A 72089-nucleotide genomic window follows, 5' to 3' on the forward strand; every position below is an offset into this window, starting at 1 on the left:
AGCATTTCTTCATGTGTTTTTTGGCTGCATAAATGTCTTCTTTTGAGAAGTGTCTGTTCATGTCCTCTGCCCACTTTTTGATGGGGTTGTTTGTTTTTTTCTTGTAAATTTGTTTGAGTTCATTGTAGATTCTGGATATTAGCCCTTTGTCAGATGAGTAGGTTGCAAAAATTTTCTCCCATTCTGTAGGTTGCCTGTTCACTCTGATGATAGTTTCTTTTGCTGTGCAGAAGCTCTTTAGTTTAATGAGATCCCATTTGTCGATTTTGGCTTTTGTTGCCATTGCTTTTGGTGTTTTAGACATGAAGTCCTTGCCCACGCCTATGTCCTGAATGGTATTGCCTAGGTTTTCTTGTAGGATTTTAATGGTTTTAGGTCTAACATATAAGTCTTTAATCCATCTTGAATTAATTTTTGTATAAGGTGTAAGGAAGGGATCCAGTTGCAGCTTTCTACATATGGCTAGCCAGTTTTCCCAGCACCATTTATTAAATAGGGAATCCTTTCCCCATTTCTTGTTTTTGTCAGGTTTGTCAAAGATCAGATAGTTGTAGCTATGCGGCATCATTTCTGAGGGCTCTGTTCTGTTCCATTGATCTATGTCTCTGTTGTGGTACCAGTACCATGCTGTTTTGGTTACTGTAGCCTTGTAGTATAGTTTAAAGTCAGGTAGCGTGATGCCTCCAGCTTTGTTCTTTTGGCTTAGGATTGACTTGGCGATGCGGGCTCTTTTTTGGTTCCATATGAACTTGAAAGTAGTTTTTTCCAATTCTGTGAAGAAAGTCATTGGTAGCTTGATGGGGATGGCATTGAATCTATAAATTACCTTGGGCAGTATGGCCATTTTCACGATATTGATTCTTCCAACCCATGAGCATGGAATGTTCTTCCATTTGTTTGTATCCTCTTTTATTTCATTGAGCAGTGGTTTGTAGTTCTCCTTGAAGAGGTCCTTCACATCCCTTGTAAGTTGGATTCCTAGGTATTTTATTCTCTTTGAAGCAATTGTGAGTGGGAGTTCACTCATGATTTGGCTCTCTGTTTGTCTGTTGTTGGTGTACAAGAATGCTTGTGATTTTTGTACATTAATTTTGTATCCTGAGACTTTGCTGAAGTTGCTAATCAGCTTAAGGAGATTTTGGGCTGAGACAATGGGGTTTTCTAGATATACAATCATGTCATCTGCAAACAGGGACAATTTGACTTCCTCTTTTCCTAATTGAATACCCTTTATTTCCTTCTCCTGCCTGATTGCTCTGGCCAGAACTTCCAGCACTATGTTGAAAAGGAGCGGTGAGAGAGGGCATCCCTGTCTTGTGCCAGTTTTCAGAGGGAATGCTTCCAGTTTTTGCCCATTCAGTATGATATTGGCTGTGGGTTTGTCATAGATAGCTCTTATTATTTTGAGATACGTCCCATCAATACCTAATTTATTGAGAGTTTTTAGCATGAAGGGTTGTTGAATTTTGTCAAAGGCCTTTTCTGCATCTATTGAGATAATCATGTGGTTTTTGTCTTTGGTTCTGTTTATATGCTGGATTACATTTATTGATTTGCGTATGTTGAACCAGCCTTGCATCCCAGGGATGAAGCCCACTTGATCATGGTGGATAAGCTTTTTGATGTGCTGCTGGATTCGGTTTGCCAGTATTTTATTGAGGATTTTTGCATCAATGTTCATCAAGGATATTGGTCTGAAATTCTCTTTTTTGGTTATGTCTCTGCCAGGTTTTGGTATCAGGATGATGCTGGCTTCATAAAATGTGTTAGGGAGGATTCCCTCTTTTTCTATTAATTGGAATAGTTTCAGAAGGAATGGTACCAGTTCCTCCTTGTACCTCTGGTAGAATTCGGCTGTGAATCCATCAGGTCCTGGACTCTTTTTGGTTGGTAAGCTATTGATTATTGCCACAATTTCAGAACCTGTTATTGGTCTATTCAGAGATTCAACTTCTTCCTGGTTTAGTCTTGGGAGGGTGTATTTGTCGAGGAATTTATCCATTTCTTCTAGATTTTCTAGCTTATTTGCATAGAGGTGTTTGTAGTATTCTCTGATGGTAGATTGTATTTCTGTGGGATCGGTGGTGATATCCCCTTTTTCGTTTTTTATTGCATCTATTTGATTCTTCTCTCTTTTCTTCTTTATTAGTCTTGCTAGCAGTCTATCAATTTTGTTGATCTTTTCAAAAAACCAGCTCCTGGATTCATTAATTTTTTGAAGGGTTTTTTGTGTCTCTATTTCCTTCAGTTCTGCTCTGATTTTAGTTATTTCTAGCCTTCTGCTAGCTTTTGAATGTGTTTGCTCTTGCTTTTCTAGTTCTTTTAATTGTGATGTTAGGGTGTCAATTTTGGATCTTTCCTGCTTTCTCTTGTGGGCATTTAGTGCTATAAATTTCCCTCTACACACTGCTTTTAATGTGTCCCAGAGATTCTGGTATGTTGTGTCTTTGTTCTCGTTGGTTTCAAAGAACATCTTTATTTCTGCCTTCATTTCATTATGTACCCAATAGTCATTCAGGAGCAGGTTGTTCAGTTTCCATGTAGTTGAGAGGTTTTGAGTGAGTTTCTTAATCCCGAGTTCTAGTTTGATTGCACTGTGGTCTGAGAGACAGTTTGTTATAATTTCTGTTCTTTTACATTTGCTGAGGAGAGCTTTACTTCCAACTATGTGGTCAATTTTGGAATAGGTGTGGTGTGGTGCTGAAAAAAATGTATATTCTGTTGACTTGGGGTGGAGAGTTCTGTAGATGTCTATTAGGTCCACTTTATGTAGAGCTGAGTTCAGTTCCTGGATATCCTTGTTAACTTTCTGTCTCGTTGATCTGTCTAATGCTGACAGTGGGGTGTTAAAATCTCCCATTATTATTGTGTGGGAGTTTAAGTCCCTTTGTAGGTCACTGAGGACTTGCTTTATGAATCTGGGTGCTCCTGTGTTGGGTGCATATATATTTAGGATAGTTAGCTCTTCTTGTTGAATTGATCCCTTTACCATTATGTAATGGCCTTCTTTGTCTTTTTTGATCTTTGTTGGTTTAAAGTCTATTTTATCAGAGACTAGGATTGCAACCCCTGCCTTTTTTTGTTTTCCAGTTGCTTGATAGATCTTCCTCCATCCCTTTATTTTGAGTCTATGTGTGTCTCTGCACGTGAGATGGGTTTCCTGAATACAGCACACTGATGGGTCCTGACTCCTTATCCAGTTTGCCAGTCTGTGTCTTTTGATTGGAGCATTTAGCCCATTTACATTTAACGTTAATATTGTTATGTGTGAATCTGATCCTGTCATTATGATGTTAGTTGGTTATTTTGCTCGTTAGTTGCTATAGTTTCTTCCTAGCCTCGATGGTCTTTACAATTTGGCATGTTTTTGCAGTGGCTGGAACCGGTTGTTCCTTTCCATGTTTAGTGCTTCCTTCAGGAGCTCTTTTAGGGCAGGCCTGGTGGTGACAAAATCACTCAGCGTTTGCTTGTCTGTAAAGTATTTTATTTCTCCTTCACTTATGAAGCTTAGTTTGGCGGGATAGGAAATTCTGGGTTGAAAATTCTTTTCTTTAAGAATGTTGAATATCGGCCCCCACTCTCTTCTGGCTTGTAGAGTTTCTGCTGAGAGATCAGCTGTTAGTCTGATGGGCTTCCCTTTGTGGGTAACCCGGCCTTTCTCTCTGGCTGCCCTTAACATTTTTTCCTTCATTTCAACTTTGGTGAATCTGACAATTATGTGTCTTGGAGTTGCCCTTCTTGAGGAGTATCTTTGTGGCGTTCTCTGTATTTCCTGAATCTGAATGCTGGCCTGCCTTGCTAGATTGGGGAAGTTCTCCTAGATAATATCTTGCAGAGTGTTTTCCAACTTGGTTCCATTCTCCCCATCATTTTCAGGTACACCAATCAGACGTAGGTTTGGTCTTTTCACATAGTCCCAAATTTCTTGGAGGCTTTGTTCATTTCTTTTTATTCTTTTTTCTCTAAACTTCCCTTCTCTCTTCATTTCATTCATTTCATCTTCCAACAGCGATACCCTTTCTTCCAGTTGATCACATCTGCTACTGAGGCTTCTGCAATCTTCGCGTAGTTCTCGAAACTTGGCTTTCAGCTCCATCAGCTCCTTTAAGCCCTTCTCTCCATTGGTTATTCTAGTTATCCATCCTTCTAATTTTTTTTCAAAGTTTTTAACTTCTTTGCTATTGTTTTGAATTTCCTCTCGTAGCTCAGAGTAGTTTGATCGTCTGAAGCCTTCTTCTCTCAACTCATCAAAGTCATCCTCCATCCAGCTTTGTTCCGTTGCTGGTGAGGAACTGCGTTCCTTTGGAGGAGGAGAGGTGCTCTGTTTTTTAGAGTTTCCAGTTTTTCTGCTCTGTTTTTTCCCCATCTTTGTGGTTTTATCTACTTTTTGTCTTTGATGATGGTGATGTACAGATGGGTTTTTGGTGTTGATGTCCTTTCTGTTTGTTAGTTTTCCTTCTACCAGACAGGACCCTCAGCTGCAGGTCTGTTGGAGTTTACTAGAGGTCCACTCCAGACCCTGTTTGGCTGGGTGTCAGCAGCGGTGGCTGCAGAACAGCGGATTTTCGTGAGACCACAAATTCAGCTGTCTGATAGTTCCTCTGAAAGTTTTGTCTCAGAGGAGTACTCGGTTGAATGAGGTGTCAGTCTGACCCTACTGGGGGGGTGCCTCCCAGTTAGGCTGCTCAGGGGTGAGGGACCCACTTTAGGAGGCAGTCTGTCCGTTCTCAGGTCTCCAGCTGTGTGCTGGGAGAACCACTACTCTCTTCAAAGCTGTCAGTCAGACAGGGACATTTAAGTCTGTGGAGGTTCTTGCTGAGTTTTTGTTTGTCTGTGCCCTGCCCCCAGAGGTGGAGCCTACAGAGGCAGGCAGGCCTCCTTGAGCTGTGGTGGGCTCCACCCAGTTCGAGCTTCCTGGCTGCTTTGTTTACCTAAGCAAGCCTGGGCAATGGCGGGCGCCCCTCCCCCAGCCTCGCTGCCGCCTTGCAGCTTGATCTCAGACTGCTGTGCTAGCAATCAGCGAGACTCCGTGGGCATAGGACCCTCCCAGCCAGGTGCGGGACACAATCTCCTAGTGTGCCGTTTTCCAGGCCCATTGGAAAAGCGCAGTATTAGGATGGGACTGACCGGATATTCCAGGTGCCGTCTGTTTCCCCTTTCTTTGACTAGGAAAGGGAACTCCCTGACTCCTTGCGCTTCCCGAGTGAGGCAATGCCTCGCCCTGCTTTGGCTCGCGCACAGTGCGCTTCACCGACTGTCCTGCACCCGCTGTTAGGCACTCCCTAGTGAGATGAAACCAGTACCTCAAGCAGAAATGCAGAAATCACCCGTCTTCTGTGTCGCTGGGGCTGGGAGCTGGAGACTGGAGCTGTTCCTATTCGGCCATCTTGGCTCCCCATATTAGTTTATTTTCACTCTGCTGTAAAGAAATACTGGAGACTGGATAATTTATAAAGGAAGAAGTTTAATTGACTAGCAGTTCTGCATGGCTGGGGAGGCCTCAGGAAACTTAACAATCATGATGGAAGGGGAAGCAGGCACGTCTTACATGGTAGCAGGAGAGAGAGGAGAAAGCAAAGCAGGAGAGCCCCTTATAAAGCCATCAGATCTCGTGAGAACTCACTCACTATCAGGAGAACAGCATGGGGAAAACCGCCCCCGTAATCCATCACCTCCCACCCTCAACACATGGGAATTACAGGTCCCTTCCTCCACAAGTGAGGATTACAATTCAAGAAGAGATTTGGGTGGGGACCCGGAGCCAAACCATATCGCCTATTGAAAAACTGCTTTTAATCAGTTCCCCCTCTTCATCCTCTTTCTTCCTTTCCCCAATTCACTGAGAATAATCTGTTTTTCTCTAATGTTCTTCCTCCTGCTTTTCTACCGCCCCCTGCTTTCTATCATCCCCTCATATTTCCTCTTCTAGCACTAGTCATTCTTACTTACACAGAGCTTATGATGTGCCAAACGCTGTTCTAGACACTTTACATGTGTTATGTAATTTAATTCTTGCAACAACATTACAAGATGTGTATTTTTATTACTCATTATAGAGGTGAGGGAATTAAGGCATACAGACATTAAGTAACTTGTCTAAATGCACACAACTAGTTAGTGTGTGGCTGGGATTCAAACCCAAGCCATCTGGCTCCAGAGTCTCCACCTTCACCACCAGCATGTGGGCCACAATTATTCTTCTGTCACTAAAGTGACTTGCTACACCTTCCTTTTTGGGGGGTGACCACATGTCCAGGTTTGCCAAGGACAGCCGAAGTCTACTGTTCACAGTCTTTTTTTTTTTTTTTTTTTTTTTTTTTGATATGAAGTCTTGCTCTGAAGCCCAGGCTGGAGTGCAGTGGTGTGATCTTGGCTCACTGGAGCCTCCATTTCCCAGGTTCAGGCAATTCTCCTGCCTCAGCCTCCCGAGTAGCTGGGACTACAGGCATGCACCACCATGTCTGGCTAATTTTTGTATTTTTAGTAGAGATGGGATTTTGCCATGGTGGCCAGGCTGGTCTCAAACTCCTGACCTCAGGTGATCTGCCCGCTTTGACCTCCCAAAGTGCTGGGATTACAGGCTTGAGCCACCGCACCCAGCCTACAGTCAATTTCGACATCACCTTTTTCACCCTCAGAATTGTTCCTGTTTAGATAATAAAGTACCTACTTTTCAAACTACCTACTTTTTATATCTACCATTTGTTAAATGTCTGCTACATACCAAAAAATCTGTACTTATTGTTTTATTTAACCTCATAGGAATTCCATGGTGCAGTGATTATTGTTCCCATTTTATAGCTGAGGAAATTGAGGCTCAGAGAATTAGGACGCCTCCCAAAACTGCATAACAGTAATTACTGGTCCAGGATTAAAATTCAGGTCTATCTGATGCAAAAGCTCATGGTCTTAACCACCACCCTCATATTTACCACTTACGAAAGGCAAGAAGCCATGAAAAATCATCTGAAATGTCACTAGCCAGGTAAAGAAAGGTCTACCATTACTGCCTGCATAGAGTTCAACTAGGGCAGTTATTCTGAAAGGGTGGTTCACAGACCCTGCAACCTCTGAGATCCTTCCATGGGTCATTGAGATTCAAAATATTTTCCTATTACTACTAAGATGTTATTGGCCTCTTTCACTGTGTTTACATTTGAACTCCTAGTGCAAAAGTAATGGTGAGCCCATGGCAAGATACCACTTCACACCCACTAGGATGGTTACAACTTTTAAAAATAGAAAATAATATTGGGAAGAATATGGTGAATTTGATGGTGTGAATGTAAAATGGTTCGGCTGCTATGGAAAATAATTTGATGGTTCTTCAAAAAGTTAACATAAAATTACCATATGGCCCAGCAATTCCACTCCTAGATATATACCCAAAATACTACAAACAACAATACACACATAACTTCAAGCTTTGAAGAAGTTGATCAAATTTTTTGAAAAACAGCCACCGTAACCTTCATGAAATATGAAATAGATAATTTGACTAGCCCTGTAACTATTAAAAAAAGTTGAATTCATAATTCTAAAACTCCCCCAAAAGAAATTCCAGGCCCAAATGGTTTTACTGAAAATTCTACTAAACATTTAAAGAATTAACACCAATTCTACACAATCTCTTCCCTCTCCCCCAACAAAACAGAAGAGGAGCCAACATTTTCCAGTTCATTTTAAGAAGCTAGTAGTATCCAGATATCAAAACCAGATAAAGACAGTACTGAAAAAGAAAACCTGACCGGGTGCTGTGGCTCACACCTGTAATCCCAGCACTATGGGAGACAGAGACAAGTGGATCCCTTGAGGCCAGGAGTGCGAGACCAGGCTGGCCAATATGGTGAAACCCTGTCTCTACTAAAAATACAAAAATTAGCTGGGTGTGATGGTGGGTGCCTGTTATCCCAGCTACTTGGGAGGCTGAGGCACAAGAATTGCTTAAACCTGGGAGGCAGAGGTTGCAGTGAGCCAAGATCATGCCACTGCACTCCAGCCTGGGTGAGAAGAGGGAGACTCGTTCTCAAAAAGAAAAACAAAAAAGAAAACCCAACAGACCAATATCCCTTATGAATTTACAGACAAAAATCTTTAAAAAAAATAAGCAAATACAATTCAGCAATACATAAAAAGAATCATACACCATGACCAAGTGTGGCTTGTTCCAAGGAGTAAGATTGGTTCAATATTCAGAATCAATCAATGTAATCCACAGTATTAATCAGTTAAAGAATAAAAATCTCATGATTATATAGATTGGTACAGAGAAAGCATTTAAAACAATTCTACACTCATTTATGATAAAAACTTCCAGAAAAATAGAAATAGAGAAAAACTTCCTCAAGTTGAAAAAGAGACTCTATACAAATCCTACAGAAAACATTATACCTAATAATGAAAGACTGAATGCTTTTCCAAGACTGAAAACTAGGCAAGAATGTCCACTTTCATCACTCTATTCAGTGTAGTTCTGGAAGTTCTAGTCAGTGCAACAGGCAAGAAAGGAAATAAAAGGCATACAGATTAGAAAAAATAAAATAAAACCGTCCCTATTTGTGAATGGCATGATCGTCTAAGTAAAAAAAAATCTCAAAGAATCTACAAAAAAAAAAAGAAACCTCTCCTAGAATTAAGTGAGCTCAGGACACAAGTTCAATATATAAAAATCAATTACATTACTGTATACTAGCAATAAACACATGGGCACCAAAATTTAAAATATGATAGCATTTATAATAATAGTTTCCTTGCTGGGCGTGGTGGCTTACACCTGTAATCCCAGCACTTTGGAAGGCAGAAGCGGTGGATCACCTGAGGTCAGAAGTTTGAGATCAGCCTGGCCAACATAGTGAAACCCCCGTCTCTACAAAAATACAAAAATATTAGCCAGGTGTGGCGGCAGGCGCCTGTAATCCTAGCTACTCGGGAGGCTGAGGCCAGTCCTAGCTACCTGGGAGGCAGAGGTTGCAGTGAGCCAAGATCGCACCATTGCACTCCAGCCTGGGTGACAGAGCGAGACTCCATCTCTAAATAAATTAATTAATTAAAATAGTTTATCCTAAAATGAGATACACACAGATGTAAATCTAACAGAGCATGCACGGGACTTGTATGCTGAAACCTAGACAATGCTGAAGAAAGAAATCAAAAACGAACATAAGAAAGGGAGAGAGAAACTATGCTCATGGATTGGAAGACTCAACTTAGTAAAAAGGTGTCAATTCTCCCAAAATTGATATTCAGATTTAATTCAATTCTTGTCAAAATCTCAGCAAGAGCTTTTTTCAGATACAGACAAGATTATTCTAAATTTATGTAGAAAGGCAAAGAAACTAGTATAACTAAAACAATTCTGAAGAAAAAATAATAAAGTGGGAGGAATCAGTCTACCCAATTTTAAAACTTACAACACAGCTATAGTTTATGTGTAGTAATCAAGACTGCATGGCATTGGCAGAGAAAGACTATATAATCAAGACTATATAGTAATCAAAAGGCTATGGTATTGGTAGAAGAGTAGATACATAGATTAATGAAATAGAATAGAGAATCTAGAAATAGACCCACACAAATATGTTAAACAAAAATGCAAAAACAAACCAATAGAGGAAAGATAGCTTTTCAACAAATAGTGCTGTAGCAATTGGATATCCATAAGCATCCCCCCCAAAAAAATGGGTCTTAACCTAAACCTCACACCTTATACAAAAATTAACTCAAACTATATTACTGACTTAAATGTAAAACATAAAATTAGAAAACTTTTTTTAAGATATAGGAGAAAACCCTCAGGATGTAGGGCTAGGCAGAGGGTTCTTAGGCTTTACACCAAAAGTTCAATCCATTAAAAGGAAAAATTGATCAATTGGATTTCATCAAAATTTAAAACTTTTGCCCTGCTAAACACCTTGTTAAGAGAATAAAAACACAAGCTACAGAGTGGGAAAATGTATTTCTAAATGACATATCTGACAAAGGAATAGTATATAGAATATGTAAAGAACTCTCAAAATACAACAATGTAAGAACAAAAAAGCTTGGGGCCAGGAGTGGTGGCTCACACCTGTAATCCCAGCTACACAAGAGGCTGAGGCTGAGAATCACTTGAACCTGGGAGGCGGAAGTTGCAGTGAGCCAAGATTGCACCACTGCACTCTCACCTGGGCAACAGAGTGAGACTGTCTAAAAAAAAAAGAAAGAAGAAAAAAATCTGATTAGATGATTAGAGCATGAGCAAAAGACATGAAGAGATGTTTCACTCAAGAGAATATGCAGATGGGAAATAAACACATGAAAATAGGTTCAATATTATTAGCTATTAGGAACTGCAAATGAAAACCACGCAATATCACCACATATTTATCAGAATGGCTAAAATAAAAAAATACTGACGATAAGTGAAAAAGGTGCATCTAAAAAGGCTACATACCATATCATCCCAACTCTATGATATTTTAGAAAAGGCAAAACTATGATGACAGTAAGACTTAGTGGTTGCCAGCGGTTGGTGGGGAGGAAGGATGAATGGGCAGAGTATAGAGGACTTTTAGGGAAGTGAAACTATTTTGTATGATACTACCATGGTGGATACACGTTATTATACACTTGTAGAACCTATAGATTGTACAACTCCAAGAATGAGCCTAATGTAAATGATGGACTTTCAGTGATACTGATGTGTCAATGAAGGTTCATCAATTGTAACAAATGTACCACTCGGGTGCAGGATGTTGATAGTGGGGGAGGTTGTGTATCTGTGGGAACAGAGATATATGTACTTTTGTTCAGTTTCATTGTGAATCTAAAACTGCTCTAAAAAATAAACTGTGTTTTAAAAAAATCATGACAACACCAAGAACTGGAGAAAATGCAGAGAAACTGGATCATGCATCTATTGCTGGTGGGAAGGCAAAATGGTATAGTGCTCTGCAAATCATTTTGGTAGTTTCTTTAAAAACTAAACATGCAATATCCCAGAGAAATGAAGACTCAAAAGCTTGTACACAAACATTTATAACAGCTTTATTTGTAATAGTCAAAAAACTGGTAACAACCCAGATGTCCTTCAACAATGAATTATTCAACAAACTTTAGTCCATCCATATCATGGACAACACCAATAAAAAGAAACAGACTTCTGATGGGCATGATAACCTGGATGAATCTGCAAAGAATTAAGTTGAGAGGGCAGGGGGAAGCAAATCCCAAAATGTGCCACACTGAATGGTTCTATTAATAGAACGTTTTAAAAATAACAAAATGATATAGAGAACATATTAATGGTTGCCAGAGAATAAACAAGAGGTGGGAGAAAAGGGAAATGGATGTGGCTCTATAAAGGCAACTTTAGGGATTCCTGTGGTGATGGAAATGTTCTGTGTCCTGACTGTATCAATGTCAATATCCTGATTATGCTATTGTAGTATATATAGTTCTGCAAGATGTTACCATTAAGGAAAACTGAGTGAAGGGTAGATGGATCTCTCTGAATTATTTCATATTACTATATGTGGCTACAATTATCTCAAAATAAAATTTGAATTTAAAAAATTGAGTAAAGTGAGCCTGATGCTACAAGAAAGATGGGATTTGTTGCCAACGATAAAATTTAATCTTTCAAACAAAAGTTAAAATTTTGGAAAATTTCTTTCTGCCACCATGAGCATAACAATTTCCCAAGACTTAAAGACTTTAAAAATATATATATTTTTTTTTAATTTGGGGGGTTTTAGTCATTTATTTACTTATTTATTTCGACACAGAGTCTTGCTCGGTCCCCCAGGCTGGAGTGCAGTGGTACAATCACAGCTCACTGCAGCCTTGACCTCCTGGGCCCAAGCAATCCTCATACCTCAGCCTCCGAAGTAGCTGGGACCACAAGCATGTGCCAACGTACCCAGATAATTTTTTTTATATGTGGAGACAGAGTCTCCCTATGTTGTCCAGGCTGGTCTCGAACTCCTGGACTAAAGTAATCCACCTGCCTCGGCCTCCCAAAATGCTGGGGTTATAGGCATGAAAGACTTTAAAATGAGATCAGTAGTGCAATTAACTAATGTTGTTTTCATACTGTATAATGAAATGTGTCAAATGTTGTAAAAGCTGCATAACTCAGTGAACCCATATTTTCTAAATGATCAATGCACAGTATTGCAATATCAGACATAACTGAAAGACTCAAAATACAAGATAGACTAATGGATTTTACAGGACTGAATACAAAAGTTCATTGATATGGTTTCGGATTTTGATTGCAACTAACCTGTAAGAAGTTACCATTGTCAACTTTTAACAAAATTATTTCAAAAGAATATTCATATTTACCTGAGAAAGCTATTCAAATATGCCTCCTTTTTCCAAGTACATATTTGTGTGAGGTTAGATTTTCTTCACATCCTTCAAACAAATTAATATATCACAACAGAACAAATGCAGAAGCATCTGTGAAAACTCAGCTGTCTTCTATTGAGCTAGGCATTAGAGATTTTCCCAAAAAATGTAAACCAATGCCCCTTTCTTTGCTAAATATTCTCCTGTTTTGAAAAATATAGCTACTTTTCATATTTATGTTAGCATATAAGGGGCTTATTTTTTGTGATTAATAAGTACATACTTTAAGTTTTTCCTGGTTTGAATTTCTAATAAACACTTATTTAAATCAATGAACTGCTCGTAAGCAAAATAGATCCTCAGTAATCTATTTGAGATCCTCAGTAACATATTTGAGATCCTCAGTAATTTTTAAAGTGTAAAGACTCCTGAGACCCAAAACTTTGAGACTTGCCACTCAAAGAGTGAAAGGTTTTCTTGCTGATTATAGTCATATGCTCCAACAAATTCTAAACCAAAGGGATTATATAAGAAAACAAGAGAATAGCCAGTTTTGGAGAAGAATGTATATTGACAGAGAGTGGGGAGCTGTCCCATTACCCTTCCCAATGCTGGGAAAGGATGGCACTGAAACTGCTGTGATTCCGCCTGGATGATCATTCCCATTGGGTGTTTCCAGCAGGTTTCTAAGGAATCAGTTGTGAGGACACCACACTTGGCCCCCATATGGAAGGATCAGTAATTTGAAAAGCTATCTCTAACTGTTGCTCTCCCTTTTTTCTAGACAATATTATACTTCCAGAAGAGCCTGAATTGCTTTTCTCTCATTTAAAAGAAGGAAACACAAACAGCATTTCACCAATTTGACTTTGACCAAAATAGTGATTTATAGTATTTCCAGCTATTTACAGAAAAAGATCCATTTTTAGAAGAATGAGGTGGCTGTAATATCACTTAGGCGAAATCCATGATGAAGAATCCTTTTTAATTTCAATTGCTGGCCATATTGTCGAGTTAATCTTCAAAAAGCATGCTGCTAAAAAGGAAAAGAACAATTGATGATTTAATTTCTAAATTTAAAAACTGCTATTTAAATGAATCACAATAAAACGATCTAGTCTTTAAATGAAGTCCCCATCAGCAGTCTCCTGGCCTCCCTCCTAGCTGGCAATGGCTCCTGCCCCTGGTCTCCATTTAGAGCCCTGGCTTTTCAGGCCCACATTATTCAGATGCTAAAACATTAGGGTGAGCACATACATTCGCCTCAGAAAAAAAGGTCATTCTGATTTAAGATCTAAACGACATCTGGGAGATCTGTTACCAGTGAATTAACTGTAGAAATGCCTAGCCTAAGATAATGTAAGTCAACTGCCTTGTCCTTAGGAATGTGTTTAAATGACCCAGAAACAAAACAGCTCTGTTGTAATATTATGGAGTGTGTGCGTGTGTGTGTGTGTGTGCATGTGTGTTTCCACTTACTATCCTTACCATGTCCCCAGTACTCTCATGGTTTCCCCGCTTTATTGACTTAGCTTCCTAGCTTCCTTCTTTCTCTTCTCTTTGGTTTGGTCATGTTTCTTTAACTCCTTCCAGGTTTTACTTGCTAAGTTAGAGCCCTTATAACAGCTGTTACACTTCCCATTGTCAGGGAAATATCCTGGCAGTCCCATCCACCCAGTTAACTTGTCCCCTCCTGCCCTGCCACTCTTCCACCTTCCATGCACCAACTCCTGGCTCATCCCAATGGCCCAAGAGACCGAACTTGGAGGCACAGCTGCCATCAGGTTGACCTACCAGGCCAAGTATTCGCTGATCTTTCCCTTTTATTTGGAGTCATAAAATAAGCTGAAAGTTGTCTTAAAACAAAACAACCTGTTTATATTTTAAATACTTTTCTAATAATTTTGTGAGGTAATTGATCTATTGCCTTATTATTAGCATTAAACACCTTCCTGATGTTGAGGAAATAGGACAACAGCCTACGATAATACAATGATTTGCTTTCAGTTCATTATCATTGTCCATGTTTTGACTGACTTGGCCAAAAAATAATAATATCTTGATACCAGGCTGTCCCCTTTAAAAACTCACAGCTTTAAATATAGTATGTCTTGAATAATCGTTTTTCTTAAGAAAATGTACTCTTGCTTTAGCCAATTGCAGTATTTTTATTTTTGGAGATATTCTAATTGGGCATTTTTTCTGACTGGCTTCAGTAGCAATTTTCAGAGACTCCAATTGGAATGAAATAGAAATGGAAGAATTTTAGGGCTTCACTTTTAAGTAATGTTTAGATTTTATGCCACTTTCTCTGTGCTTCTTTGCAAGGAAGAATATGAATCTGCATGTAAAACTCTGTACTCTACTGCTGGAGTATGTAGTGGACGCTAGGGAACTGCTGCTTGGTCCTGCCCTTTGAATGAAGGCTGTTATGCAAGAAATGCCCTCCCCCAAAGGCCGTTGTCTTGCCCAATTTTATGCCCCCTCTTTGAGGGCAGCCCCATTCCAGTGATGGGAGTACAAAAGCCTGGCCACCTCCCTCGATTCAGGACATGCCTAAGAGGGAGTCATCCCCACTCCAGAGCTCCCTGAAGGATGGGCTGAGGTCTCAGCTGCAACCACATCACAGTCCAACCTCACCCTCTGCCCAGGCCAGCTCCCTCAGCCTATTATACGTGTTCCAGGAGCCCTCCCCAATAAACCTCCTGCGTACAAATATCCGTCTCAGAGTCAGATTCCCAAGGGACCCACCGGAAACAGGGTCGTTTCAGGAGTCTATTAGCATTCTAGAGATTTGTTGAGGCAAGACTTTAAATCCTTTACTTGAAAACTTGCCTTAGAATTAGTTATTCCACATGAAGCCAGAATGAACTGGAACCTTCTTTAATGAAAAAGCTTCCCCAAACATGCCTGCATCCCCTTCCTACAGGCCTCAGCTCAGCACCACTACAAGGCCTTTAAAACAAAAACCCTTGCAGGCCACCTCTCCCCTTTACCAGGAAGGTTTGAACTTGCAGGCAAAATCAGTTGTGCCTTTCAGGTCACAGACCACCCCACACTCCAGGAAAAAAACCCACACACACAACTGTACACAATGTTGGATACAATTCCAGGAAGATAACGAAACTCCATAAATCCCAATTTAAGAATCATTGATTTACAGTGAAAGTAATAGGAACTTTTATAATCTGAAATCAGTTGTCTGAGCATAGGAAACAGAGAGAAGAAGGCAAGAACCAAAGTATATAAAAAATGTCCTAGTTCCTCTCCATAAGATTTCACCAATAGGTTGTGAATAATCAAACATCAGCCTCAACTTACATTTTGCGGAGTCGATTTTGGTCTATTTGAGCTCATCCTTTCACGATATTTCTTCCTGGTGCAATAGACACTGACAAGAGTGATGATCAGCATCAAGGCGAACACAGCAACAGTAGATGAAACAGCAATGACTATGGTGTCTCGGGTGGAGCCTCTCTTTTCACACCTTTCTCCCATGTACCACCAGTCTTCCCCTGACTGGCACCTGCACATTGAGAGCAGAGTTATGACTCAGAGTTATGAGTTGATATCTAACTCCAGAAATCTTCACAGTTAAAGATGTGGATCACCTTTAGTCTATTTGATCACCAGTAGGTCATTGCTATATGGAACTATTTTACCCACTCTGGACTGGAGAGAGACTAGCACCTAGAGCACAGGTATAAGCAATGGAAAGAAAAAATGGAATTCTTCCTAATCTGATACTAAAACAGTATCTCCAAGTTAGGAAAGGCCAATAGCACAGATAACAGAGAAAGTTTAGTTCTCATTGTCCCATGCCCGCCACCCTCCAGATTCACATCTTGGCCAAGGGCTCCTCAGAACGTCAGTATCTTCATCTAGAAAATGGAGGCAGCTACACTTAAAATGACTGGACTGTTATGAGGACTTTTTCAGACAATTAGAATATAGTGTTCTATTTTTTTTCATAAAAAAATTGGATTGGCTATCACAAAGATAGTTCTTGTGGTTATCCAAAGCCCCAAAAGGAGAATAAAAAAAAAAATTCTATGAATGGCTGTGAGATGAGAATCAACTGATTTCATTCATAAGAACTATCAAGTAATTAATCCTACATTATGGAAATAAAATTTCTAACCAAAGAATGGAGAGATCTCTTCCAAATCATCCTTACCTGCACTCAGCTTTGCCATCTCGAACAGTGCAGACACCATCATTTTCACAGGTGGTTTTTGAGCAGAGGTCTTGAACACTAGGGGTTGGTGTTAGCTGGATTTGTGTAGAGTTGAGGTGAGATATGTCTAGGAAGATGGGGAAGAGTGTGGATGGAAATCAGCTTTTGTTTAACAATCATTTGATCTTTAAGTTTCTTTTAATGTTTCTTTTTTCCTTTTTTCTTTCTTTTTTTTTTTTTTAGAGGTGGGATCTTGCAATGTTGCCCAGGCTGGTCTTTGCTTCCGGGCTCAGACAGTCTTTCCACTTCGGCCTCAGAGTCCTGGGATTATAGGCGTGAGCCATGATGCCAAGCCCAATCTTAAGTTTCAGAATAGACAATGATCAGATTTTAGGCTTGTGAGAAATTCAGGTATCCTTGAAGCACAGTCTAGCAACATTCATAGGCAGCGAGATAAGAACTAGGCAAAAGGAAACTAGGCCAGCCTACTGGGGCTCCAACTCAACCACATGCTAGCCTGGATTGTGCGAGCCCAGAAGGGTACAAGCCACTGATACCAACTTTCAAGAGACAGATAAGGAAACCAAAACTCAGAAATGTAAAGTAATTGAGGGCATTGCCCAAGGTCACAGGTCTCTGGCTTGGTAGAGCAAGTTGGTGGAGATTTGGAGCAAGACACCAAGTGCCCTGACAACCAGCGTTAGTTCTTTGCAGTATTTGTTATTGCTTCTGGTTGAAATCGCTATGGTCAAAGAGAACTGATGCATACTGATTTTTTTCTCTGCTACATAAAATGTTTTCTCTCTTAACAAAAGTTATTTCTGAATAATTTCTCCAAGAAGTATCATCTAGATTTACTCTAATGGACACTGGAGTCAAAATTCTGTGGGTTTTAATTGCACCACCTTCCATCACAAACAAGAATCTGATTTACTGAGATCCAAGTGGGTCTTTAATAGAAAATGAGTTAAAATCCTACCACATAAAAAATGGAAACCACCAGAATTGCTGCAAAATGTATTTATTGGCTGCCAGGAGTAAGAAATTTAACATTAATCTAACAAGAGATTAATGTCATTTCTTTCAAGATATATATATGTATATGCATGTATGTATGCATGTATGTACATTTGAAACAGATAAGACACAGACGTTTCCAGTCATTTAATTTCATGTGCTTGTGTGATATTTTTATTTCAGGAATCCTAGAGTATAATAGTTCTAGTTTAACTTATTTATTTTCTTTTTTTTTTTTTTTTGAGACGGAATCTCGCTCTTTGACCCAGGCTGGAGTGCAGTGGCACGATCTCGGCTCACTGCAAGCTCCGCCTCCCACGTTCACGCCGTCCTCCTGCCTCAGCCTCCCGAGTAGCTAGGACTACAGGCGCCCGCCACCACGCCCAGCTAATTTTTTATGTTTTTAGTAGAGACGGGGTTTCACTGTGTTAGCCAGGATGGTCTTGATCTCCTGACCTTGTAATCCACTCGCCTCGGTCTCCCAAAGCACTGGGATTACAGGCATGAGCCACTGCACCCAGCCTATTTTAACTTATTTCTAAAGAAATTTCCCAACCTAAAGATTTCCACTATAGCTTCATGTGGTGGTCATTAAATTCTTTATTCTGGAATCCTCACTGTTTCAAATTAAATTGTTTTCATATTGTTAGTAATTCATATTCCTCCCAAACCCCACTCATGCCCATTCCCCCCACATCTCTATATAATGCATCTAAAAGTGGAATGCAGAAAAAAACAGAAAATAATCAGTGGCCACAACAAAAAAAAACTAGTTTATATAAAACTATTTTTATTGACATACCTTCCACTGTCAGTAGGATATAAACATCATCTCCTTTTATAAAATCTCTGCTTTTCAGCCTCTCGTGGGTTATAAAGGCACTGGTTCCATAGCCCCCACCTCTTCTAAACTGAGTTCCATTAGGGAAAAAAGCCACTGCTCCCACTTTGGAAGGCCTGTCCCAAAAATAGTTTCCATTATCTGAAAAAGCAATTTATATTAATGGAGTGTGTTTATCATCATCGTAGCTTTTGGTGGTAGGAAAGAACAGACAATGTGAAACACAATTAGGCTAGAACTCAAAATAATTAAATGATGCTATTGACCTGTGATGTATTCCCTGGCAAATCACTGGGGCTTGTTCATTTATACTGTCCTAGAGGAAATTAAATTGCCTGGCAGGGAGGACCACACTCTAGAATAAGAGTGGAGAGGTACCAGAAGTTTCCTAGGTACCAGATATTCCTGGGAATAGCATATCTTTACTTATTGACCAGTATAGAAACCCTCCTATCTATTAGAATAATTTAGAATAGCCTTCAAGGCTACTAAGAGAGTCCTTTTACATAGTTACAGATTGTCCAGTTAAAGCAATATGTTGCTGAGAAATTTTTTAATATCAGCATAGAATGATTTATCTTATTAACTGAATTATTCACCTAACAGAGCAAAGTGCTTCAGAAGTAGAAGACAACAAGAAGCACTGCTTCTGGGAAAAGATAATGACCTACCCAGCCCTGAGCTGTTTTTAATGTCATTTAGGAAGAAACGCTTTAGGAAAAAGTGAAGAAATTCTGAATGGCAAGTCCCTACAGTTCCATTGGTGAATATTGTTTTCCTATGAGATTAAGTTGGATTTTTTTCTATGTCGATTTGGTCCATGTTTTTCATATATAGAATTCACATTTGGCAAAAATATTCAGCTTGCCATAATTCCACTTTTTCCTTTACTAGGGTCTCAGAAGCAAAGAATTATTAAAATTAGTAGTGTGATCATTGCTTTCAGTGGGTTGCTTCTTTTTGAGATGGGAAAGATGGGGAATGATGTCATGGTTAGCAAGTCCTCTGTAACTTTTTAGTAAGAAATTATAATGCATTCTCATACCCTTCCCACCAACACCTGAATGCACCTGCTCAATAGCTTCCTTCTGGTCAAAAACCACCTCCATTTCAAATGCCGAATTATTTTTGACAATCCCAGTGACGTGAACATGAGTAGCATGAGTTAGAAGAACCCAACATCTGAGGGCCTCTCCACTGCAGGCCTTTCCACAGCTTCCACACTTGACCTGTACTAATTCTCATAGCAAATCTGTGGAATGGTTACTACAGCCCTGGCTTTACAGCTGAGGACACTGGGGCCCTAAGAGATTATTTGCTCAAGGTCACATAGCTAATGAGAAGCAAACTTTGGACTTGAACTCAGGCATGTCAGACTCTAAAACCAACACTTCTTGCACAGAAGTGGAAATTTGAGGAGGACCATCAATTCCTAGGAATACAGTCCATATCTTCTCTATTTGTTGGAGTCCTTGCTGACATTTCTGATGAGCTCCTGTCTGACAGACTCAATCCACAGTTCTTGAGACTTTTCCCCTAAATATCTGTTCTTAAGATTTGGGGCTCAAAATTCCCTAGGTAACTAACTGCAATCTCTCGTTCCCAAAATTATCCATCCCTCCTAGAGCAATGATTGTTTATTAGCAATAAAGAAAATGAGTTACGAACCAGTGGTCATAAATGGGTCTGTAGTTATACTCCGCTGATTGGACATACGCTGTCGAATGTCAGGATTTTGATCCAAAAGTGTCATTGTGGCTTGTTGCCAAGGACATGGCCACTGTAATTGATCATCATTGGCTCCAGAGATCAAGTGGAAATATATCCCTGCATTAGTCACATGGGTTAGAGTTAAGTAAATCTGAAAGGCATAACCTTTAGAAGAGTAAAATGGAGGGCTATACAGAGTTCCATTTGGGCTGCCAATGAACTGTGTGAAATTCCTTATATGCCAGATATGATGAGGGCACTGTGTTTCCGAAAGATTGATGTCATCAATAGACAGACCACCCAGTGATGCACCAGAGCCTTTGCGTCCTTCAAACACCACTCTAAATTTCTTGGTCACTTTCAATGTTACATGATAAAGTTGCCAGCTCCCAGTGGGTATTTCTGCAAAAGAGTCATTATTATTTCAAAGACAAAGAAGTTCAAATCATGTACATGTCAACATTAGATTTCTAGCCTTCTTAGACAAAGGGTCATCCAAAACTGATTTATTTCTACAGGTCAGAAGTATGGTTTTGCCAAAGCTCCAACCTAGAATTATTTACTTCAAGGTGCTTCTGTGGGGTCACACTGTTCTCTGGAATAGCTGAATGTTTCTCTAGCTGTTTCTCAAATAGATTACCCTTTTCTAGAAATCGGTGAGTAAATAACAACATCTAGCTCATGAGTACTTCATGCCCTATGAGTTACCTGCCATTCTCCATTAAAGGGCCAGCAAACCCAACACTTGTAACACTTCTACCCAAGATTCCTGTGATACTCAGGCAAAGCCTTCTTTAATATATTTATAGTTTGATTGGAATACTTCCCTCACATACAAAATCTTCAATCAAATTTTTGGTAATATTAAACAAAATCCACCAAACCCTAGAAAGCCCACATCCTGCAATCTACGCTTTAGATCACTTCCCAGTGACTCAGCATTATAAGTATTTATCTGATATTTGGTGCCACCTCCTTTCTTTCCAACCTGCACTTCCTCCCCAACTATTAGCCCATACCCCTCGCTAGCAGCACATGATATGCCATTTTGTCTGATTTTCTTATATCACATACTCAAATAAGAATCAGTATACTAAATAATCTGCAGAAGCCCCCAGATGAACGACAGCTGAGGAATTCATGTCAAACTAGTGGTTCACACAAAGTCTTAAAACAAAAATATGTTGGCACTTAATGTGAAACACAGCTACTTGAAAATAAGCTAGACATACCCAAATGACAGAAAATAAGCAAGCTTCTTAAGTGCCTTTTTGTGTTATTGTGTATCAATGACGAACCTACAGATTGCTAATAGAAAGGACCCCCCTTCCAATCCTGGACAATTATATATATTACAGATACATTATATCAATATTTGTATTAATTTGGATATTAATACATAAAATATAATATTTGTAGTAACATATATGGCTTATATATAAGGCTTTTATATATGTAATATATAATATATAATTATTCGTTATATATTTTATATTGTTACATAAATAATATATATGTATAATGTGTGTATATTCTTAGTGAGATTAAGAACCTTACTGCCTATAGGTGTTCACAAAGAAAAATATCACCTGTATTTCAGATTGTTTCTCACTGTTAAAAACAGGAGGAAAATGGCATACTATATTGCATAATATGGATCCAATTGTGGAACAAATTGAATTATTCCATTCAAGTCATGAGATGGTTAAGTGGAATAGACAGTAATATATTTGCCAGCCCACAGCCCCTCCCTTTCTTAGTCACCCCCTTAACCATCTACTTGCATAGGTGGTCAACATGGCTCTCCTCTCTGACACATTATTGGTATGAAGGGTGGGTACCCACTTCCCACTCAGGAGTTGCTCCCGAAGCTGTGTTTAACTTAAGACATAAGCATCCCAGTTCTTCACTGGGATTTATTTTTTAAGCTTTATATTAGAGGAAGAGTCCTTTTTCCAGACTGATAGCAAATTTGGTCAAACGTAAGCTGGGAAGTGAAACAACCAAAGTACCAGTCTTATAAAGAAAGCCATTCTGAGATAAAACAAGAGGTCCCCAGCAATGTTCAGAGACAGATCTATTAATAATTCCCCCTCAAGCCAGTGTCTCCCTCATCTGTCCTACAGGCTGTAACTAACCTTTAGCCAGGAGCCCGTCCTATTTTGCCTAAGCTAGTTCACATTATGTTTTTATGTATTTTATTTTATTTTATTTTATTTATTTTTTCAGAGATGGAGTCTTGCTGTGTCGCGCAGGCTGGAGTTCAGTGGCGTGATCTCAGCTCACGGCCACCTCTGCCTCCTGGGTTCAAGCAATTCTCCTGCCTCAGCTTCCCAAGTAGCTGGGACTATAGGCATGTGCCACCACTCCCAGCTAATTTATGTATTTTTTTAGTAGAGACAAGGTTTCACTATATGTTGACCAGTCTGGTCTCGAACTTATGACCTCAGGTGATCTGACTGCCTCAGCCTCCCAAAGTTCTGGGATTACAGGTGTAAGCCACTGCGCCCAGCCTTGTATTTTTATTATTTGCCAAGAACTGACCTCCATAGTACCAGAGACTGATCCACAGTTTCTTAAGTGAGTGTTATATAACAGAGCACTCAGAAAGAATCTTCATTCTAGCTTCCTTTCCACGGCTTAAAACAAGACGAATCCAGTTCTTAGTTGAAGGGTAGTGACTCAGTAGCCCCTGCCCTATTGTAAATTGTTACATTAACTAAAGAAAAGACCTAAGATTGCCTCATTTTGAATCCAAACAATAAGGATGTTGACATTGTACCTTTTATTTCTTCCACAAGGGTTAAATTGCCATCCACATTGTCTGCAGAATACTCCCTGATGTAGATGTTCAGTTGGTCACTTTCACTGCCGCTGTTATATAAGTAAAATTGCAAGCACTGAAATCCTCTTTTAGGGTACAGCGTTCTACTTTCCAGCACTGCTGTGGCTCCCACATTTACAGAGCTGCTATCGAAATGCATGAAGAAACCAGAACCTGTTAAAGAAAAGCAGAATTGAGAGAAAAACAGATACTGAGTATAGGAATGTGTGTTTGTTAATGGTGGTGCTAGATTCTTTACACGAGGCGTAAGTAACATCCATATATAAATTGTCAGGGAGAAATGACAGAAGCCTAAGCTACATATCTGGCACTTGCAAAAGCTAGCAGATTGACATAACAGTATAAAACTCAAACCTCTCTATTATTTATAAAACGTTTACTTACAATAGTAGTTTTCCGTGGGCGCTAATCCTTGCTTATCTTCATTTGTTATGAGCTATAAAGATACAGCAAGTTTAAGTATCAAATGCTAATTTTTTTAAAAATCCACTGTAAGGCTGCAGGTCAAGCCCAAACAGCAGGGCTAAAAGGTAGATTCTACATGGGACACCTTTCAAGTGTCCACAACCCTGGTCCAGCTCCAAGTGGGAAGAGCTACCACTGGAAAAAGATGCTACAGAGGGTTGTTCCCCCACTGAGAATATGAAAAAGGAAAATGGAAATTAAGTCAAAAAGAGGGTTTGAAACTTGGGTGGGTAGAGAGTTGTAGCATCTGTGTCTCCCAAGGCTAATTCAACATGAACTTCTAGGTCTTTCTGGAGAGGTGAACACACACTGCGGACAGAGGTGAGAGTCCAGCCAGGAAACCAGGGCCTTGGCTGACCTGCCCCCTGCCCCCCTTTTTTTTAAAACACTTTCTAACTTCTTTGGCTTCAAACTGTCACAAAAAAAGAAGGAAGAAAAAAAGAAAAGGAAGAAAGAAATTCAACTTTCAGAAGATATTGTAACTACAGCAACCATCTGGGGAGATTCACATTTTAATATTTTTAAAATGATACTTGTAATGAAAAAATTGAGAATAACTGAACCTGATAACTTCAGAGGCACCTCCCACTTATCTGCTTTCATTATCTGCAATACTTAACCTTCTAAGCCATCTCTAAAGAAGGCAGAGCTAGTAATTCTGGTTTGAGTGTATATATTTTTTCTTTCTTTCTTTTTTTTTTTTTCTGAGACAATGTCTTACTCTGTTGTCCAGACTGATATGCAATGGTATGATCTCAGCTCACTACAACCTCTGCCTCCCAGGTGCAAGTGATTCTCCTGCCTCAGTCCCCCAACTAGCTGGGACTACAGACATGCGCCACCACACCCAGCTAATTTTTGCATTTTTAGTAGAGACAGGGTTTCACCATGTTGGCCCAGCTGGTCTCAAACTCCCAACCTCAGGTGATCTGCCCACCTTGTCCTCCCAAAGGCAAGGGATTACAGGCATGAGCCACTGCATCCGGCCCAGTTTTCTTTACCTTATTTCAAGTATTTGCTTAGTTTCCACTATATGCAGGGAATTATGTTGGGCATTTAAATATGGTTCTAGGAGCAGGCGATTTATGAAAGAGATGACATTAGGGAACCTTTCCCTTACCACAGAAATTAGCTTTCAAAAACAGAAAAAAGTGAGAGCTACCTGGTCTGGATTCTTCTTCTTTTCATCCCTCCCTCCCTATCTACTTTCCTCTGGTCTGAGTAGGACCACTATCCACTATCCAAATATGCATTTAAAAAGAAAAATAGAAGGAAAAGCACCTTTTTGCCATTAGAGGCTTCCAATTCCTGCCTAGATCATCTGAGCTATTAAGCCCTGGCCCTAAGTTCTGAAGTCTAGTTTTACATATTTGTTGCCAGAATAAGCAAATAAGTAAAAATTTGGTCCTTGTAGCCAAATAACTACTTAAGGCAAAACAAAATGAAAATGGAAAAGGATATGCATCTGAAGAAAATTAAATAAACTCTGCCTTTTAGATATTTTTGTAACAGGAGCATATAATCACATCCAGCTACAGTTCTGAAACAATAATGCACAGCTTAGTGCTGTCCATTGGAAAGAGTCTCTTGTATTCTGCAAACTTCTAGAAAACAATAGTACTGCCCCTGAGATAAGAGGCCTTGCAGGAGCCCCAGTCCGGTACACTCTCTTATGGGAATGCACTGGTAGAGGCATCACAGAGCCCAGCTCTGACTTGTAGAAAGAAAAATAAACTCAGGAAGGAAAAGCAAAGAAATTAACAATGTCTTTATCAGGTGCAAGGCCTACTTCTCAGTAGTAACCTAATGAATAATCATTAATAATTCTGATAGAAATTAGAGATAAAATCCCATTCTTTCATAGAGAAGTACGTGGCTGTAGCCACTGAGTATACAATCTAGGAATATCTCACTCTTGTTACCTTGGCACTGGCCCATGTTGGAGTGATCATTCTCTGGCCCCCTGGGAACCTGTGAAACCCGTTGCCAGTCAGCATTATCTCCTGAACTTTGGATCATGCCACATACATTTTCCAGTTCAAAACTGCATGAGTCCATAAAACTCAAGGAAGAGGCTACAAAAAGCAAAAAACAATTATTGACACTCATACAACATGATAATCTAAGTAACAAAAACTGAACTTATCACAGTATTAGAAATGCCAGGTTGGTATTACAGGGAACACCTAGCTGATTCTGGATGATGGTGGCTTAAAGATCCCTCTTTATTTGCAGAACCCCTACAAAGAAGGTCATTAATTCTGTAGATCTGAATAAGCTCCCTGCTCCAAGTCTTTTTTAAAAAAAAATTATCTAATTCGTACAAACCTGAGTCTATACTCCCCTAGTTATTCAAATCATTAAGCCACAATGCAGATTATTTGATCCCATTCATATTACAACTAGACATATCATTTTGGCTAAAAGGAAGTGTGAGTATCAATCTGACCGACGTTTGAATTAGTAACAGCTTTAAAAACCTGCCTGAGGCATATTCCTACAGGACCCAATTTGTTTTTAGATCTCAACACCAGATGCGGTGAAAAGAAAATGCTGCTTCCAAGTTGTAGATTGAGATCTGAGTGCTCTTCTGTTTATTTCCTGAATATCAAATCTCTATAATCTCAGAACCCCCACCAATGCTCGACAAAATGGCACAGACCATCATTTTTTCCTACATAACAGAGGAAAATATAAGTCACTTCAAAGAACCTGTCACATACAGCAGTTATACAGTTGATTCAACTTTAGGAGATCAGAGTCACTGAAATCCATTCGTTGGCCGATTACATCCTCAAAGTCTGAGATTCTTGTGACAATTGTCGGCTCTGTTCCGTTTTGGAATGCAGTTTTACTGTAGTGCATTACTGAAGTGTAATCATAGGGAACATTCAGGGAATCTGATACCTCGTCACTATAGGTGTTAAAATTGTGCTCTCTGCCTAAAGGATAAATAAAAAATATTTACTTGATATTCACAAAATTCAGCTTATCTTACTCCAAATACTGCTCACTTAGAAATGGAGAATATAATAAACTCAAGCAATTGTTGCTACAACTAACAACAGTTTCATTATTCCCATCTTACAATCTAATATTCAAGCTTAGAACTGTGATACCAGCAGTCACACTGAACATATCTAAGGTTCTATTGCAGCCCATAGTTAGGACAGTGGCATTTAGTCTAAGGCTATAAAAACTGGAAAGGAGGATTCTAGAAAGTGCTGCTAACCAGCCTGGGCAACAAAGTGAGACCTCATCTCTAATAAATATTTTAAGGCCGGGCGTGGTGGTTCACGCCTGTAATCCCAGCACTTAGGGATGTCGAGGTAGGAGGATCATGAGGTCAGGAGTTCGAGACCAGCCTGACCAACATGGTAAAACCCTGTCTCTACTAAAAATACAAAAATTAGTCCGTTGTGGTGATGCGTGCCTATAATCCCAGCTACTCAGGAGGCAGAGGCAGGAAAATTGCTTGAACCCAGGAGGCGGAGGTTGCAGTGAGCCGAGATTGCGCCACTGCACTCCAGTCTAGGTGACAGAATGAGACTCCATCTCAAATAAAATAAAATAAAATAAATATTTAAAAAATTAGCCAGGCATGGTGGTGCATGCCTGTAGTCCCAGCTACTCTGGAGGCTGAGGCGGGAGGATTGCCTGAGCCTGGGAAGTCGAGGCTGCAGTGAGCTGTGATCATGCCACTGCACTCCAGCCTGGGTGACAAAGTAAGACTCTGTCTCAAAAAAAAAAAAAAAGTGTTGTTGAACCAGTCAGGGCATTGGCCAGCAATGATGGCAGGCTGAGGACGTCCACAGTAGATGGAGATGAAAGTAAGAAGACTTTGAAGGGATGGTGAGATGAAACCTGAGATAACTTTCTAGTTATCCTACAAAGGAGTCATTAAAAAGCATTGACATGCGGTTATTGACTAACCATAATTCATGGTTACTGGAATAGGTGTAGATGTATTTAAAGCATAATGAACCAGCCTGGCCAACATGTTTAAACCCTGTCTCTACTAAAACTACAAAAATTAGCCGGGCGTGGTGGCGGGTGCCTATAACCCCAGTTACTCGGGAGGCTGAGGCAGAAGAATCACTTGAACCCAGGAGGCGGAGGTTGCAGTGAGCCGAGATCGCACCACTGCACTCCAGCCTGGGCAACAGAGTGAGATTCTGTCTCAAAATAAATAAATAAATAAAACATAATGACTATAGTTAGTAATAATGTATTGTATATTTCAAAATTGCTAAGAGAATATATCTCAAATGTCTCACCACAGAAATGATAAGTGAGGTGATGGCTATGTTAAGTAGCTTGTTTTAGTCATTCCACATTGTGTACATATGTCAAAATATCACTGTACCACATAAGTATGTACAATTATGATTTGTCAGTTTAAAATAATAATAAAAAACAAAAATGAATAGATTTAGAGAAGACATTCAGGCCATTTAGCATTATACTAATGGGCAACTGATTCCAACTTGAAATGGAATGATTCTGTGGACACATTAAGGTGGTTCTAATCTCCAAAACATAAAGATGTGTTATCAAATGTGAGCAGAAGTTTTGATCAAAAATAAGACTTTGGGAATCCTAAGGAGTGTGGCTATGGATTAAAGCTAAACACTGCTGTTTCTCTAGAAATCTTTTAGTTTGCTGCTATGCCTGACCCCATTTGAGACAAGCAGAGGCAGGGGATGAAGAGCAAGAGCTGTGATTTCAAGAAGTGTGGTGTCAGGGGACCTTGTATAGGGCACTCCTCACAGTGCCTCAGACATAATAGCAATGCCCTTTCCTCTGTCTCGCCCCACACAGGCAGGACAGATGAGGAAGCTGAGTGTCACTGTGGAATGTGGAAAACATGAGCTCTAGTCAGACATGGTTATTAAGACTTTGTGACTTTGAACACAAAATCATAAACAGTTCATGCTACTCAACTATTACTGAAAATTGTTCCATGAAACAGTAAATCCAAATACTATACAATCTACTCTGCAAAAAGAAAAAAGAAGATCATGATCAAATTATTTTGGGAAATGCTCCTTTTCTTAGAGATTTACAATTCCTGTCAACCTAGTAAACACTCAGAGCAGTATAGCAGGATAAGTAAGTCTAATTTCTTTTAACCTAGGTGCTATGGCTTGAATATGTCCTCCCAAAAGCATGTATTGGAAACCTAATCCCCACTGCAACAGTGTTGGGAGGTGGGGCCTAATGAGAGGTAATTAGGGCATGGGCTCTGTCTCATAAATGGATTAATCCCATTGCTGCAGGAGTAGGTTTGCTACTGCAGGAGTGGATTCCTTGTAAAAGGAGAGATTTGGTCCTGTTTTTTCTCTCTGACTCTCCCTTGCTCTTCTGCCCTCTGCCATGGTATCTGACACAGCAAGAAGGCCCTCGTCAAATGCCCACCCCTTGATTTTGGGCTTTCCAGCCACCAGAGCAATGAGGAATAAATTTCAGTTCTTTATAAATTACCCAGTCTGTGGTGTTTTGTTATAGCAGTGCAAAATGGACTAAGACTTGGGGATCTGCAAAACTAATCTGGCCACAGACTCTGTTCCACATAATACTCATGAACATATTGTGGGACTGAATATGCTTTAAGAACCACAAAAGCAGTTTCTAAGAGCATATCTAGCTCATATGGGTTCTGGAATACTTGTGCTCCAATAACTCAGAATGAGTTCGAGCTGAATGAATTAAGACATCAAAACATCAAAGTTTTAAAATTATTAACAGTTGCCACAGATGACAAGAGAGGACACATGCTTAGAAATTCAGTCCTTAACTAAAAACATAGGAAAAAAAGAGAAATGTACCTGACAGAATTCTGTCCCACATTATCCTGACATAGTCATCCCGGTCAGAACGCGACTGCTCATGCCAGAATCCCAGAGCATGGAGGAACTCGTGTTGAACCGTTGCTATTCGGTCACAGTTTGCCCCGATGGAAAGTTCTTGCTTCCCAACCCGCCTATTTCCTACTGAAGACCAGCAGCTTATAGGAGAGTTTACAAGAAAGGGGGAAGAGGATGTTACAATCTGAGGTCTCAGGGCAGAATCCCCACTGCCTAGTCCACTTCATTACCCACCTTTGCTCTTACATCTGAACACTGTGCATTTCTCTCATAACCCAGGTGATGTAGTTTGGACAATTGTCCCCACTCACATCTCATGTTGAACCGTAATTCCCAGTGCTGGAGGCGGGACCTTGTGAGAGGTATTTGAGTCATGGGACGAACCACTCATGGCTTGGTGCTGTCTTCGCAATAGTGAGTTTTCATGAGAGCTGATCATTTAAAATTGTGTAGCACCTCCCCCTCCCCACTCTCTCTCTGGCTCCTGCTTTTGCCATGCGACATGCTTGCTCCACCCTCACCTTCCACTATGATTATAAGCTTCCGGAGGCCTCCCCAAAAGCTGAGCAGATGTCAACACCATGCTTCCTATAAAGCCTGCAGAACTGAAAGCCAGTTAAACCTCTTTTCTGTATAAATTACTGAGTCTCTGATATTTCTGTACAGCAATGCAAGAATGGCCTAATATACCAGGTGTTGTATAATATTAAAAAACCTTACAGACCAGGTGATCTTTAAAGAACTTGCCCTAACACCAAATATTACATAGGAGCAAATCATCCCCACGGTGGTCTAGACCTGGTTTTTCTTGTGAATTTCAAAGTCTTTGAAATCCTCCTTGTTATGCCTGTGCCCATTAACAAGGGTTTTACAGGGACAGCAACCACTCAGAATTGCTGAGCTCAAGACAAATAATACTGTCGCCTTCTTAACTCAAGAAATAAGAGTGGTTAGGTTAAAATAAGCTTAAGTACAGACATGGACACACATAAATACCTATGTTTTTTACTTGAAAGGGATAAAGAGTATGTAAATTACAAACGGTATGAAATTCACAAGGTTGTGGGTCTGATGGCATGCAATCCCATCCACTCTCCACTTTGTCTAAAGGCAGTTACATGTATGGGAATATAATTTCTATGTCTACAAAAACTAGATCCAGTTGTTTTTTACTCTCCAGCAACTAGCAAGAAAGTCCCCACCCCTTCCTAAAGGTCAGAGCCTAGGATGATTGCTGCAATGTAATGTCCCAGGCACTAGAGTTCTCCTTAGATGCCTTCGAAGACTAAGTCTTCAACTTACCCACTGCCCTTGAACACTGATATATAGTTTGTTTCTCCAGCCCAAGGCTTAAAGTCAATACATGTTTTTAGGCGATAACGTTCAAATGCATTGAGGATAACTCCCTTAGCATTCATTTCTGAAGGAAGAAAACAAACAAAAATATGCTTATTAAAACAATCACCACTGAAAAATCTTCCATGGAAGCAGGCCATTGCAATATATTGCTTATCATGAGTTAGTCCCTTCATGAATGTTGAGTCTTTTGTTTTTACAAAAATTAGAATTCAGTACCCATTGAAAATCATATACAATATCTGCTTATTCTTCAGATCCCTTATTTGGCCTCATATTTCTCTAGCACTCACTAATGGTGCATTACTAAACAATAAAAATGCATTTCTTTACCTCAGAGAACATATCCATTGGATCACAGGCAATCAAAATAAATAATCACCATCACATACTTCATCTGAGAAGCTATAATATGTATTTAAAGCTGCACAGCTGGGCTTTTAATCTGAGGAGCTTGAGATGGGAGAGTCTATGAACACCCTGAAATAGTATGCAAAGTGTGTATGTGTGTGTGTGTGTGTGTGTGTGTGCATATCTACATATGCAAAGTGCATTTTCTAGAGAGAGCTTTCATGAGGTCTGCAAGTGAGTTCAGGGCCCAAAATAGGGGTAAGAGCCAATGCTCTGGATATAAGAGTGTTATGGATATGGAACTCAAAGAAGGCAGAGGCGTGGAAGAAACAACATGCAGGAAAAGAAACTTGTGAGTGACCAGGAGGAGCAGGCTGTATCAGATGCACATGGAGAGGCATGACATGGGCCAGGTCCTAGTGAAGTGAAAGTTGGGAGCCTGCCAGGAGGTGGGAGACAGTATGGCAGAGGGGAAAGTGCTTGGACTTTGGAACCAGACACACCTAAGTTCTTCCCTATCCTCACCACTCGCTTTTGACATAAACCTTTTGCCAATTCAATCAACCTTTGGAGCTTTGGTGTTATTATCGGTTAAGTGAGGAAATAAAATCGACTTTGCAGGATATTGTGAGGATAGTAAGAGAAAGTAAAGGTGAAGTTCCAAGTAAAATTAGCATTTGTCAAATGTTCATTTCCTTTCTCCCTACTTGAGTAACCATTGCATAGACGTTCAAGGAAGATTACTTGATATGCCTCTGTTGAGGCAGGTCTAAGAAGATCAAGAACAGGATTCACATAGGGAAGACCCTAAAATCCATAAGTTGTAAAAGGCACTAAGTTCAGACTTTTACAATACCACATAAGTAATAAACTATCGTTATAAATAAGTTAAAAAATTGATATGAATAAAAAGAAATTTAAAATCCTATCATCCAGGAATAATCAATCACCCTTACCATACATTTTGTCTTTGAATACATATATAACATACATATGTTAATATTTCTATAAAAAATAAAGTCATCTACATAGCATTTTACCAACTATTTTTTCACTAAATATTATGTCATCAAAATCCTTTTTCATCATTGAGCATTGTTTTTATCATTTTAATGAATAGAGGATTACAAATTGGATCCATTGGACATTGGATCACAGGCAATCAAAATAAATTGCCACCACATACTTAATCTGAGAAGCCATAATATATATTTAAAGCCTCACAGCTGGGCTTTTAATCTGAGGACATTGAGATGGGAAGGTCTATGAACACCCTGAAATAGTATTCCGTGTGTGTGTGTGTGTGTGTGTGTGTGTGTATCTACGCATGGCTGTAACATTCAAAATGTTCTGTCCTATAAGTATCATATTTGGGTCATTATTTCAAATGTAATATTTCCTTCAAATAAGGTATGATAATACTGACCACCATATCACTGTTTTAAACAGAATATAAAAGACCATACTAGTTTAGGCCATTTATCAAAACTTAATGAGGATAGTTTCTTGAATTAATAAACGAAGTAACACGTGAAAGCTTTATAAACACTGAGGCCCTTTACCAAGATAAGATCTGTTTTCCATATGCCTTTATTCACCGAAGGCCTTAGTTAACCTTGCGTTATAGATACAGAAAGCTCCACTTGGAACCATGCCAGGCTTTGGAAAATGAGGCAAGTTGCTGGCAATCCTAGGAGTTCAGTAAGCAGCTGTTCAGGATTGTTTCCCCTTAGTAGCCCCTTCAGGTTTCTAGCACCTTCCCCTTCATTTCCATCCCCAACTCTTTACCCTCAGCACCCCCAACTGCCTTTTCCACCTTGGTGCTAAGGCAAAGAATTATAACTTAGGCCCTGGAAAGTATAAATGGCTGCTTTGAGTATTACTCCTTTCAGGGAAGTTGCATCTACCAGCCAGGTAACATCTGAAGTTCAAGCTGGAAGACTACAGCCCTACTGGTAGAATTTCACAGGTTGACCTACTAGAATCCGAGTAATAGGGCCTTCCAGAAATCAACCCTTCATAGGTATTTACTTTTGCTACCTGTAAGAGTGGCCTTGCTTAGTAATTTTCTTAGTCTGAGTCATTTGAAGATGGTATATATTTCTGAAACGTAAGGATACTTTTCTTAATTTGAACATAGAAAACAAGTTGAATTCTACAATATTAAACAAAGGTATTTTCTAAATAAGAAATAATCAAAATCACATAATTGAAAAAATTGGTCTATAAAAATTTGAAGTTTGATTCTATTATAAAGACTATACAATATGAAAAAATGCAATAACATTAAGTGAAAAAATTAGAACAAAATATTTAAGACATCATAGTTATAACTATGTAAAAATTTGCACAGTTTGGATGGTAGGATCTAGGCTGAATTTTTACCTAACATTTTTCATTTATATATATACGTATGCTTATCAATTTATTTCAAAAATGTTATTACATATAATATGCCAGAGACTATGGTAATCCTCCAATTTGCAAGATGAAAAATAGCTCTTATCTTCAAGGCATTCATTATGTTGTTTATAATGTTGTTTAAAAAATAAATAAAGCTCATAAGGTTAGATGGCTTTGGTTAAATACATGGCAAAAAAAATAGCCTAAGAGATATATAAAATTAAAGCTCCCTAATCTTTCATGGAACATACTTAAGAGAATAATTTTTTTAAAAAAAAGAAATATAACTGGATGTGGTGGCTCACGCCTGTAATCCCAACACTTTGGGAGGCTGAGGTTGGTGGATTGCCTGGTGAAACCCCATCTCTACCAAAAATACAAAAAATTAGCTGGGCATGGTGGCATGCATCTGTGGTCCCAGATACTTGGGAGGCTGAGGTGGGAGGATCACTTGAGCCTGGGAGGCAGAGGTTGAAGCCTGGGTGATAGAATGAGAACTCATCTGAAAAAAGAAAGAAGGAAGGAAGGAAGGAAAGAAGGAAGGAAGGAAGGAAGGAAGGAAGGAAGGAAGGAAGGAAGGAAGGAAGGAAGGAGGAAGGAAGGAAGGAAGGAAGGAAGGAAGGAAGGAAGGAAGGAAGGGAAAGGAAGAATTAAAACAAAAGAACTTAAAAATTTTTTAATCAAAAGACTTGACCAAAAAACATGTATATTCAAAATCTTTCAGGTTCCTGATTCCAAAAGTCAATGAACATCTTTCTCTCCTCATGCTCCCTGTGCTCTTTATGGCTTCCAACCCCGCTAACTACTCCTGCCCTGGCTTTCCCTACCCTACTGTTAGTTTTTCATCTATGTTTCTGGCCAATTCCCCCTTCTCAATAACTTCCACCAGATCTTCCTTCTATACCAGTTCCAAAAAATGGCACTGAGTTTCATTCTCGACCATCTTCTTACTTATTCAACACAACCTTCCAGGATAAATCAATAAAATCCAGTTATCTATGGAGCACCTGCTCTATGCAAGGCACTGTGTGAAATACTCATCCATACTCACGGCTTCAACCATCTCTTATATCCTAATAACTCCCAAACATTTCTCGACCTTGAATGACCAGGTCGTATACCAACAATTTATTTGGTATCTCCACCACAGTGACTCTGATGCATTTCAAATTCTGCATGCCAAAAACTAATTTCCACCACATTTCTCTGTCTCATGCTCCTCAAGGTTAAATTCTCCATTCTTGTTAAAGATATTACCATCCACTCAGCTACCCAGGACTGAATCCTGAGCACTAGAATCTCTTTCCCTACACCCACCTTCTTCTTGACCTCTTACAGTCAATCACTAAATCTAACAAATGCATCCCAAATAGCTTTTAGATTTATCTTGGTTAGGAATCTCTTAATTATTTCTCTGAATTTCCTCAGTAGTTTTCTAACTGGTCTCCCTATCTTCTTTTTACCCCACTAATGACACATCTTCTATACTTCAACCCAACCGATTATTTTAAACTGCAATTTTAACAACCTCACTGCCACAATAATACTTTTGGTGGCTCCATGTCATTAGTATACACAACAAGTTCTTTATATACACAACAAGTTCTTTAACACGGGAAAGACCCAAGTCCTTCCCCATTTGGGTTCTGCCTACCTGCTCAACTTCCTATCTCCCCACTCTCAATCTAAATTCCTCCCTTCTTCAAGACTTAGCAGATCGTGGTGCATCTGGCTAAAGCACCCTTCCCTTGCTATAAGAGGCCACACTAGCCCACATGGTGCCTGTGTGCCAATTAGAAAGAGGCACTACACCTGAGCAGGTGCTGCAGTTGCTGGCTGGCCAGATGGGTGAACAGCACTTTCACACAAAGAAACAAACGCCTCCTGGTGAACAGAAAGAACGTAAACCTGGTATCAGCTCCACTTGTTTCCTGGCCCAGCCACCTGAGAGCAGCCTCTTGAAGCAGCTCTACATCATTAATGGCATTCTTCATTCATTCCTCTCAGTCAAAAAGTCTTGGAGAATCTGAAAGCTGAGGTGGCATGGCGGCACCAGCTCCAGGAGGTCATGTCAGTTGTATGGTGTACAACTTATACAATCTTCATGGCAGTCCTGCTATATAGTATCCTCTGCTTATAATGCATATGCTTTTCTATCCAGGTTGAGTTTAATGCCCCTCCAGTGTGTTCCCATAGCTCTTTGAACATATCACTAATCATAATGTTTATTCCATTCTATCATAATTCACTTTTGATTTACGTGAATCTCCACTGAAATGCATGATCTTTAAGGAAAATAGCAGGGTTTTCAAATACCATATGTCTTCCCATAAGTGGGAGCTAAATATTGCATACACATGGATGTAAAGATGAGAACAAAAGACACTGGGGACTACAAGAGGGGAAAGGGAGGGAGAAAAGGGTTGAAGAAGCCACCTATTGGGTGCTATGCTCAACTCCTGGGTGATGGGTTCATTTGTACCCCTAACCTCAGCATCATGCAACACACCCATGTAACAAACCTGCACACGTACCCCCTGAATCTAAAAAAAAGTTGAAATTTTAAAAAACTATAACAGGCTGGGTGCAGTGGCTCATACCTGTAATCCCAGAACTTTGGGAAGCCGAGGCAGGCAGATCACTTGAGGCCAGGAATTCGAGACCAGCCTGGATGATGGTGAAAGCCTGTCTCTACTAGAAATACAAAAATTAGCCAGGTGAGCTAGCACATGCCTGTAATCCCAGCTGCTCGGGAAGCTGAGGCAGGAGAATCGCTGAAACCTGGGAGGTAGAAGTTGCAGTGAGCCGAGATTATGCCACTGCACTCCAGCCTGAGATCGTGCCACTGCATTCCAGAGCAAGACTCTGTCTCAAAAAAAAAAAAAAATGAAAAATAAAATTAAAAATTAAAAAACTGTAGCAGGGTTTTTACTCAAACTTTTCCCAAACAGCAATTTCTAAGCCAATGCTGGTCAGTGACATCATTGTCACTAGTCCATAGATTAAAATGAAGACCATGTTTAGAGTTTTCCAACACATTTAAATTTCTTGTATAGAAAAGCTGTTCTTAGTTTTGGATTTGGTTCTTCTGACTTTTTAACATTTTAATATTACACTAATAACATTATTTATTGTATGAAAAGAGGATGATGAAAGCTCTTTTATCATGCTAGGTTGTTGTTTAAGTTCCTGACCTGGCAAAATAAAATGTTGATAAAACAATGCCAGTTCCTCAAATTTTGTTTAGTTGGTTATTTTATGCATTTTCTCATATGTGTAATTGATCATAGGGGGAACCACTGCTTTAAAATAAAGACTGGCTCCCTGTGAGCCCATCAGTCAGGCCCTGCACCTGCTTAACAAAGTGTAGGGAGCCGTGCACGTGGAGATCTGCGCCTGCCTGCACCTCCTTGCCCGACTCCACTACATCATGGGCAAGTACGCAGAGGCCCTGAGAAGCCAGCAGAAGGCAGTGCTGATGAGCGTGCGGGTGATGGGCATCGAGCACCCCAACACCATCCAGGAAAACATGCACCTGGCCCTGCACTGCTTCACCAGCAGGCAGCTGTCCCCGGACCTGAGCCTGCTGCAGGGCACCCGCTACCTCACGCGCTGGTGCTTGGGGAAGACACCCCAAGGTGGCGTGCTGGACAACATCAGGCGGGTGCTGCACAGGGTGATGGAGTACGACCTGTCGCTGTGCTTCCTGGACAACGGGCTGGCCGTCAGCACCAAGTACCACGGGCCCAAAGCCCTCAAGGTGGCCCTTGGCCACCACCTCGTCACCTGGGTCTATTAGAGCAAAGCTGAGTTCCGGTCGGCCCTGCAGCACCAGAAGGAAGGGCTGCACACACTCCGTAAGACCCAGCTGGACAAGGACCAGGAGAAGACCAAGGAGAGCCCTGAGTACCTCAAGTGCCTGACCCAGCCAGCCGTGGCCCTGTGGCGCACCATGCATAAGATCTATCTCAACGGCTCCAGCAACAACATCCTGCCCCTCAACTTCACAGCTCCCGGCATGGCCAGCGTCTTGGAGCAGTTCAAAGACATCAATGGCATCCTCTTCATTCCTCTCAGCCAAAAAGACTTGGAGAATCTGAAAGCCGAGGTGGCGCAGTGACAGCAGCTCCAGAAGGCCAGCAGAAACAGGGATAAGGCCGAGGAGCCCGAGGTCACCAAGCCCGAGCCAGCGGGGGCACCAGAGGACCTGGGTTCCCAGCCCCGGGCTGCCAATGACCCTTCTTTCCCGAACTTGCAGGGATAGAGAGGGACAGGCAGACGGACAGTCAGTCAGTGGCCCCACTCACCAGGGATCCAGACTCTAGGAGAAGGGAGCATACCTGCCATGGGAAGAGGAAGCAACGCCCTCTTCTTCCACGTTTCACCCTCACTGCACCCCCAGCATCCTCCTGGGACCCTGGCCTGGCCTGTCTGCTCTCCAAAAGATGTTTTTGCACTGGTTCAATGAATATATGATGTAGAGCCCCTCCCCCACAAAAAAAGACTGGCTCCCTAATCGTTATGTCCCTAGCATAACAGAGTAGGCTCTCTATAAATGTTGGTTGAACTCATTGCTATATTGGTCAAGACACTGTAAATATTTCAGACAGAGTCATTTAGGTTACTTTCATTGTTCGTTTTGCTTATTTTTTTTCAAAGTAAATGTACATAGCCACACAAAGGAGCAAACCAAACAAAACCTTAAAGACCATATAAGCCCACCCTTTGAAACACTGTAATCATATTTTGTCAGAAATATACATTAGTTATGAATACTCCAAGGTGCATACTAACCCAAGCTATCTTCTAGAACATATGGAATGGTATGAGGCCATCTATACATTTCTCCAATGATGGAATTTCTAATTTGTGCCTGTCAAAAATAAATGCAAAAGGGCTAGTTAAACAAATAAGGCAAACACTTAGGAAACAATCAGTAGTTAATCTAGAAATAAATGAAGTTTAAAGCTCTTCCAGTTCGCACAAACAAATTGTGTGTGTGTGTGTATGTAGCACTACTTTTATCATAATATAACAAAGTTTCTAGGAAGAAATTACTAATTTCTATGATTAATTTTGTTAATACAGTTGAAGAAGGAATAATGCAAAAAATAACTGTTGGAAAACTGAACTACAAATATTGGTAGATATATAGGTTAGTTTCCTATACTTAAAGATTAAAAATTTGCTAGAAAACAGTGATAGCAAGACCTTGATAATCTGGATCTCACAGTATCAGAAAAAGTCACACATGAGCTGGGCCAAAGTTTTCAAAAATTTTTAAAGGATTTTAGACTGTATAATAGAAAATGAGTAATATTTTACTAATGTATTTACTTAGTCTACAAATTGAATATTGTCCTAGAGAATAGAGATTCCTTGGTAATAAAGGTCTCTGGCTTCATGGAGCTTATATCTAGTGGAGGAGAGAAAGAGTATGTAAAAAAAAATGTTTAAGCGGGATGAATGCAATAGGGAGGAAATTAGAAAGAGAGATGTGAACAAGGGCACAGGGATGAGGGAGTACATGAGATGGAGTGATCAAGACAGGCCTCTCTGCAGGGATGATATTTAAGGGGAAATAGGAATCGCAAGACAGAGCCAGCATTAAAACGGGTCCTGGGAAGGTGGTTTCAGGCAGAGGGAACATTAGTTGTTCTGGTTCTGAGGTGGGAATATGCCTGGGATGTTTTGAATATGTGTTGAGACCAGTAGCCTGATGAGTCTAAGAGAGAACATGGATGAGATAAGAGGAGAGGAAAAGAGAGGAGAGGGGAGGGGAGAGGGGAGGACAGAAGCAGGAGCTAAGGCGTGCTAGGCTTAGAAGGCTAGGGCTAAATCCGGAGATGATTCTAAACCCATAGGCAACTATGGAAGAGTTTCAAGCCAGGAGGTGAAATGAAGTCCCTGCCTATTTGAAAAATGACTTTGCTGTGAGAGATAGGGACAAGTAACAGGGTGGAAAAGATTATAGAGGAACAATATCTGAAATAGAAAGACAAATTAGGAGGCTAATGGAAAAAGCCAGGCAAGAGATGATGGGGCCTGAATTAGAGTGATGGAGACAAGTGGACGATTTGCAGTGTATGTTAGAGCTAGAAATGACAGAACTTGCTGACGGGCTGGATGGGGGAGTGAAGGAGAGAGGAGAAGCAAAGATGACTCTCGAGGTTTTTATGTGTTCAGTTGAGTAGAGTCAGGTTGTGAGGATGACTTTATGAAGAGAGGAGAGTGGGGAGGAACAGTTTGAGGGGAAGGTCAGAGTTCACCTGATCAGAGGACACCTTAGGTTTGAGATATCTTGTAGACATTCAAGTGGAGCTGGCAAATTAGTGCTCAAATAGACCAGTCTGGAGCTCAGGGAAAGGAGAGGACCAGAGATATGCCTTTGGATTCATTGGCATGGAGATGACATTTAAATCCCTGGACCAAGGTGAGATCAAGAGAGAGCACAGATAGAAGAGTAGGTTCGGGACTAAGCCTGGGACACTGCAGCTCTGTTTCCTGGGGGTGGGAGGACTGTGAGGGATGTTGGTGCTTATGATATAGGAAGTAAGGGAGTGACTCAGGACTGTGTTGGAAGGAAGAGCAGCATTTTACAGGAAAAGATCTACCGGATAATTTCTAGGCCACATGGTGTACATTTTTTTTTTTTTTTTTTTGAGACAGAGTCTCGCTCTGTCGCCCAGGCTGGAGTGCAGTGGCGCAATCTCGGCTCACTGCAAGCTCCGCCCCCCGGGTTCACGCCATTCTCCTGCCTCAGCCTCCCAAGTAGCTGGGACTACAGGCGCCCACCACCACGCCTGGCTAATTTTTTGTATTTTTTAGTAGAGACGGGATTTCACTCTGTTAGCCAGGATGGTCTCGATCTCCTGACCTCATGATCTGCCCGCCTCGGCCTCCCAAAGTGCTGGGATTACAGGCGTGAGCCACCTAGCCCAGCCACATATTTTAAACTATGTTAGCTCTATGTTAGCTCTTATCAAATTGTCTTCTTTCTTTTTTTCAAATTTATACACTCTCCAGTATAATAACATGTTCTAAACACATTCCTAAACAAGCATCCTAGTTTCTCTCTATCATCACCAAAAGGGATAGTAAGTAGTAAGTTTCTTAATATTTTTCAATCTAGTCGGCAATAAACTATATCTTGTCTTTTGAAAAATAGTGCTGTTTTCCATTCTGTGAGAGAACACTGAAAAAAATAGTGCTTTCATGATAGTGAACTTTTTAGTCCCCCAATCTACATGCAAGGTTCTTGTGTTTATCTGTGTGGCATGATGACTTAGATGAGAATCAGCACTCTTTATGAATAGGTTTGGGAGGGTCTTAACTTGGCAACATTATTTTTAGCTAAGGCCAGGGTAGAAGTCCAAAATCTATTTATTGTAGTAAAAAGCCTGATTCATTGAAGATGTTTACAAATTCAGTTTAATTTTGCCTCCACTAGATTGAATCTGTGAGGTCCTATTTTAAAATCAAAATGTCATATTGCTCCAATAATGAAAATCAATCAAATCAGTAAGACTAAGACATATGTAATGAGTTATGGTGGCTTGAACCACACAGAAATCTGAGTAATGAAAGATGAAGACACAATTATATGCATTTCTTTAAGTATAATATATTCATTGAATAAATGTGTAACCATGATTCTGCACCCTTAGAGATAGTTAAGCTTAACAAAATTCATGCTGTCTAATCTTTCTCAGTTACTCTGAATTTGGCTTGCAGTGGTTAATGGAAGATTCTTCCTTATACTGTTTAACTCACCCTATCAAGTCTGATGTCACCCTCAAAAAGATCCAGTCCCAAACCTAAGAGTAAAGATAAAAATTCATGTTAGCAAATTGGATTCAACCTCTCTACTTAAGAGATTATGTAAAAGAAATCCACAAACCTTCATTGATATCAAATATGTCCTGGTCCATTCCGCCATCTACGTCTTTGATTAAAACAACAACAACAACAACAAAATTGAACATCATGTTTATAAAAGGAGAAAACCTTTATCATTTATATAATCAGAAATAAGCGAGTTTCTTTTGGCCTCAGGTAAGTGACTACTAGATTCAGACTCAACATACATTGATTGATTGATTGATTGATTAAGAATCTCCTATGAGCCAGGTTGGGCTCTAAAGAGCTTTTATGTATGTATTCTGTCCTATCGACATTTCTTGAATGTCAAATGACTTCAGGAATAAGAAATTGGTTGCTCTGTATATTATTAAGCTTAATTTGAAAGACTAGAAGACTAGATTAAATAGGAAACAAATGATTAAATTTGGTCAAACTAGCCCAATCTACTCATACATGTATATCACTTGCTAGTAGTATACCTTGGAACTTTCAAGCAAAATTCTTAAGTTAAACTTGAATTACTATTTTAAGTTGCAAAGGTGTACATAATATGGCCAAATCTCTGAGTATGCAAATGAATACTGAGTAGACTGTTATTATTAGGTCCATCTGATTTGACACAAAATAACAAAAACAATAATAGCAAGCATTTATGGGATGTCTATGTGTCAGTCACTGTGCTTGGCCTTTCCTATACCACCATCTATTTCTCTGCTGGGCATATGAACCCTGGAACATGGACAATAAAATGTCCCCCCATAAATCAAAAGAATCGTGTTAGATCAAAGTTCAATGCAATTATGCATCAATTATGCATATGTAATTTTGTATGATGTTTAGCATTAAATATGTCCTAGGTTCTCTATAACCTAGAGCAAAACTCAAAATAGACTCACCAAAGTTTTCTGGAGTTGGCTGGGAAATAAACACATAAACAAAACATATTATTATAATGCCCATGAATGGTCTTCTTGGATTCAGTTTATATCTAACCATTTGTTGTTTGTTTGTTTTGTCATTAATTATGGATTACTTTCTGACATGTATTTAGGATGGCTAAATTGAAGTTTAAGATGACTTTTTGACCAAAGGGTCTTCTCATTTCATATGGAAAATGAAACTGCCTGTTAAATCAATTTGAAGGTGAAGGAAACAAGAAACAAACTTCAAAAATTGGGGGAAAAAAGGCAGAACATAAGACTCTAGCTCTCAACTAAGTGCTCACTTCACACGTGATTTTCTAAAGCATTCACGGAGCAATGTTTGAAAAACCAAATAATTTATTCTCAATGTTGAAATAATACTGTAATTTATAACAATTCTTTAAAAAGAAATGTTATTCAAGACTCATTAATCAAGTTATTTTGCGTTCGTGTTTCTCCCAGAATAATTCTGCCTTCAAAGACAATACAAATATTTTTTTAAAAAGGGCACATTTTGTGATTAATTTTTTTTTCTGAAAATAGATTCTCCACAAATGGTCAATGAAACTCAGACTACATGTCCAAAGGACAAAAAAAAAAAAAAAAAAGTAAACCTGAGAAATGTCTTAGTGTAATTGAATTAAAAAGCTCATAGGACTGTCTGGGTTATGTTACCGGTTCTACTAACTAAGGGTAATTCAGTTCACCTTCCAGGTACTCAGACTATCCATAAAATATGATCAGTACCTGCCTTGCATGGGTATTGTGAGGGTTACAGTATATAACGTGAAAGAAGGCTCATTGTAAGCTATAATAAATTGTCACAAAAGTGTAAAGTACAATTTTATTCAAATACAGCTTACATATCTAAATACTAGAATCATTTGGAGTGTTTAACAAAATGTGGGAATAAACTGGATGGATGGTTACCATCATTTTTGACATTAAGTGCTTTGCATGTTTCACACTATAACCACACACGGGCATACACTCATAGAGGAATGGCAGTGCACCTACAGAATAAAATTATCAAGGATTTATTCCTAATTACAGTTGAACATGTATTCATCAGTATCTCTTGTTTGCCATGCTCTAGTTCCTATTCATAGAATGTCACCCCAATATAATAATTGTTATTTTAAAATAACAACTGAAGGTTTTCCACTAGCCATTTGAAATTTCATTTTAAAACCTTGGGTTGGTTTGTGATACAAACTACCTGATAGAAAAGATTAGTCCAAATTGTAGAAGGATTAGTCTAAATTGATGAAGAAGCAGAAGAGAAATACCACGTTATAAAACTTTGTAAGTACTGATGGTGCCTGTGACACTCATTCATGTCTCAAGTTACGCGCAGCAATCTGCATTTCATTCAGCAGTAAAAATGGAATGATTTTCAAAATTCACATTTATAATCTCATCAAAAGAAAACTTGTTACACAATGATGAAACTAAAAGGAAAACATAACTTTATATCAATGTCTCTACTCTGGTGTGGCTATTTGTCACTCCCTACCCCCTGCCCACCCCTAATCTCCAAGAAGAAACACTCATTTGAGATCAACATTTCAAGATGTATAAAAAACAAAAAAATAACAAACATTTGTTCTTTAACAATCAATATCAACTGCCCCAAAATTTTTAAATTGTTTTCTATATATTGTTTCCTTACCAAGCCAGAAATCACGAGAAGAGCATCCAAGAACAGAAACCAAGACAGATTCCATAAATCCATGTTGTAGCTTCCAGTTGAAAGTAGCTAACTATGACATTCACGGTTGAATTGACTTCTTTAAAGGCAAACATTGTAATTTATAGCCTTTGATCTCAATGATCCATATTGCAGGTCAGCTTGACGCTGTAGTAATACCTCCAATCAAGGGATGAAAGTCCAGTATTTTTAACACAGCTCTGTGGAGTTGGTTTGTTGGCTTTTTTTTTTCCTGTGTCAACAATTAAGTGCCTGGCTGAGACTTCTTAATGAATACATTCTCTAATGTATATGTACTGGTCCCTAAGACTAGTAAACACCACTTAAGCAAAAAATATATATATCAAATTAATTTTTAATCTTGATCTTATGAAACTCCTCCTGCTCATATAGCCCCTGCTTTAATATATCCAGTTATGTCCACTGCTTTTTATCATTCACTCATTTAATAAAAATCATTGAGTTCCTATAATTTATTGACTTATAAAATCCATTAATGTGCTAGAAATCAGGCACACCCATTATTCACATATAAAGTAGTAAGATAGCAATGTACCTCATCCCTAAAAATTCCCATCAAGCAAACACTGGTGAGACATGGGTCATAAAAGTAGGAATGGTCACTGATTTTCTAATAAAATAATGTTCCCAATCCATCTCTTAATTCTTTCTCACTTTTTCCTTCTTTTCTTGGGATAATTTCTCTTTAGAAACAACCTGTTCTCTCAGTTCCCATGGCTTCATATTCAACTTACTTATGATGCAGGATAATGTTTTTCAAATACTAATTTTTGGCCATGGTGGCTCACACGTGTAATCCCAGCACTTTGGGAGGTCAAGGTGGGTGGATCACCTGAGGTTCGGAGTTCGAGACCAACCTGGCCAACACAGTGAATCCCCATCTCTACTAGAAATACAAAAATTAGCCAGGTGTGGTGGTGCATGTCTGTAATCCCAGCTACTTGGGAGGCTGAGGCAGGAGAATTACTTGAACCTGGGAGGCAGAGGTTGCAGTGAGCCGAGATCACACCACTGCACTCCAACCTGGGCAACGGAATGACACTCCATCTCAAAAAAAAAAAAAAAAAAACTAATTTTTTTCTAGTTTCCCCTTCCCCTCTCCAGCTTAGCCTTCACCCCATTTTGTGCTAACAGAAAGACTATCAAGAGACATGTAGCATAGACAAGGGGTTTGAGAGGTTGCTTCTTGAGTACAAGCCAGCCCTTCCCACCCTATGAGGGTAGGATGAGAATTAAATGGGAAAACTGAAAACTGTAGTTATAGTCAGTTCTTCGCTTGATCCCTGAGATCCCCTAGATATATTATAGGATCCAATATCAAATGGTCCTGTTTCTTGGCTAGAGCTACAAGGAAGCAAAGGGACTCTACAGAAGAAGGCACATCTTGGGAAGAGGAGAATAACTCCTGAGGCCAAGGGAAGCACAGAAGTATCAGAAAAAGCTGTCATGCCTGAAGAGCCATGTGGATGGGAATAAGGATGTCTCCATTGCAGGCTGCACAAAATCACAAATAAGGACCAGACAGAGGGACTGACATTTTAGAGGAAGCCTGTGAGGATAGATGACATCAGGGATCATAAGGGACCTTCCCAATGCATTGGGACTGTTAATTAAGGTTAGGCACAAGCCTAAAGGTAAAATGTGAATCCTGAATTAGCCGCAATTAAATTTTTGACATCTATGTGAATGGGAACCTAAAATATCAATTATTATAACAGACCAATGGAACAGAGTAGAGAACCCAGAGAAACCAGATGCCAAGAACTTACACTGAGGAAAGGACAATCTCTTAATAAATGGCACTGAGAAACTGGATATCCATATACGGAAGAATAAAACTAGATCTCTGTCTTTCATCATATACAAAAATCAACCCAAAATGGATTGAAGATTTAAATGTGGCCGGGCACGGTGGCTCACACCTGGAATCCCAGCACTTCAGGAGGCCGAGGTGAGCGGATCACAAGGTCAGGAGTTCACAACCAGCCTGGCCAACATGGTGAAACCCTGTCTCTACTACAAATACAAAAATAAGCTGGGCGTGGTGGTGCACACCTGTAATCCCAGCTACTCTAGAGGCTGAGGCTGGAGAATTGCTTGAATCCAGGAGGCAGAGGTTGCAGTGAGCCGAGATCTCACCACTGCACTCCAGCCTGGGTGGCAGAACAAGACTCTGTCTCAAAAAAAAAAAAAAAAAACCAACAAACTAACAAACAAAAAAAGATTTAAATGTAAGACCTGAAACTATAAAACTACTCAAGGAAAACATTGTAGAAATGCTCTAGGATATTGGTCTGGGCAAAGATTTTTGGGGGGTAAGACCTCAAAGACACAGGCAACCAAAGCAAAAACAGACAAATGGGATTACATCAAGCTAAAAAGCTTCTACACAGCAAAGGAAACACTCAACAAAGTGAGGAAACAACTCACAGAATGGGAGAAAATGTTTGCAAACTATCCATCTGACAAGGGATTAAGAACTGGGATATATAAAGAACTAAAACAACTCAATGCCAAAAAAACAAATAATCTGATTTTAAAATGAGCAAAAGACCTGAACAGATATTTCTCAGAAAAGACATACAAATTGCTAAGAGCTATACGAAGAAATGCTCAACACCACAAATCATCAGGGAAATGCAAATCAAAACCACAATAAGATATCATCTTACCTGAGTTAGAATGGCTATTATCAAAAAAAACAAAAGATTAACAAATTCTGGAAGGTTGTGGAGAAACAGGAAGACTTGTACACTGTGAAAATGTAAAGTAGTAGAGATATTATGGAAAACAGTATAGAAGTTCCTCAAAAAACTAAAAATAGGACTCCCATATGATCCAGCAATTCCATTGCTGAGGATATATCCAAAAGAAGGGAAATCAGTAAATTGAAGAGATATCTGCACTCCCACGTTTATTGCAGCACTATTTGTAATACCCAAGATATAGAATCGACCTAAGTATCTGTCAACATATAAAGATAAAGAACATGTGGTCTGTACACACAACGGAATATTATTCAGCCATAAAAAAGAAATCTGTCATTTTCAGCAACATGAATGGAACTGGAGGTCATTATAAGTGAAATAATCCAGGCACAGAAAAACAAATATCAAATGTTCTTACTCATATCTGGGAGCTAAAAAAATATTTATCTCATGGAGGTAGAAAGTAGATTGGTAGTCACCAGAGGCTAGGAAGGGAAGGGAAGAGAGGAGGAGGAGATGAAAAGAAGTTGGTTAAGGGGTACAAAAGTACACTTAGATAAAATAAATGATTTAGTATTTGATAGTACAATAGGTAAATTATAGCTAACAATTTATTATATATTTTTAAATAGCAAGAAAAGATTACTTGAAATGTTCCCAACACAAAGAAAAGATAAATGTTTGAGTTGATGGATACCCTAATCACCCTAATTTGATTATTATACATTGTATAGAGGTATCAGATCATCATATATACTCCCAAAATATAAACAATTATATATCAATAAAAATTTTAAAAGAAAAAAGTATGATTATAGAAAAATAAAGACAGGCTGGGTACAATGGCTCAAGTCTGTAATCCCAGCACTTTGGGAGGCCAAGGTGGGGCAGATCACCTGAGGTCAGGAGTTCAAGACTAACCTGGCCAACATGGCAAAACCCCGTCACTATTAAAAATACAAAAATTAGCTGGGAGTGCTAGTGGGCACCTGTAATCCCGCTATGGAGGCTGAGGCAGGAGAATTGCTTGAATCCAGGAGGCAGAGGTTGCAGTGAGCTGAGATCGCACCATTGTACTCGAGACTGGGCGAAAAGAGTGAAACTCTGTCTCAAAAAAAAAAAAAGAAAGAAAGAAAAGAAAAAAGAAAAGGAAAGACATTTATTAAGCACAGTTGTTTCTATGAGCTAAGATTTGTAACGGAAACACCTGAGTGAATTCTCTGTGTTGATAAAAAGCAGTTCATATTTGAAGTTAGGAAAAGTGGAAGCAGGAAGAACAGGAAGCAGTCATTCCCAGGATGTTGGAGTCTGTTTGAACCCTAATTACAGAACATGGGCAGAGCCGCACTAGGAATCTCATGGAAGTCATTGAGGCATGGCTGAAATCCATTTTCCAAAAAATGTATTTTGCCTACAATAAATAGATATCTTTTACAGTTTGTTCTTTTCTAAGGTTGTCAATGAAGCTCTGCTGCAGAAGCTACACTTGGCTGGTCTAACATACCTCCAGCTTTCATCACTTGTATCCTGCCCCTAGAAAGCCTTTACAAGCTTCATCATGGCATTAGGAATCTGATCCCAGGAAACTGTCTCTGCCTTTGGTCATTGGTCCACCTCTGGTGTTCATTTTTCCCCAGGCAATATCATCAACAGGAAACCCAATGCTGAGATGATAGGATTTATATACTGTTCTGAGATCCCCTGGCACCATCAGGAAAGCATATTTCTCTTAGGAATGTGATTCTTAAAAAGTTTTTGTAAGTTATGTCATAAGTTTCCCAATACTAGCTCTTTATGAAATCTTACAAACATTTGCCTAACATATTAGAAAGTTATGTATTTATTTGAATTTCAATTAAATTAAATAGATTTAGGAAAAAGAAGAAAATGAAGGTAGAGTAATTATAGAAGTCCCTGGGAAGCTATGAGAACACAAATTCAATTGGAACTCAGCCAACTAAGGGGTGGAAGGGCTCATAAGACATCTTCCCAAGACATCTACATTGCCTGGTATTGGACAGACTAAATCACATATTTCACACAAATCTTCCAAGTCCCTCCCCCAAATTACCATCTTTTACCCCATTTTTCAAAATTGTAGTAAGTTACTATATTAATCAAGGTTTACCAAAGAAACAGAACCAATAAGATGTGTGTATAGATAGATTGGATTGGCTCACATGATTGTGGAGGCTGGTAAGTCCAAAATCTGCAGGGTAGGCCACCAGGCTAAAGACCCAGGCAGGAGTTGATGTTGCAGCTACAGTACCATGGCAGTTCACTTCTTCTTCCTCTAAAGACCTAGAGGAAGAAAATGAAACTCTTTTCTCTCTTAAGGCTTTCAATTGATTGGATGAGCCCCACCCACATCTGGATGGAGTAATCTAAACGTTAATTTCATCATTAGAAAAAAAATACCTTCACAATTATGTTTAGACTGGTGTTTGACCAAACATCTGGGTAGCATAACCTAACTTAGTTGACACATAAAATTAACCATCACAGTTACTTTTTTTGCTTCTTTTCTTGTGTTTCCCAAGGATGGGATTGTGTGTGCCCAACGCTAACATGGTTTAAAAAGCCATTCATGGGATTTCCAGTTTCCAGTCTGGCATGTAAGAAGTCACCACTCTGCCCTAACAATAAGTGAAAATATGAACAAACTGAAAAATAACCAATTCTTCTTAGATTTATAAAAGTTAGGTTAGAGGACAAAATGCTGTTGCTAAAGTGGGAGAGACCAACAACAGGTGAATACCCAGAATCACAACAGAGCAGAATCTGCCGTAAGGAACCATCACTGGGTTAAGGAAGCGTGAACTGTAACTGACAAGTTCCTGGAGGGTCAATGTGGACAAATCTGAGTGATAAAAACTCCAGGGGGACCTGTCATGGGGAAGGGGTGTGGGGCATGCTTTTCCAAGTTTTACCTCCAGGAGCCTCATCAAGTCTTCACAGTGAGCATCAGAGAAAAATTCCCTCATGATTACATCAAAGGCAGGGGAAAGAAACTATTCTGAAAACCATAAAAGCACTATGTTCTTCTGCTTTAGGTTCTGATAAAACCTGATGGGGTTTTATCAGAGCCTAACTCACCTGACGGAAGGAAAACACCCAATTCTATCTGACTCCACCCTTCCATGTGGAGGAAGTACCCAACTCCAGTCCACTCTAGCCATCCTGCTCCACCTATGGGGGTGAGGTGGGGAGGTCTGAGAAGCACATGTGGAGTTCACAGTCCATAGGCACAGGCTTACTAAAACACTGAGATCTAATCATAAGAGTATAGAATGCTTCCCTTCCTCCCACGCCTTACCAACACATTAGTAAAGACCTAGTTACAGCAATTCCTTTTGCCTGGTACATTATGTTCAGCTATCAAGAAAAAAATGCAGGGCATACTAAAAAGCACAAACACAGTTTGAAGAGACCGAGCAAGCAATGGAACAAGACTCAGATGTGGCAGATATGTTGGAATTATCAGACCAGAAATTTAAAACAACTATGATTAATATGCTAAAGGCTCTAACAAATAAAGTAGACAGCATGCAAGAGGACATGGGTAATATAAGCAGAGAGATGGAAATTCTAAGAAAGACCCAAAAAGAAATGCTAGAAATAAAAAATACTGTAACAGAAATGAAGAATCCCTTTGATAGATTTATTAGTAGACTGGACACAGCTGAAAGGAACCTCACAACTGGAGGATATCTCAATAGAAACCTCCAAAACTGAAAAGCAGAGAGAAAAAAAAAAAAGACTGAGGGAAAAAATCCAAAACAGAATATCCAAGAACTGTGGGCCAACTACAAAAGATGCAACACACATGTAATGAGAATATCAGAGGAGAAGAAAAAGAGAAATGAACAGAAGAAATATGTGAACCAATGACTCAGAATTTCCCCCAAGTTAGTGTCAAACACCATAACACAGATCCAGGAAGCTCAGAGAATACCAGGCAGAATAAATGCCAAAAATCTACACCCAAACATATCATTTTCAAACAACAGAAAATCAAATATAATGAAAAAAAATCCTGAAAGAAGACAGAGGAAAAAGAACATCTTACCTATATAGAAACAAAGATAAGAATTACATTAGAATTCTCAGAAATTATGCAAGCAGGAAGAGGGCGAAGAAATATTTAAAGCGTTCAGAGTGAAAAAAAAAAAAAAAACTAGCCAAGAATTCTTTACCTTAGGAAATTATCCTTCAAAAGTGAAGAAGAAATAAAGCCTTTTGAACAAACAAAACTTGGTGAAATTTTTTTGCCACTAAACCTGCTTTGCAAGAAATGTTAAAAGAAGTTCTTTAGAGAGGAAGAAAATTATATAGATCAGAAACTTAGATCTACATAAAGAAAGGAACAGCATGGGAGAAGGGATAAATGAAAGTAAGATAAAAGCTTTTATTATACATATTTTTAATTGATCTACCAGATAACAGTTTGCTCAAAAAATGGTACAGCAATGTATTTGATTATGTATGCACATATATACACTTATGTATGTTTATATATAAGTGAAATGAATAACAGCAATGACATAAGGATCAGAAGGAGGAACTGGGATTATTTTGTTATTATAAGGTGCTCACACTGCCCGTGAAGTCATATAGTCTCATTTATTTATTGATTTTTTATTTTTTATTTTTTATTTTTTTGAGACAGTCTTGCTCTGTCACCCAGGCTGGAGTGCAGTGTTGCGATCTCGGCTCACTGCAAGCTCCACCTCCCGAGTTCACGCCATTCTCCTGCCTCAGCCTCCCAAGTAGCTGGGACTACAGGTGCCCACCACCACCCCTGGCTAATTTTCTGTATTTTTAGTAGAGACAGAGTTTCACCATGTTAGCCAGGATGGTCTCAATCTCCTGACCTCGTGATCCGCCCGCCTCAGCCTCCCAAAGTGCTGAGATTACAGGCGTGAGCCATCGCACCCGGCCATATAGTCTCATTTAAAAGCAGACTTAGATTAGTTGTAAATGTATATTGCACACTGTAGGATGCCAATAAAAAAAGTTTAAAAGGCAGTATAACTTATATGCTAAGAAATGAGAGAAGATCCAATCACATAAAATGCTCAACAAAAACCACAAAAGGCAGAAAAGAGTGAAAGACAAAAATAGGAACACAGAAAAGGGCAACAAACAGAAAACAGTAACAAATATGGTAGATATTAATCCATATATAAAATAATCATTTAAAACATCAATGGCCTAAATGCACCAATTAAAAAACACAGATTGTCACAGTAGATCAAAAAACAAGACCTATACATTGTCTGTTAGAAATCACCTTTTTTTTTCTTGAGACAGGTTCTTGTTCTGTCACCCAGTCTGAAGTGCAGCAGCACTATCACAGCTCACTGCACCCTCAAACTTTTGGGCTCAAGTGATCCTCCTGCCTTAGCCACCCAAGTAGCTGGGATTACAGGCATGCGCCACCACACCCAGTTAATTTTTTTTTTTTTAATTTTTTGTAGAGACAGGGTCTCACTATGTTGCCTAGGCTGGTCTCCAACTCCTGGGTTCACGCAATCCCCCCAGCCTTGCGAAGGGCTGGGATTACAGATACGAGATACTGCATCTGGCCAAGAAACCCACTTTAAATATAAAGACACAAAAAGATTAAAAGCAAAGGGATGAAGCACGTCAAACCCAACTATGTATAAAAAGAACTACACACCACAAACAAGTGGGATTCATCCCAGGTATGCAAGGCTGGTTCAACATTAAAAAAAAAACTCTTGAAACTTAATAAGAAAACAACAGCCAATTAAAATATGAGCCAAAGACCTTAACAGATACCTCACCAAAGAAGATATACAGATGGTGAAGGAGCATATAAAAAGATGCCCTGCATCATATGTCATCTAGGAAATTAAAATCAAAACAATGATGAGATACCATTACAAATGATGAGATACATTTGGACATTAGAATGGCCAAAATCCAAAACACTGACAACACCAAATGCTGGTGAGGATGTGGAGCAGCAAGCACTCTCACTTATTGCTGGTAGGAAAGCAAAATGGTACAGCCACTTTGGAAGACAGTTTGGCAGTTTTTTACAAAACTAAACATCGCCTTATTATGCTCTGGTTTCTCGTCAGAGCATATAAATCTTTCACCTCTTAAATATATCCTTACCATATCATCCAGCATTTGTGTTCCTTGGTATTTACCCAAAGGAGTTGGAAACTTATGGCCACACAAAAACCTGCACATGAATGTTTATAGCAGCTTTATTCCTAATTGCCAAAACTTGGAAGTGACCAATATGTACTTCAGTAGATGAGTGGATAAATAAACTGTGTTACCTCCAGACAATGGAATGTTATTCTGCACTAAAAAGTAATGAGCTAGCAGGCTATGAAAAGCCATGGAGGAAACTGAAGTGTATATTACTGAGTGAAATAAGCCAATCTGAAAAGACTACGCACTGTGTGATTCCAACTATATGGCATTCTGGAAAGGGCTAAATTAAGAAAACAGTGACAAGTTCAGTGATTGCCAAGGGACAGAAAACAGGAAGGGATGAGTAGGTAGAGCATAAAGGATTTTTAAAAGAGTGAAGCTATTCTGTACATTACAGTTGTGGATTCATGTCAGTATACATTTGTCAAAATAAAACATACAGCACCAACAGTGAACCCTAATGTAAATTATGAACTCTGGGTGAGAATGATGTGTTAATGTAGGTTCATCAGTTGTAACAAATGTACCACGCTTGTTGGGGATGTTGATGTGGGGAAGCCATGCATGTGTGGGGGGAAGGATATATGAGATATTTCTGTACCCTCCAGCCAACTTTGCCATGAACCTAATATAAATAGTCTCTAAAAAATAAAGTCCAAGAAAAAAAATTTAATCTAAGAAATAAAAACCGTTCAATATTTTAACAAAAACACGTAAGCTGAGAGTATCAGGTGTACATGTTATAGGCCCCTGATACAGGATCACCAAGATTCAATCAAGTTTCACCACTAGCAGGTGGCATCTTCTGTGCACCCAACACTGTGCATCATCTTGCTTCTGCTCTACTGCATTGACGTTTTGTTTTTTACAGTGTGTGCCTTCTGAGAAAACTACTAGAATAACAAACATTTTCCAAAGGATGTAAATGACACTACCTGCAGTGCAACAACAGAAAGAGGCCAAAAAGTAAACAGGGTCACACACTTACTACAAGACTACACTGTTGCCTTGGAGACTCCACTACAATGTGTTCCTGAAGTGGGAGGGGGTCCATGGCATTGTTTAAGCATTCGCTGTACCTCGCAGTAGAAAATATCCTGCACAAAAGCAAAAATAAAAAACTTGTCACACACCCATGGGTAGATGGGTGGATGGAGAGCACATCTCCTGTGCTCAAGTTGACTTCAAAGAGAAATGTAGTTGAAAAAGCTGAAATAGCCTTTTAGATAATTTTGGCTGTTCTACTTAAGTACTACACCCGAACTCAACAAGCTGTAGTTTCTTAAACCACATCAGTGAACTTTTCATATTCTGTTATTTTTAAGTCCGTTTCATATGCTGTTATATTCAAATCTATTGGTCTATCTTACATTTGAATGGATCCTTTACCTATGCATGATTTTCTAACATCATTTGTCTTTTAGAAAATCTAGGCTCACTGAGTTATGCAGATCTTACAAATGTTGACACATTTAGTTATACTTTATCAGATAAATCACTTTGTTAATATCACCACCAATCTCATCAGAAAACTTTAGACGTATCTGGGAAACTGTCAAGTTCATAGTAGCAGATACAAGCTTTCCAAAATTCCAACTTTCTCTTGAAAGCTTAATTTTTTTCATTGCCAATAAATACCATCAATTGATTTTCTTGATGTTTTAGGCTCACTCCATTCACTTTCTTTTCTTTTCTCTTTTTTTTTTCTTTTTTTTTGAGACAGAGTCTCCCTCTGTCGCCCAGGCTGGGAGTGCAGTGGTGTGATCTCGGTTCACTGCAACCTCCGCCTCCCAGGTTCAAGCGATTCTCCTGCCTCAGCCTCCTGAGTAGCTGGGATTACAGGTGTGTGCCACCATGCCTGGCTAATCTTTGTACTTTTAGTAGGGACAGAGTTTCACCATGTTGGTCAGGCTGGTCTCAAACTCCCGACCTTGTGATCCGCCTGCCTCAGCCTCCCAAAGTGCTGGGATTACAGGCGTGAGTCACCGCACCCGGCCTCCATTCACTTTCGAGAACACTTTCTGACAAATGCCTAATAACCATAGTTTGTCTATCAGTTGTCTTTAAGTAAATATGGTGTGCCATGAAAAAGGCATCTTTTCCACAACTCAATCACACAAATGCTTTTCTTCCAAATGTGTACTTCACATTTTGTCATGCAGAATATTAAAAAGATGTGTACTCAAGGGTCTAGATTTAATAAAATTAATTTTTGTAGCATCATCTGGACATTTTAAAGTGAGACTGTTTTGTTATTATTGTTTTTACTGTAAGTGCACAGTGATGAAAAATACAATGACTACCATTATCACTGCTTTTGCACCAAGGTACAGTTGTCAATGTAGTTTTTTTTTTTTTTTTTTTAAGACAAAAAGAGTCAGTATTATTGTAAAAATAGTTTTGACCTGTGGACTCTGAGAGAGTCTCAAGGACACTCAAGAGTCTATGGACCACACCTTGAAACTGTTGCCTCATGGTAATAGGAACATAGAGCTGCACTAAAAAAGACTGGGGTTTGAACCCTTAGCTGAGAAGTTCAGCTTTGCATTAGCTACCTGAGCGTAAGAGTTAAACTCCTTGAGCCTCAACTTTTTTCCTTCTGTATAGATGGGGTCTCCCTATATTGCCCAAGCTGGTCTTGAATTCCTGTGCTCAAGCAATCCTCCCACCTCGGCCTCCCAAAGTGCTGGGATTATAGGCCTAAGCCACTGTGCCCAGCCTCAACTTTCTTTTTTTTTTTTTTTTTTTTTTTTTTTTGGATTGGTATATTAAAAATTATATATGTAAAGTAAGTGCCTGAAAATTAGACCAAACACTACAATATGGACCAGAGACATGTATGTAAGGAAGTTCATGCAAAAGGGAACTATTAGAGAAAACTAAAGTGTTCTTTAATTAACATATTCATGCGTTCATTCAAAATATTTATGGAGAACCACATCCTGGTCTTGTGCTAGAGACTGGGGACATAGAAACAATTGACATGATCCCTGCTTTTAAATAGTTTACAGGGGGCACAAGCATTTAAATAGACTGTAAGGGCTTCGTCTGATCAGTTATAAGAAAGGTATCCACCAAGTGCTAAGGTCAAGCAGTGAAATACTTGCTCATAGTCTATGTCTGGACCTCGGAAGCCAATTTAAAAGGGAGGATGGACTCTTGGGTCAGTCCAAATAGAGAAGAGAACAGAGAGCCTAGTTTTGGCAAGGTTTACTGAGTCACCAAAGGGCCTGACGGGCTGAGAGGGAGAGAGGGAGCTGCACCATTCTGAACTGCAAACTCTGCCCTTGGATGGAGAAGCGGGTCAAGGCGAGATTGTCACGTGTACTGGGTTTTCAGATCCCCACCATAGTGGTGAGAAGAAGCTGCTTCCCCTACATATGCACTGTGATATGATAATACTCAGCTGTTCAATGACTGAGGACTTCTGCTTTGACAGCTGCTGCATGTGGTGGGCCTTGATTGTTGACTTTGCTCCATGTGGCCAGAAGGGCCAGGTGAGCATGGAGTGGGTGAGATGTGACTCATTGCAGGTTTTGGTTAGAGTAAAAGGGAAAGAAAAACATTTGCTTGCCAGTTCAGATGTCTTAATTTAAGCCACAGGTAAGTGTTTCCATGGAGTCAGCTATCAGATGAGAGCTCTGAAGGGGTATGCTAGGGCGCAGAACACGAAAGAACACCACCATACAGACGCAGAATATTAGGTTATCATTTTTTTATGACAAAACAGACAGGAAGTACAAGCTGCTGTTCTATCTTCATCTGAGAGAGGAAAGAAGAAAAAGAAAGAGAAATAATGAACAAGCTTGGAAATCATGACCACACTTACATGTGGGACATTTCAGATCTGAGGACCAGAAGCCAAGAATAACCACCAGTTTTCACAAAGTGGCCCAAAAACTGCATAGTGCAATGACTTGATTTGCTTCAATTATGCTAGAAACATCTGAGGATGGCTTTATCATACATAATCCTTTGCACTAATGTAGATATTTCTCACTATGAGGTTATGAACAAGGGGAGAATTTGAAAAGGGAGGTAAGTTACACATTCATACCTTCATTGCATGGGCTCATTACTAAATGGATGGATGGATGGATGGATGGATGGATGGATGGATGGATGGATGGATGGGTGGATGGATGGGTGGATGGATGGATGGATGGATGAGTGGATGAATGAATGGGTGGATGGGTGGATGGATGGATGGATGAATGGATGGGTAGATGGGTGGATGGATGAATGAGTGGATGGGTAGATGGGTGGATGGATGGGTGGATGGGTGGATGGATGGATGGATGGATGGATGGATGGATGGATGGATATATGAGTGAATGGGTGGATGGATGGATGGATGGATGGATGAGTGGATGGGTAGATGGGTAGATGGGTGGGTGGATGGATGGATGGATGGATGGCAAAGTGGATTAGTGGGTGGTTTGGTGTGAAGTATGAACTTTAAAGTACATAAATTTTAGAATGAAATTAAAAGCTTCCAAGGTAGTATGGCTCAGGAGAGCTTTCTGGGGGCCATTTGGTGAGAGAATAGAAAGCAGACTTGAGAGTCACAATCTTGGCCTAGAACAGGAGATTAGAAATCCTGTGAAAATTTCTAACACTCTGTGTCAGCGAAGCCACTTACTTTTTGTTCCACTGATACTACATCAGGAGAATTCGAGACAGTGTCTTTGAGGGATGAGAGATCCATAGACTCTGCTTCAGGATCTCTGAGGCTAGAGAGTTGTGTGGTATCTGTAATCCTCTCGCCATAATAATTCAATAACGTGGGGGCATTCTTCACCTCCATTGATCTTAATTTGGGGCCCACAGCCATGGATAGAAATCACAGGTTCTGAGACTGAGAAAGAAAAAAATAATTACACCTTAATTTCATTAGCTTGTAATTAAAATGTGGCATTTCTCTCCATTGTGAAAATAGACATCTACATCCTTACCACCCTGAATCCACCCAATCTTGTTTGATTTCAAAAGCTAAAAAGGGTCAGTCCCAGTTAGTATTTGGATGAGAGCTAGCCTGGGAATATTGGGTGCTGTAGGCTTTAAAAATAGATAGATAGATAGATAGATAGATAGATAGATAGATAGATAGATAGATAGATAGATAGATAGATAGATATAGATAATAGATAGACAGATAGATAGATAGATGATAGATAGATAATAGATACATAGATACATAAATAGAAATTTTAAAAAGAAAATAGGCAACAAGTCATAGTCATGGTATAAGTACCTATGACTTTGTCATCAATAGAAACATCAAATATTTTCATATCAGATCACATTAAGGTCCTGTATCTCAAAATATCATTTGTACTCATTGCTACTTTGAAATTACTATAGTTCTTAGGCCCACAGCTAGATCTTGTCATTTAATAGCTTAAAAAAAGAAACGTGTGTATTACTATATCATAAATTTATTCTTTTTCCTAACAGTATCTCAATAAGAATTGATTTCCTTTGTAATCCTATGTATATTTTATTTTGCACATTTAAAACATTATTCTGAGGAGGAATCCATGAGCTTCATTAGACTAACAAGTCCATGGCTCAAAAATGTTAGAATGGGAGCTGCCTCTTTCAATTGTCCCCGCTGTCCCTGCATAGACATTGCCCTGAATTCTCATGAAGGGATAGGCAGTTTTTTCATGACATTTCCAGGAAGCAGCCCAAACCACCAAGTCAGAGGACTGTCAGCAAGCTGTTTTATCCATTAGGAACCATAGAAACAGGGCCCAGGGCCAATGAGCTTGAACAATGCTGTCTACAAACATGCTTGAGACAGACCTAGGGGGAAAAATTATTTGCTGCTACCTAAAAATAAAGCTACAGATGTGAAATCAATAAATGTCTAATTAAACATGCTACCAAATAATATGTCAAACTCATCTGTCATTAAATTTAATATTCATAAATATTTTTGCATTAAAAAAAGACACGTCAGATTTTCTCACTTTGCAAGAAGCCTCAAGTAAACATGTTTATGAAGAAAGGCTATAAAAGATTAAAAGTTACTCATAGCCAAATATTTTCAGAGGCAGAATTATAAAAATATGCCCAATATTTTATGGGAAGAAGAATCTATTTATGTGATGTGGAATGTCTGCATCTTAATATGTTTGACGGGGTGTAGGGTGGGCTTCAAAACAAGATGGGAAGGGGGTTAAGTCTTCCTAGGTTGCAAAACCATGACCACTATAAGTTGTGACTTGTCCTCTTGGCTCCCGTGAGGAGCACAGTCTCAGAGTTTAGGACTTGGGAAGATTTCCAGCACTGACATCCCTTTCCCCTTCCTACCACGGGCTTCCCAATCCTCCCGCTGCCCTCTCTAAGCCCTCACTTTCAGCCTCACTGCCCTCTCCTGGGCATTTCACTCTCCGAGAAAAGTAAAGAAGACCCAGTTTAGTGAAAAAAGCCGGGCATGGTAGCTCGCTCCTGTAATCCCAGCACTTTGGGAGGCCGAGGTGGGAAGATCACTTGAGCCCAGGAGTTCAAGACCAGTCTGGGGAACATAGCGAGATCCCATCTCTACATATCAAAAATTAAAAATTAAAAGAAAAGAAGAAAAAAAATTTGAAAAATATTTGAAATTTGATACATTTATTTAAAGGCACCAAAGATAGGGAAAATCAAAACGTTAATGTTCTTCCTCACGCTTACACTAAAATGTAAGATTTGTGCAAACAAAATTGTCCCAAAGCCTAGACTTAGAAAGAACTTCTTCCTGGGAAGAAATTAGCATTCCTGATAAAACTCGTAAGTCATTTTCTAAGGAGGTTTGTTTGTTTGTTTGTTTGTTTGTGACCAAGTCTCACTCTTTGCCTAGGCTGGAGTACAGCGGTGTGATCTCGGCTCACTGCAACCTCCGCCTCCCGGATTCAAGTGATTCTCCTGCCTCAGCGTCCCGAGTAGCTGGGATTACAGGTACCTGCCACCACGCTTAGCTATTTTTTCGTGTGTGTGTGTGTGTGTGTGTGTGTGTGGTTTTAGTAGAGACAGGGTTTCACCATGTTGGCCAGGCTGGTCTCAAACTCCTGACAGGTGATCCACCCGCCTCGGCCTCCCAAAGTGCTGGGATTACGTGTGTGAGCCACTGCGCCCAGCCCTGAGGAGGTTAAATAGGACTAAGATTTGTTATGGGAATCTAGTTCCCTGCCCCCTGTGTTACTGTTAGATGCTTTTGACCAACTTGTAAAATTTCTGTATTTAATCTAACAAGGATTATATAAATATTCTCTTTTTCTATAAAATACTCCTACTGAGCATAAATCTTTCAATTTGCCTCCCAAAGGCCTTTCCCTATTTATGCAACGTTGTCATAAATTTTATCTGTTTATGATTAAATTGTCTGAGAAGTTTAGCATGTCTATTGTTCTTGTTTTCAAATAAGGGGTTAGGCAATATGTTCTTTTGGAAATGTAACTCTAAGCATGGTGGCTTCTGTACAGTTGAAGTGCTTTATAAGCATATATTACATTTCTAGAAGAATTCCTTTAAAGAGTGTAGGCAAAGGAATTCGGTTTAATCACATTTCTCACATAGTTTGTTAAGGTACAATACTTTTACAATATAATATTTTAGAAGCTCATATTATGACCCTCATGCAAAAATAAAATGTATGTATGTCAAAGATTGTATTCAATTAATCAAGAAAGAAACCAGTAAGATTTAAGAACCAGTTTAAGAGAAAATTTGAACAACAGTCGCGTATAGAGAGGCAATTAGGAATGCTGAAATGCATATGCTAATGGTTGTAAAACTTATTAATATTACGTAAGAAAATGAAATGTAGCATTTGGGGTTATCTTTCTAACGGCAGAAATCAATTATATCTCTACCGGACAAAAGCATTTGCATTTCTGTTGACAAGAATTGTTTGCCATGACTACCAGTTTCCTGCAAGTTCAATTCTGCCCTAGTCATTAGGAGACAATCAAAGGTACACATCCCTATAAAATCAGATAACATTCTCTGGACAGTGCACAGCACTCCACTGAAAGGTCACCGTGCATTCTGTTTAGCCAATTTTTAAGTCTTGGACAAATTTTCTTGATAATACATCATTTTATCAACAATTTTACCTTATCAAAAACCAATGCACAGAACAAATTAATGGTAAGGACTACACAAATTATAGGTGAACAATTGCTAGCTCCTCCATTTTCCTCTTTCTGACTTTATAACAATAAAATGATATTTTCTAAAATTATTTATAATTATAGTAGTTTCAATCTAAATCCCTTTTTTGTTTTGAAGAAGGAGAAATGTGAAAAAGGAGATTCTAGCACTCACTTGGAAAAGTAAGCATCTGAAAATAGTCAAGAAAATTTGAAAAAAAAAATTGACTGATATGGCTAGGCACGGTGGCTCACATCTGTAATCCCAGTACTCTAGGAGGCCAAGGCAGGTGGGTCACTTGAGGCCAGGATTTCGAGAGCAGCTTGGCCAACATGGTGAAACCCTGTCTCTACTAAAAATATAAAAATTAGCCAGGCATGGTGGTGTGTGCCTGTAATCCCAGCTACTCAAGAGGCTGAGGCACAAGAATCACTTGAACCTGGGAAGTGGAGGTTGCAGTGAACTGAGATCACGCCACTGCACTCCAGCCTGGGCAACAGAGTGAGACTCAGAAAAAAAAAAAGAAAAAAATTGAAAAAAAAGTCTCAAAAAAGAAAGAAAAAAATTGACAGATGGGGTGGTGGATATTAGTAGCTATGTAGGAAAAAGGTGAAGAGGCTTGCCTTCCCTCACATTAAATATTAAAAGTCATTTGAAATTTATAATAATAAAAATAGTAACAACACAGGAATGGATATATTAATAGAATATTAAATAATATAAGGCCCCAAACCAGACCCAAATGTAAGAATCTACCACGTGCTGGAGGTGACACTGAAAATCAGTAGAGAAATGATGGGTTGTCAACAGATGACATTGGGACAGCTAGATCCTTCATTATTTCAAAAAAATTAAAAGACCAGGGTATTAGACCATCAACTGGAGTAAGCTGGACGGAGATGAGAGAAGAAATTCAGACATTTTAGACAGAGGGCACCCAGAGCAAAGGAATTACAGTAAAGAAAGAGTTGCTGCGTGTATGAATGAAACAATGGATTCAGACAAAGAATCCAATCAATGCCCAGCAGAGAAATGTTGAGAAATGAGGGGGACAGAGCGGTCAGGAGCCAGCCATGTCAGCTGAGGATGCCATTCGAAAGAGGCTTGAACTTGATCCTAAAAAAGATGGGAAGCCTCTGCAGTTTTTAAGTAGGAAACTCTCATGATCATGTGTTCCTTTTAGGTTGATTACTCTGCTGCCTGTTTAGCAAGTGGGTTCCAAAAGGTTAAGATAGTGATATGGTTTGGCTGTGCCCCCACCCAAATCTCATCTTGAATTGTAGTTCCCGTAATTCCCCACGTGCTGTGGGAGGGACCAGGTGGAGATAATTGAATCATGGGGGCAGTTTCCCCAATCTTGTTCTCGTAATAGTCAGTGAGTTCTCACAAGATCTGATGGTTATATAAGGGGCTTCCCCCTTCACTAGGTACTCATTTCTCTCTCCTGCTGCCGCATGAAAAAGGACGTGTTTGCTTCCCTTTCTGCTATGATTGTAAGTTTCCTGAGGCCTCCCCAGCCCTCTGGAACTGTGAGTCAATTCAACTTCTTTCCTTTATAAATTGCCCAGTCTCGGGCAGTTCTTTATAGCAGCATAAGAACAGACTAACGTAGATGGGATGCAGAGACCATTTAGAATAGTTACATAAGAAGGAGGTTCCAGAAATATCTAGGAATAGGAGCCAGATTGTAAAAGTTTCAGGGAGGAATTGATGGAAAGAAAAGAGAGTTGTCAGCACTATCCTCACGATTTAGGATTTGGGTGGTGAGAGGAAGGAGAAAGGTAGGGTGGTAACTAAGGGAGCAGCAGGTTCTAACAAAGCTTAGACCTAGCCTTGGCATGCTGGCAGCAAAGCAGGAGCCAGTGGAGACAGGGGAGAGGAGAAGACGAGAGGGAGGCCTGGGGAGAGTGGGGAGGAGTGGGGCAGGGAAGGGTTGGGGCACAGCCAAGACCCATCTATTTAACTTTACGAAAAGGAGAAAGGGGCTAACTTGGGGAATGGGCTAGTGTCATGCACTAAGCAGGCCTCATACTCAGCACTCATGTTCTTGTCTTTACCAGTTTTTGGAAACTGATTCTAAAAGGATAATATGCCTAATAAAAAGGACAAATCAACTTATTGCTCTAGAAAGCTCATAATCCATTTAACTTATTTCCTTTACCTGTTTTATGCCAGTGTTGTTCTCAGTCCTGGGGATGAGGCAGTAAACTAAACAGTCAAAGCCCCTGCCCTCGTGGAGCTTACATTCCCACGGGAGAGAAGACAATTGCCAATTACCACGGAACACAATGTCAGGGAGTCGTAAGTGCGGGGAAGAAATAGAACTCAAGGAAAGTAGGTAGCAAGGCTGAGGAGGGGAGCTATTTTATACGATGTGGTCAGAGGAAGAATCTCCAGTCAGATGACGTTTTTCTTAGACCAGAAGAGCATAATTTAGTGAATGGTGGGCATAGTAATCAAAGTTCCAGGATTGGTCTCACGTCTACCTGAGACATGACTTCTATTCATAAGTCCCTATTAAATGTTTCTTTCTGAGAGGGGAAAAAAAAAAAAAAGGATCTTTCAGGATTAGCGATCCTGTAAAACACAACCTTCTAAGAAAATAAATAAATAAAAGAAATCTAGGCTAGTTATCAATTATACAGTGGCATTTCCCAACTAAAGATTTATTTGGGCCTCAAATCAACCTTCCCTTAATCCAAAATGTGACTTGTCTCATTTTAAACCGTGACTTAATATTTATTTCTGGTTCCAAAATCAGAATTTTGGAGAACTGAAGGATACAGTTGGTATTATAATATTTTAATTTCTGATAAGTTTCCATGAAAAACAATGGGGACAAACTAAGAAAAGCCTGAAACAAATGGCTGGGATGTCTAAAATATTTTAAATCTCTTTGTAATTTAATTGTTGATCAAACGTGGTGCTGTGTGCTTCAAGTGCTGAGCACTGACCTGGTCAACAAGGGTACAAGTTTTTTTGTTTTTTTTTTTTTGGTTTCTTTTTTTTTGTTATTATACTTTAAGTTTTAGGGTACATGTGCACAATGTGCAGGTTTGTTATGCATACTTGTGCCATGTTGGTGTGCTGCACCCATTAACTCGTCATTTACATTAGGTATATCTCCTAATGCTATCCCTCCCCTCTCCCCCCACCCCATACCAGGCCCCAGTGTGTGATGTCCCCTTTCCTGTGTCCAAGTGTTCTCATTGTTCAATTCCCACCTATGAGTGAGAACATGCAGTGTTTGGTTTTTTGTCCTTTCAATAGTTTGCTGAGAATGATGGTTTCCAGCTTCATCCATGTCCCTACAAAGGACATGAACTCATCCTTTTTTATGGCTGCATAGTATTCCATGGTGTATATGTGCCACATTTTCTTAATCCAGTCTATCATTGTTGGACATTTGGGTTGGTTCCAGGTCTTTGCTGTTGTGAATAGTGCCGCAATAAACATACGTGTGCATGTGTCTTTATAGCAGCATGATTTATAATCTTTTGGGTATATACCCAGCAATGGGATGGCTGGGTCAAATGGTATTTCTAGTTCTAGATCCCTGAGGAATTGCCACACTGACTTCCACAATGATTGAACTAGTTTACAGTCCCACCAACAGTGTAAAAGTGTTCCTATTTCTCCACATCCTCTCCAGCACCTGTTGTTTCCTGACTTTTTAATGATTGCCATTCTAACTGGTGTGAGATAGTATCTCATTGTGGTTTTGATTTGCATTTTTCTGATGGCCAGTGATGATGAGCAATTTTTCATGTGTCTGTTGGCTGCATAAATATCGTCTTTTGAGAAGTGTCTGTTCATATCCTTCACCCACTTGTTGATGGAGTTGTTTGTTTTTTCTTGTAAATTTGTTTGTGTTCTTTGTAGATTCTGGATATTAGCCCTTTGTCAGATGAGTAGATTGCAAAAATTTTCTCCCATTCTGTAGGCTGCCTGTTCACTCTGATGGTAGTTTCTTTTGCTGTGCAGAAGCTCTTTAGTTTAATTAGATCCCATTCGTCAATTTTGGCTTTTGTTACCATTGCTTTTGGTGTTTTACACATGAAGTCGTTGCCCATGCCAAAGGTACAAGTTTTTAACAGCCCTGTCCTTTAAGATCCCACTACCAGGCTGGGTGCGGGACACACATCTGTAATCCCAGCAATTTGGGAGGCCAAGGCAGGCGCATCACTTGAGGTCAGGAGTTCAAGATTAGCCTGGCCAACATGGTGAAACCCCATCTCCACTAAAAATATAAAAATTAGCTGGGTGTGGTGGCACGCACCTGTAATCCCAGCTACTCTGGGGGCTGAGGCAGGAGAATTGCTTGAACCCTGGAGGTGGAGGTTGCAGTGAGCCGAGATCATAGCACTGAACTCTAGCCTGGGTGACAGAGTGAGATTCTGTCCCAAAAACAAAACAAAAACAACAACCACCACAAAAAATCAAGATCCCACTGCCAAAAGGCCAAAAGGGATGGCTGTTGGGAAATTAATTACATCAAGATGGCTACAACAGAACATGGCCAAAGTATTTGAGAATATAACATCAGAGAAAGTAGCGTCTTGGAGAAAATCTGCTGTAACTTTTCCAATTGCTCTGTAAAGAAGATACTTCTCAATCTCTTTCTTAATCATCCATTATGCTGACTTTGGCTCTATTGAATATTTCTTCATTTTAGAAACTCTTTATGTCCTGTTTACCCTGAAACCTCTCTCCCTTTTTCTCAAACCTTGCTGAATTCAGCCAGATTGGCGAACATACCATATTCTTTTTATGATCTCAGTAGCTAGCAAGATACCTGACATATGATAGGTACTCAACAAATATTTGCTGAACTAAACCAAACCAGGTCACGCCTTGACAAAGCTCCAAGAATTCTTCCTCAGGTTCTTCCTCTGCCAGACCCAGGGTTCTATTCTTGCCACGTCCTCCCACACTACATTCATTCACTCAGTAAATGTATGTGGAATGGCTATTAAGCGCCAAGATCTGTTCTGATAAGATATAAATGTACAGAAAAGGCTTCTTTCCATACAAGAAACTAGGGAAGCAGAGTTAAAATAGCTACGTTGGTATTAAAAAAAAAAAAAAAAATTCTGGCTGAGCACAGTGGCTCATGCCTGTAATCCCAACACTTTGGGAGGCCGACATGGGTGGATCAGTTGAGGCCAGGAGTTTGAAACCAGCCTGGCCAACATGGTGAAATCCCATCCTTACTAAAAATACAAAATTAGCCAGTGGCACACACCTGTAATCCCAGCTACTTGGAAGGCCGAGGCATGAGAATTGCTTGAACCGAGGAGGCAGGAGTTGCAGTGACCTGAGATGGCGCTATTGCACTCCAGCCTGGGTGAGAGAATGAGACTCTGTCTCAAAAAATAAATAAATATAATAAACAATTTTAACATATATAGAAGCTACCATAAAGGAACTACTCACTCATTTTTTTGAGATCAAATTTACTTGATAAACTTAATTTTATGATTATATAAAAGGGCAAAAAAAAATCTGTTCTGAGAGCCAAGGATACAGCAAAACAGGCCAAAATCCGTGCCTTGATAGAATTTACATTTCACAGTAGGACACAGATAACTAAAATATAGACCATGGGAGAAGGTGCTAAGAGATGTGGGGGAAAAATAGGTGTATTAGGATTTGACCAGAGAAACAAGACCATTAAGAGGTATTCACAGTGGTGGGCTGGAGCTGGCTAGTACTAGCCTGAGAGAGCTATCAGCATCTTCTCTCTTCTCCCCATTCAGTGATGTCACATCAGTGGCTTGAAATTGGCCATGGTAAGAATATTTATACCTGCCCAGCTACATCTTTAAAATTTAGTCTATTTATAAGAAATGTGGGCCATTATTTGTACTTTGTTCATAAAAAATATTTAAACTGAAAATGAAAGATATTTCATGAGATTTGTTTTTGTCATGTTCTCAAATACTGTATACCTTTAAAACCTTTTCAACTAATAAAAATTAATATATTTAAAATAGCGTGTGGTTCTCAAATTTATTTTGTCATCCAATTATAATTATATGATAAACCTACTGGCTATCATATGTTTGAATATTTATATATGTACAATAGCTACAGGTTGTACTTTATGACTTTTTTTGTTTTTTGTTTGTTTGTTTGTTTGTTTTGAGACAGGGTCTTGCTGTGTGAGGCAGGCTGGAGTGCAGTGGCATAATTATGGCTCACTGCAGCTGTGATCAGGGCTCAAGTGATCCTCCCACCTCAGCCTCCCCAGTAGCCAGAACTACAAGCACACCATTGTGCCTGGTAAATTTTTTTTTATTTTGATTTTTTTTTTTGTAGAGACAGTCTCTCACTATGTTGCCCAAACTGGTCTCAAACTCCTAATCTCAAGTGATCCTTCTGCCTTGGCCTCCCAAAGCGCTGGGATTGCAGATATGAGCCACTCTGTGCCCAGCTTGTCTGGATGACTTTTATAAAACAAAATAACATCTAAGTCTCTAATTATACCCATATCAATATATCCTGCATAATCTTTCAAAAGTTTAGCCTCCACCAGGTCATTACCCTGCTCAAAGGCCTGCAGTGCCTCTGGGGTAAAGGACAGACTCTCTGAGGACAGACTCCCAGGCATCCTCATGATCTGGCCCCTCTGCATCTCAGTCTTATCTCCCCGTGCCACACCTCCTGAACTTCTGTTCTAGGCACCCTGTTCTACTCACCCTCACCTGAACACACCTTCCTGAGCCTCTGCCCCAAGAATGCTTCCCCCTCCTGTTATTATATAGTTATGATTCACCTTCCAAAGTCCAGGCCAATGCTAATCCCTTCTATGAAGCCTTCCTCCCTCCTCTGAGCATCTATAGCACTTATTTTTGCCATATGTTGTTGAAAGTACGTTTAGAGATATGTTATCGTTTTCCAGTAAGTTATAAGTTCCTGGAGACAGGATGATACCATACCCTTTGCCCTATATCCATAGTTTTTACACTACTGCTGGTCTGAGAAAATATGATTTTACTAAAATATCATTTTGATTTGTTGGAAGTTTAACAAAAGCTATGTTTTAGTTAGTATCTATCTATATGGTTTATTGTAAATAACATTTCCTTTTAATTCAGTAATTTCCCACGTTCATGTGGTTCAATGCTTAGCTTTTGGACTTCTTATTGGATAAGTTAAATTTATAACCAATCTTTATTAAATGCCTACTCTGGGCAAGGTATAGAAATATGATCATTCAGACAAGGCGTTGACTCTTATGTCATTTGCCTTCTAGAAATCTAAAGTTTCATGATTATGTTATAAAGGCTGCTGTTCAAATCACTAGAAGGACATGTAGACATGATGATAGTATGGATCAAAACAAGGAAGGGGGCTGAGCATGGTGGCTCACACCTGTAATCCCAGCACTTCGAAAGGCCAAAGCAGGTGGATCACCTGAGGTCAGGGGTTCAAGACCAGCCTGGCCAACATGGTGAAACCCCGTCTCTACTAAAAAAAATTTTTTAAATTAGCCTGGCGTGGTGGAAGGGCGCCTGTAATCCCAGCTACTCGGGAGGCTGAGGCAGGAGAATTGCTTGAACCTGGGAGGTGAAGGTTGCAGTGAGCTGAGATCACGCCACTGCACTCCAGCCTGGGCAACAGAGTGAGACTCTGTCTCAAAATAATAAAATTAAAAATACAAAAATTAGAGCCGGACATGGTGGCTCGCACCTGCAATCCCAGCACTTTGGAAAGCCAAGGCAGGTGGATCACCTGAGGTCAGGAGTTCGAGATCAGACTGGCCAACATGGTGAAACCCCATCTCAATACAAAAATTAGCCAGGCGTGGTGGCACATGCCTGTAGTCCCAGCTGCGCGGGAGACTGAGGCATGAGAATCACTTGAACCCAGGAAGTGGAGGTTGCAGTAAGCCAGATCAAGCCACTGCACTCCAGCCTGGGCGATAGAGTGAGTCTCAGTCTCAAAAAAAAAAAAAAAGAAAAAAAAAATTAACTGGGTTTGGTGGCTCGCACTTGTAATCCCAGCTACTTGGGAGGCTGAGGCAGGAGAATGGCTTGAACGTGGGAGGCGGAGGTTGCAGTGAGCGGAGATCATGCCATTGCCCTCCAACCTGGGCGACAGAGACTCTGTCTCAAAACAAAAAAAAAAACAAAAAACTAGGGAACGGGACCTTGAGTTTCATGGACCCCTGGGTACAGCAGTTTTGCTCTGAGAAGTGGCAGAGAGGTAGACATTCTCTTTTCCCTTTTGCCCATTTATGATCCTCTACACTGTGTTGAAATATTCCTCTGCTACTGTGTCCACACCTTCCATTTTCCGAAATATGTATTCTGTTTCCCTTCAGTTCAGCAGACATATATTGAGCACCCACTATTTCAAAGGCATAGTAGAAAGCACTGGTTTCCTGATTCATCAATTAATGCTACATATTATTATAACATATAATATAGATGTATATAGTCTATAATATATGGATTTCTATATGTATATTTTTATAAGCAGAGTAGAGTAGCAATTCATAACAGTGAGGTTCTAAAATAAATATGTTACATGAACCCCAATGAAAGTAAAAGTACTCTTAAGAAGTCCTGGCCGGGCGCCGTAGTTCACGCCTGTAATCCCAGCACTTTGGAAGGCCGAGATGGGCGGATCACCTGAGGTCAGGACTTGAGTGAGACCAGCCTGGCAAACATGGTGAAACCCCGTCTCTACCAAAAAAAATTACAAAAATTAGCCGGGCATGGTGGCGTGCGCCTGTAATCCCAGCTACTCGGAGAGGCTGAGGCAGGAGAATCACCTGAACCCGGGAAGCGGAGGTTGCAGTGAGCCGAGATCGTGCCACCGCACTCCAGTCTGAGCAACAGAGTGAGACTCCGTCTCAAAAAAAAAAAAAAAAAAAGTTCTTAAACAGCCTACAAAAGCAAGCCATAAAAGGTACGAAGGACGTGAGGCCACCTCAGGAAACAGCCAGCTCGCGACTGCACAGGAGACTCATTCTGGGGTTAACACTCCTTAAGAGTGAAATTGATGAGTCTTTGCTGTGTATATGCGTTTAAGTGTGTGTGCCTGTGCTTTTTTTCTAGGGCAAACAAAATTATAAAGATGTGCGTACCAGGTACAATAAATCACGGTCTCTTTCTCCTTTCCCGGTTCTAATTGCCCCAATAAACCCGCTCTCCACTCTCCAGCCTGCCATATTCCGCGCTGTTCGGTCTTTGAATGGTCGATGCGTAATGTGACGGTTCTAAGCTGCCACCTTGTGGCTGTTCCAAGTGTGTGTTTTAAGCAGCCTCTTCAATGTGCCGCTTGCCTCTAGCTATACTTGTAATTCGATGCGATTCCTTTTGCTTTCTGCATTTTGTGCTTCCTTCTCTCAGAGCTGCTAGTTGTCCTGTCGTAGATTCACGAAACTGGATTACAATACCTGACATCATTCAGGATAACAAGTATACCAAGAGCTTAAAATTATGGCAGAGTTGCACATTGCTTTGAACTCTAGTAGACACGATTATATTTTTCTCCCAAAATACTTTGTAATATTTATTTTAAAGTCCCAGTATCCGAAAAGCAACAACAAATTCCTTTCCCAAGCATTTATTGAGCACCTATTAGCCACTGCCTTTGGGAGTTCCCAGCCTCATGAGGCGACATGTGGGGCCATGTGGCAATTGCAAATAATGCAGGTGGACCACTGTACATTGGGGGCCTGGGAAATCACTCTAGAATCTCTCTGAAGGGGTCAGCAATGCCTTCACAGAAGAGTCCAGGCTGAAGCTTAAGCCTGCAGGTCAGAGGGCCAGGGTTGGAGACAGGTTAGACATCGCAGACAGAAGGAAAAGCAGCACTATTTTGGTGAGGAAGTGCACACATCATTCTGGGACTTGATCCCCAGAGCTTTGCCGGCCCAAACAGCACTCCAGGTGCTTTTAAGAATGTATTTATGGCCGGGCGCGGTGGCTCACGCTTGTAATCCCAGCACTTTGGGAGGCCGAGGCAGGCGGATCACGAGGTCGGGAGATCGAGACCACGGTGAAACCCCGTCTCTACTAAAAAATACAAAAAAAAAAAAAAAATTAGCCGGACGTGGTGGCGGGCGCCTGTAGTCCCAGCTACTCGGAGAGGCTGAGGCAGGAGAATGGCGTGAACCCGGGAGGCGGAGCTTGCAGTGAGCCGAGATCGCGCCACTGCACTCCAGCCTGGGTGACAGAGCGAGACTCCGTCTCAAAAAAAAAAAAAAAAAAAAAGAATGTATTTATGCCAGGCACAGTGGCTCACACCTGCAATCCCAGTGCTTTGGGAGGCCGAGGCAGGAAGATCACTTAAGCCCAGGAGTTTGAGACCAGCCTAGGCAGCAGAGTAAGACCCTGTCTCTACTACAAACTTTAAAAATTGGCCAGGCATAGTAGCACATTCCTGTAGTCTCAGCTACTTGGGAGGCTGAGGTGGGAGGATGGCTGGAGCCCAGGAGTTTGAGGCTGCCATGAGCTATGAATGAGCCACTGCACTCCAGCCTGAGCAATAGAGTGGGACTCTGTTTCAATTTTTTTTAAATAATGTATTTAAACATTCTTAAGAGAACTCCTCCCTTTTTACCCAAATAAAATATACTGAACCATAAGGACTTTCTGAATTAGTTTGACCAACCACTGCTATTACCCAATATTTGTGTTCTCTTCCCTTAATAGTTTTTCAATTTCACAATTACTTATTCTAAAGCAATACTAGGTCTTTTCACAGCCTGTTCACTCTTGAAACTGGATTGCAAACTGGCTGACACTGATGTCCCCAAGAAGCCACTGAAAAAATGGACTTTTGGTACCTAGTAGCAGAGCAAAGAGAGAGGAGAGGAAAGCTCCTGTTTTCTCTTGTCTCAACAGTACATGCCCACAAATTAGCTCAGAGATGGATAACTCATGGGCGGTAAACCCTTAGGAACCTTAGACACTATAAGGGGGCCACACCTGTGGCAAATGTTATCTGTGTAGTAATAACATCCCACAAAAATAAGAAATATGGCTCAAATGTATCTAAAGGTTGGGTGATTAATAAATTATAAGTCTATTTAGAGTTGTTAGTGGATTCATAGATTCATTAATAGATCTAAAGGAAGGGCCAGGCATGGTGACTCATTCCTGTAATCCTAGCACTTCGGGAGGCAGAGGCGGGAGGATTGCTTGAG

The 72089-nt window shown here is 39.9% G+C and overlaps 1 protein-coding gene across 2 annotated transcripts; it reads right to left on the reverse strand.

Annotated features, from left to right (window-relative positions):
• Positions 1–13195: 13195 nt before the first annotated feature.
• On the reverse strand, positions 13196–43918 carry MEP1B (meprin A subunit beta). 2 transcript variants are annotated; one of them, XM_032152571.2, is made up of 15 exons: positions 43824–43918; positions 42125–42143; positions 41266–41310; positions 41139–41182; positions 38160–38238; positions 30558–30675; positions 29217–29395; positions 26112–26330; positions 25311–25463; positions 22861–23076; positions 20037–20480; positions 18330–18509; positions 16511–16637; positions 15655–15859; positions 13196–13366 (listed from the first exon to the last, which is right to left on the reverse strand). In XM_032152571.2, exons 1-15 carry the CDS (start codon positions 43884–43886, stop codon positions 13355–13357), a joined length of 2103 nt encoding a protein of 700 aa, XP_032008462.1. In that variant the 5' UTR covers positions 43887–43918; the 3' UTR covers positions 13196–13354. The 2 variants fall into 2 exon arrangements, with proteins under 2 accessions (XP_032008462.1, XP_032008461.1); XM_032152570.2 differs by having other exon boundaries at positions 13196–13369.
• Between the last annotated feature and the right edge of the window lie 28171 nt (positions 43919–72089).

Source organism: Hylobates moloch, unplaced genomic scaffold, assembly GCF_009828535.3.
Source record: "Hylobates moloch isolate HMO894 unplaced genomic scaffold, HMol_V3 SCAFFOLD_5, whole genome shotgun sequence".
Lineage (NCBI taxonomy): Eukaryota > Metazoa > Chordata > Mammalia > Primates > Hylobatidae > Hylobates > Hylobates moloch.

Bases quoted from the DNA above. Each gene is read 5' to 3' on its own strand.
- MEP1B (XM_032152570.2), bottom strand. From the start codon at position 43,886: ATGGATTTATGGAATCTGTCTTGGTTTCTGTTCTTGGATGCTCTTCTC. The intron at 26,331-29,216 runs GTACATTTCTCT...TTTATCCTTTAG, and splicing joins GTGGGACAGAATTCTGTCAG to GCAGAGAGCACAATTTTAAC. The intron at 23,077-25,310 runs GTAACAAGAGTG...TTTCTTTAACAG, and splicing joins CAACATGGGCCAGTGCCAAG to GTTCTGGTTTCTTCATGCAT.